Genomic DNA, 67,037 nt, shown 5'->3' with positions numbered 1-67,037 from the left:
GGAACAGGGGACATAGCATTGCAATACTTGCCCCTTTCACTGGGATTACAGCCAGTTCTCTGTTGTTTCCTGCTGGGAGTTCATGCTCTGTAGGTTATTCAGCAAGAAGCCACAGACTCAGTATCACTGCTTTCTGTGTACTTTTTCTATCATGTGTCTGTAACTTTCTTTCTACACTTGATGTTATAGTCTTGCATTCTTGTGTTCCTCGTTCGGGAATGCTGTGTGTCCCCTCAAGTTCGTGTTCCATTGCTGACATTGATAATGTCCAGGGGTGATGTCATTTGTTTAAGGATTTTAATAATGTTGCTTTCTGTCATATTCCTTTCACTTTTCTAGTAACTGTGCTTGTCTTTCTAGGTGAGAAACTTGACAAAAGCACCTGTGATAAGCAACTCAAAAAAGTCCAGGTGGAAAATCCTGATGTTTTAAAGATCACCATGTTTAAACACCATCTTTTGGAAATCTAACAGTAAATATACCTTCAAATCAGCAAGCAAGAAACTCATTCCCCAACCTGTTTATACCTCATAAACTTTATATAAAAATTATGTTTAATCACAACTTCATTCATTACTTAAACACAAGCCATCTTGTGTGTGTGTAAATGTTTGGGGAGCAGGGGGACAGGGGTGCTGTTGTTTATAAAAGCAAAATATATTACATCCATTCGGAGTTTGGAAAAAAAAAAACAGCTTGGCAGTGTGCTTGAAAGTTTTAGAGATGGCTATTTTTCATCTAGGAATGTTTTCCCTCTAAAAAGCAAGGTTAGCTCTGTTTGTGTTTGGAGATTTACCGGTGACATCAACAGAAAGAAGATAGCATTCAATGCTTTGCTGTGTTGAAGAATTCTGGAAACTTTTATGTGATGGAGTAATTGCATGACAATCTTCAGAATTCATTGGGAAAACAGATGCTACCATTGTTGTCCAAAGGATGCAGTACATTTGGCATCCTCTTTCTGCTACATTTTTCTTTCTTGTGAGTATTTATAGCTTCAACTAGCTATTCAGCCCATTTGCACAGAGGGTTGCAAATAGTTGCCTATTTGCACATGGGGATGTGCTCCACTTCTGCAGAACAACATATTTCCTCAAAGCCACTGAGTCCCACCTCCCATTCTCCTTCTATTTTGTGTTTGTGCTGCTAATTTTTACATTAAAAATCAGAGAGCGAAATTAAAGTTATGCCTTCTGTATGTATCTGTCCAACTAGGTAATAGTGGAGATTGTCCATTTAGCTTTAGAAAAATGTGTGTCTGTCAAGCTTTGTCAAAGCTATACAAGAGGTAGGGACTTCAACTTCTTATAAAAGTCATACAGGTTGAAAAAATATATCCACCCATTGTTTTATGAACTGTACTAACAGGGAGAGCAAGGCAGCAAAGGCTAGGGACCAAGAAGGGCCTTCCTCCCCTCCAGGAGTGGCTGTGTTGGCTTCCAGTCAGCCAAATAAATGTATAAGGTTCAGAACAGCAGTTATGGCCTTAAATTGCCTCCATGAAGATTAGCCTCCTAGCAGAGCTGTCTAATGGGACGTGTGGTGATGGGTCACAGTCAATTTTATGTGAAGGGTGAAGGAAAGAGAATGGAAATAAATCTGCACTGAAGGACATCCTAAAGGTCAGGCTGGGCAGACACCTCTCAGGTCTGGCACAGGTAAAAGCTGAGCCTGCCCTGGACTAAGGGCTTGGCTGAGATAGTCTCTCAAAGTTAATTCCAACCTAGTGAGTGTGCTACTCTAACAAACATTTCTATTTTGATTTTAGTTAGCCTGCCTTAAGGAAATAAATAAATAAATAAATCCACAGGTATACTTTCAGACTGATAATTGTCTGACAACAATTTTTTCTTTTTTTTTTTTTTCTTGTAAAAAAAAATATAGTAAAGTTGTTAACCAATTAACTTGTACTCCATCTCTCTAACATTTAGTATTATGTGGAGATAGGAACAATTTAATTAAACAATAAAATCTGTGAAAAATGTCTCTATGGTCTTGTTATAACCAATAAAAAAAAATAATTTAAGAACTTTAGTTTTCCAGATTTTTTCTCATGTTTGAACTGACTAAGACAGCAGAGAGAAGCAGTCAGACTCTTTTTTCACTGGTGTCATTGTGGTTAAGAGTCCTCTTGGCATAGGCTGTTCTTTCTGGGGTTGGCTGGCTTCCTGCACTCTGCGTCTAGACCAAATACATGGATTTGTCTTGCCATATGAGAGGAAGAGTACAGGAGTCAATTTTTAGATGTAAAAATATAAGAAAAGAATAACTATTTTATTGTGCCAAATCCATCCAGATGTTTCGTATAATCACCAAACATTTTGAATCATTACTCCAAAATATGGGTTGATTTATTTTAATGGGACTATGAGAAGTTGATTTAGAAGTGCCAGAATTTCAGACATTTTGGAGTACCTTAAGCCACCCACAATCAGAAGCCTCGGACCACTAGCTTGTTTTGAAAAAAACAATGTATGAAATTCCAGCTTTTTTTAATATATTCTTATTGTTATTATTTTTGCATTTTCAGGTGTGGTTTGTGTACATTTAAAGCTACAGCGATTTCTTTCCAAACGATATGCTATTTTCATATTCCTTACATGCAATGAATTTCTCATAAATTCAGGCCTACAGGATACATCCGTAAGACCTGTAAGTAAAGTGCATGCGGAAGATTTTAGTGTTGTGGGGAATTGTCAAGGTTTAGCAGATGCAAGCGAGTTCAGGGAGACAGGCACCTCTGCTAGGTGCTACCCTACCGAGGGTGCCCCTAGGTGTTGATAGGAGCTGGGGAGAGATGGCAAAGCGATGATGTCTCTCTGTTGTTCCTTAATGAGTCACTTAATTATGATGCATTAGCCTGATTACAGGTAGTGGCCTAACACCTAACTGACCCAGGGAGCAGCCCAGCTCTATGCTCTGTCAGTTCACAGACAACTGGCCGTACAGATTTTGACATCAGGGAATGTGAGAGGGTTAGAGATTAATATAGATAGAATGATTTTCCAGCTGGAAGCTTGTTATATTTGGAGGATATCAACACAGAATAACCCCCCAGGGTACGTAATTCAACTCGTGTCCCACATAGGTGGGGTGCTGAGAGCAGGAAGGGTTGTGGGCTGAACTTGATTTGGTTGGGTATGAGGTTGGAAATTAGGAGGAAATCATTCTCAGAAAGAGCAGTCAGGCATTGGAATGGGTTGCCCAGGGAAGTGGTGGCATCATTGTCCCTGGGGGTGTTTAAGGAAAGGTTGGACGTGGTGCTTAGGGACATGGTTTAGTGGGTGATATTGGTGGTAGGGTGATGGTTGGACCAGATGATCTTGGAGGTCTTTTCCAGCCTTAATTATTTTATGATTCTGTGATATGGCCTCTGAAATGCTGAGGCACAGGACGGACTGCTGGGCAACACAGAGGTGTAAAGCTCCTCTGTCTTGGTGTAAGGCCAAAGTTGCTTCAAGAGCAAGATGGAAATGTTCCACCTATGCCTCCACAGGTGCTGTTTCCTCAGGCACGTGCAATGATTCAGCTACTCTTAAATATTTGTTTAAAGTACTTGACTTGGAGAGAAACAATAACCAAAACCCTTGAGGTAGGGAACAACTGTTTTGTCCTACCCTACTTGATTAAGTTGGGAGACAAGAGCATGATGCTTGTTTTGTTGATTTATTTATTTATTTTTTAAGCTGCACTCAGGAGACATGGCCATACAAATACACCTGAAGTTGTGTATTTACTGTTCCTATGCACTCCTGTGTTTTTCTGAAAAGATATCAAAGGCATGAACTAGCTCTAAGAAGAAAAATATATGGCTCTATTGCATCTTCTGAAAATAAAAGCCTGCTGAAAGCAAGATATTAGTAAAAGTGGGGGTACAAGTTCTCCACCACTCAGCACTTCAGTAAAAATTGTGTCTGGAATTTGATTTGTTATCTTCTTTTATCTTCTGTTTTAAGATTTTTTTTTTCACTTGTCTTTTTTCCTCCCCATTTCCTAAACACTCAAAAACTATTTTTACATTGTACAATGGAAACTACCTGCAATTTAATTGATCACTGTAAACAGAGTAACCGCATGAAGGCTTTTATAAATCTTTCTAATTCTCTTGCTGTGCATTTTATCTATTTGTTTTGCATTTTTCTTTTGCTGGGGGGAGTGGAGAAGAAGGTATCTCTGCTTTTGCTTTCTGGTTGGCATACCAAGGAGTTACAAAATTCTTCTTATGAAGTAATATACATCAATCACTGGAAGAATTATTTGGCACCACTGGGAACGTAGGTGGAACAAACCTACCCAGCTGTTCTTGAAGAAGCTTAACCCTGGCTCAAGTTAGGGTAGTTTTGGAGCTCTCCTGTGCTGCCTTAAACCTAAGTATTAAATGTTTTGTTAATCTCAGACTCATATAAATACAGGCCAGGACACTTTTGGCAGTTCTTATGCTGAGTTTTGGCTCATGTAGGCTGATGCTTGAAATTACTTGCCTGAGGACAGAAAAACAAAATCAATTTTAGGAAGAAAAAAAAAAAAGTTTTCCCAATCCTCTGCTGGGAGCATTAGCAGAATTATTTAGCTTTCTTTTCCACACTGGCGGACTGGTATCTGCAGACATTGCCAAATTTCCAAATACTTTGAGTTAAGTTCATAGAAACTTCTCACTTCTCCTGGGAGAGAAAATTGGAGGGCAAGGTTTTTATTAGACCAGTTGGAAAAGCATACAAGCTTTACAGCAAAGAGTCTCTCATTTCTCTTGGTTGTGGTTGTTGTCCTTTCACTTCTTTTAAGAGTGCCTCCATGAAAGGAAGCACTTAGTTGCAGTCATTCATGCAGTGCAATACTGGGAGCTGATTCACGGTCAGTGCCGCAACGAGCTACGTCAGCAATGGCACTTCTGTGCAGCCGTAACTCCTCAGGTGTGTGGGAGAATTCCTTCCCTTTCACCCCAATTTGTCCCAATCCCAGTTTGGGGATTTTCACAGAATGTATCGCTTCCTCCCTAGATGGAAATGATTTTTAAATATGTACCTTTAAGTATAAGTACTTTTTAAAAATGGTCGACTACACTTCATAGTTACTAATCTAAGACACATATAATTATATTTCTATTTGTCAGTCCATCTTAATGTCACACAACACATAACTGGAGTTTAAATGCTTTTTACATAGGCATAACAGCAATTTTTATTTTATTTTATTTTGTTTTGTTTATTTTCAGCAATTGCTATATACTATTCTTCACAGCATTATTAACAAGTTCATGGTGCCACAATTGCATGTTATGCATCTGCATGCATTTCTTGCAGGACACGGGAAGTTCCTTACCCAGTCAGCTTCAAAGATTTCTATACTAATTAAACATAGGGTGTCTGGTGCAGGAGCCTTTTTTGGGCAAATGTTGTGTTTGAGATCAAGCAAATGTTGTGTTGAGATCGAGCAAGGCGCAGCTTTCCCCTGAATAGGCAGAGGCTGCTGCTTCAGCTGTGACATGTTTTTTCTCTTCTTACAGTTCTGGGAATTGATGGGTGGAGTGTCTTCTGCAACAACAGGCACTGGTTTGTATCAAAAGATGTTTACATTTGTAATAAGTTTTTAATGCTTTATAGATCTTGCACTTTTTTTCTCAAATGTTTGTGACATGAACAAGAATGACATATTTTTACACAGTATTTTAGTATACGGGCAATGCTGTGTAATTCTGTCAGGCAAGATCATCTTCTATAATGTCAGTAAGAAATCTAAAGAGGGAAAGCACTCACTGAATCACTCTGTGCTTGGTGAGGTGGCTGCCTTCTGAAAGAGAAGAGGTGGGATTGGGTTCATCCAGGAGAAGGTGGTGACCTGATGTTGCTTCCCACTCCTGCCTGCAGCATTGCTTCTAGGACAAGGATCAGATTTAAAATGCACTTTTGTATGAGTTTGGTCTCATTCTGATGAAAAAAAATAAAGAAATAAAAACATTGTTTTGTCACTGAAGTATCCTATTGTGAGATTTCGGGTTGCACTTCTCTACCCATAATGTGCCTCTTCTAACACCACTAGGAAAGTTTTATTACATTGGTATTGTTCTTAGGATTATAAATAGCAGCAAGTACAAAAAGGTTGGTTTTGTCACTGTATTTGTAGATCAAGCACACCAGCTGTGCAAAACTGTTTGGATGGTTTGTTTTGATGGAAAAATATCTGCTGGAGGTTGGAAAGCAGCAGGCCTGCTATTCCCGCACTCCTCGAGTTACAGATTCATGCACACTACAATGGGATAAGCAGTGCCACTGGGCTCAGCTCAGTCACTGGAGGACAGGTTAGCATCCCCAGATGTTGGTGAAGGGTCACCAAGGCTTGTGAATAAAGCCTTCAGGAGCAGCTCTCTGCAGCTCTGAAGGTGCAGGCTGACCCTTGAGCGGCATGGAGAGAAGTTCATTTGGTCCCAGAGGGCACTGCAGGAACTCTAGTATTGTTTCTGTCCCAGCCCTCAGCCTCCAGAATGCCATTTTTCCCCACAAAATAAAATAAAGCCCAGCAGCAGTCTGCGGCTAGCTGCTGAGTCGTGGTGGAGCAGGGAAGCCCTGGCCGTGGGCTCTGCAGGCACAGGATGCTAGCCTGCACGCCAGGCTGCTGGGGGCTGTCCCGCTCCGAGGCTGGGCTCCCTGCAGCTCACCTGAAACACCAGACTTCCCTGTAGTATCTCCACTTTTACCAACCCCGCAATAACAAACCTCTGGTCATCTTCTCTGCAGCTTGCCCAAGTTATGAGGTGGTGCTGCAGTCTCGGCTTTCGTCTGAATTTACTGGAATGATCTCAGCTGACCCAGAGCCTAGGTTCATGGGAGCCTGCTCTTCAGTTTCCTGTCTGCTCCTGTGTGGCACAGCCTGTGGGCAGCCTCCTCAGTGCTCACCTCCCTCCACCTCCACTTCCCCTTGGCCCCAGCATCCCTGCTGCCTGGGAACCCTGCTTCTGTTCCCCGTGCATACTGGGCTTCCTGAGATGCTCTCTACAAAAGAATATCCCGTGTCATGTACATTCTAAGATGTCAGTATCATCTCTACTAAACATCACAGGGTACATTTAAATAAGTATTTTCCATTTTTTTTCTGCACAAGTGGTGGCTACTGTCACAGTTGAACGACGACAGCTCTCCTCCCAGTTGTGCACCTCACTCCATTGGTCTGGGAGTGAGGTTGGTGCCTGAGCTCATGGTGTCCACAGGACTGAAACTTTACCTTAGGTTTTCTGTTGTGTAAGAACAGAATAAACGTTTTGGGAAATATCCTCCATTCATAAAACATAAGAATATTTTGCGCAACTCTGTAAGACGTGGTTTTACTAAGGATGCGTCCCACACTTGAGTGCTGAGGCCACACCTGTGGCCTGCAGAAGTATCGTGCCCTTGCAGCTTCTGCTTAGATTCATCCCCATCCCCTTGTAGCTGTTAGCTGGCTTTGAGACAAGAACCTTACAAGCTGACATCTCATCGTTTTCTATTTTGTGAGTTGCCCGAGTTTGCAGTATTGAAGTTACTGCTGTAGCGGGAAGAAAGGCCACAGAAAATTTTCCCTTTGAAAATGATTTCCATTTCACCGGTACCTTTTTTTCTTATGACGTTTTAGGTGAAAATAATTTTTGGTGCTTCTTTCTCTCTCTCTCTCTCTCTCTCTTTCTTTCTGTCTTTCTTTAAGGTTTCCTATTTTAGGGGTGTTTAGTTCGATGTGTGGCTCACACGGCGGTGTGTGCTGCTGTTTGCCCCGGTGCTGTTCGTGTCGGCAGCCCTCGAGACCCCGGCCGGCTGCCAGGCAGCACGCGTTTCGCTCCCGCTGAGCGCTGCCGGGCTCTTCCCGGTAAGTTTCACCTCGCACAAAGCACCTCCAGCAGCCCAGCGCCTTCTTTGCCAAGCGGACCTCGGGCTGCCTGCGCACCTCGGGGCTTCCCCCGTCGGGGGGAAAGGGGGCGATGCCGAGGTCCTGCCGACGGGACCCCCACGAGGGGTGGGCACCGAGGGGCGGGCACCGAGGGGCGACCAGAGCGGCGGCGGCGGCCCCGGTGCGCGCACCCCCGACGGGGCCGTCCGGCCGGCGCGGTGCCGCCCGCAGCGGGGGCGGGGTGAGCGGGGCTCCCGGCCCCCCCCGGGCCGCCCGGGCAGCGCACACGCCTCGCACACTCACACGCGTGGCGAGAGGATGCGGCGGCTGCGCCCCTGGGCGCTGGTGCCGGTGCTGGGCGCCCTGCTGGCCGCCGGCTCCGGGTCCCCGTCGCGGAGCTACCCGCACAGCGCCCTGCTCGACGGGGCGGCCGCCTACCTCCTGCGCTGGGGCCGCCGCGGCAGCGCCCTCGCCTTCCGCCTGGAGGTGCGCACCCGCGGCTACGTGGGCTTCGGGCTCTCGGCCAGCGGCGGCATGGCCTCGGCGGACATCGTGGTGGGGGGCGTGGAGGGGGGACAGCCCTACCTGCAGGTAAGGACCGGCTCCTTCCCCGAGACGGCACCCCCCGCTCCGCTCCCCTGCCCTGCCCCGAGCCCCCTTGCCCCGCCAGCCTCCTTTCCCCGACCCCCGGTTCTCCCGCAGCCCCCCGCTGCCGGCCTCCCCCTGCCTCCCGCACGGCTCCCCCGCTCCCCTCGCCCTGCTCGGCGCCGGCCGGGCTTGCTCCCTGCTTGCTCCCTGCTCGCTCCCTATAACGCCCCGGGCTGCCGATGGACGTGGCTCCGGGAACAGCCCCCGCTGGCCCCGGCCTTTGTCTTCCTCCTCGCCTCACCCGGAGATGCTCCGACCTTGCCACCGAAAAGGGCACGCCACTTGTCCCTCGCCTGGCAAAGTGACCCCCGAAGAGTCCGGCAGCCTTGGTGTAAATCCCTAGATATTTTCCCCTAGCTGTCTAGGTGTTGCTGAGGCCGTGGCTGGGGACGTGGGCTCAGCCGGGGCTTGCAGAGAAGCTCCGCTCCGAGAGGCACTGGGGAAAGGGACCCTCGCCGCCGGTCTCCCCCTGAGCCCCTGCCTGGGGGGATTGCTGTGGGGCCAGGGAGCAGGGACAGCACGTCCCGTGAGACAGAGAGGGGAGTAAGGCTCGGCGTGGCGACCTGTCACCCTCCTTGCCTGGATAACAACTTTTATAGAGACAATTTAAGGGCAGAGTAATGCCCGGTACAGTCGAGGAGCTGTCTTGCTTCATTTCGTTGGAGCTAGCTGATCTTTGAAGCTGCTGCTTAAATTTTGAGAGTTTTCTTTTGTAAGAGTATGGATTTTAACTAACTTTTTGCCATAAGAAAACCAAATGCCTAAGAATCTCTCTCTACTGTTTGTCAAGGCTATAAAATCAAACCTTTTCTAGAAAAAGGGTGCTTTTAGCATAAATATATTTTTCTCCTATATTTTCTCCTATTAGTTTACTACATCAAGTTTAGCGAAATATGTGTCTTATTTAAGTTCAAACTAACGATTTCCAGAATATTTTTTTCTCGTATTTCAAAGTGAAGATTATTCTTTTTTCAGAAAACCTCAGTCCAAACAAACCCCTAATAATAAGAAGAAAACCCATTCTAGTCATTGAGCAGCATGGCTCTTAGAGGTGCAGAATGTGAGGCTTGCTGGAGCCCTACAGTTCAGAAGATACACATCTTAAGCATTAAAAGAAACCAAACTTTCTGTTTGGCTAAAATTTGGCTATCCTCTTTTTCCAAGCAAGCATTTTGGAAAGGCATCCAAACCAAAGGTGTCCAGTGACACCAGGGGAGAATCCATCACTTCCCTTGGTAGTCTGTGGCAGTGGCAAGCCTTTGCCCTTCCTCATTTCCAGTATTTGTCTGGCTAGGTTCAGATTCCAGATATGCACTTTCTCTGCCAGATTTAAAAGTCTGTCTCCTTCACCCAGCTCCCATAAAATAATTTATATGCTGTAATCAAGTCACTCCTCTATTTTCTTTTGCATAAAATAAATAGATCCATCTCTGTATGTATCCCACTGCAGGTCATTTTCTCCAGCACTCACTGTGCTTTTGTGGCTCTTTTCAACATCCCTCATAGGTTTTCAGCATCCTTAAAAATATCGTGTATACAGAATTTCATTCTTCATCCAAAGACATCACATGGCAAATAGAAAACGGAGAGAAAGGGGAAAGACTGTAGCAAGTGCCTCCTGTCAGGGAACAGCTGATACTTTTCCTGAAACACTAATTTAACACATAAACATCTGCTATGCAAAGTGCTATGAGTTATTGTGTTACGCTCTGGAGTAGATAAGGCACAGAAGAAATAACTTCTATCTGTTAAGCTTGCTGGCATCTTGGTATTTTCACTATCCCCATTTCTTCTCCAGTTAGGCAGCAAAGAAAGGTTTATTTTTAAACTGGGAGGAGGTCTTTTAAAAAAAGGTGGTCTGTTAAAAATATTTCTGTGCCTTCACTGAAAGAAGGAAAGGTGAGAAACAAAGAGGATAGCCTAAACGCTTTGAAGAAACGAAATTTGTCCAAAGGTTTTTTTTTTTTTTTTTTTTTTTCTGGACAGGCAATACAGACTGATATAAAACAAATACCTTGTTCCAGAATCCTATTTTAATAGTGTCTAATTCTTTACTTAGACACATAGTTAATATTTTTAAAACACTTCATTTATTAATTGTATATCATCATTTACATTATGTGCTACTAAAAAGATTTATTTTTTTTTTCATAGATAGCGGCCTTGGAAGTGTGTGGTTTTATGCCTAGCTGCACACTGGAAGATTTGTACACCATATAATGAAAGAACTTACTTTTCTTTTCGGTTTTAGAAATATGTTTTTTTTCCATGATCATCAATCGGAAAATGTGCATCGTGGTCTAAACTCTTAGAAGGGTTATTTTCTGGTTTCTTTCACAGTTTTGAGACGCTAGTTAGTGGCCTGATTTTTCGAAGTTGTTCTGAAACACCTTTATAGCCTTTCAAGTGGGCATTAAAATTGCTAGTCTCTTAAGAGAATTTAGCTTTTTCCCCACCTTAAATCCTCTCTCCTCCTCTAAAAATAGAAAGTGTTCTCAGAGGGAAGAGTCCTCTTGTGGGAGCAGACATGTAAATGAAGTTAGACTACCACCCTCTGTAAAGGAACTAACAGCAGATACTCCCTGGTTTGTGAGAGAGCAATGTACAGAGGCAGAGGAAAAGTTCCAGTTCATTTTCAGAGAGGAGAGAGAACATTTCCTCTGGCATTTATTCTTCATCCTCTCACAGCAAACAGATGTGATTCCCGCCATCAGCAGGCAGTGCCTTTCCTTTAAAAAATCTGATGACTCAAAAGTTCTGGATATCTGAAATTGGATTTTACTTTATTGGTTTTTAGACGTTTTGTGATCTTTGGTGTAGTGGGTTACTTGCTTTACTTTGCTTTTCCATGTCTGAACTGTATTTAAGGAAAAGGAGGTCTGGCATAATGAGTAAAGACTGGAAAGATGCAAAAGACATAATTTTAGTTTTCTCTAAGTATATTAAGGTAAAAAGTGTTATGATGCCATGTGAGAGAAGTACTGGAGTAGCTTTTTGAAGAGGTTTTGAATGATTCTAAAATTACACACTGATTATCGTAACATTTTGGGAAGTCAGTATTTGGAACAGGAACCTAGACATCTTTGGGGAGGGCGTAGAAGACATAGCGTGCGTGCATGCATGCATACATGCACATCAGTGTTGTATTTTGAGGGAGCCACCTCCACCAAAAAGAAGCAGATCAGTGAGCACTTAATTCTAGCATGTCCCTAAGAGTCCCATCATGCACAGTTGCAGACTACGTGGGGTTTGGGTGAGCATGTTTGAGAAAAAGTAGAAGATACCAACAGGGTCTGGTATTGAAGAGCTGAGAGCTACCTTTATCATTGTAGGGAGGGGGTGGGCTTGGAAGAATAGCTCGTACTCAGCAAAATGTTCCCTGCAATATTGCTGTGGTCACTTGCAGCATGTGTTGCTCTTCATAAAAGTTTTTGGGACAGCTCCAGCTTTTGCATTTAGCGTTCCTTCCTGCCTTCTTCTTTGTGTGTGTGTGTGTGTGTATGCTTATGAATTGACACAGCATGCATTTTCATGCTAGACCCATGCCTTTTCCTTGGTCTCCACCCCTGTCTGGAATTGTGCATCCCCACCCACAGCACGTAGCTGCTGAGAGCCCCATTTTGGGGAGAGTAATCCTCCTTGATGAATGGCTATTTTGTGCAAGTTATACAAGAGAGTTGCATTGTTAGAGTCTTCTGTTGAACTTGCACAAAAATAGTCCCTACTCAGGGTGAATAAGGACTGTGTGTCACTAAAAAGTACTTTATTATTCATTACAGCCTTGCTTGTTAACTGTCACCCAAACTAAAGAATATCTGTTATCAAATGTATCCCATGGAGTTAGCTTAATTGCTCACAGGGAAGTACTTGGAAGAGATTTTAAAGGACAGAAAACAGTGAGCATTCTCTGTACTTAACGATATGCTGCTTTTAAGTGCACTCATGCCAACAGCAACAAAAGAAGTGTTTAGAAAACAACTTGAAAGGCACCAAAAGAGAGATGCAAAGTGAGTGCCACACTGACATATCTCAGTCGGTGCTTTGTTGGAGGTATTTCATGCCTTCGGGCATTGTGGCAAAATCTCCAGATGACTAATGAGCCCTCTTGGCTTCAATGTGGGGCATTAAGAGACGCTACAGCGTACATCTCCACCGGCTGGGTGCTTTGTATTTCCCTTTCAGAGGTACAATAGTTAGGACAAGGAAGCAACAATTGGTGAACAGAAGATGAGAATAATTCTGGAGCTCTTGTGTTTTGCAGGCCTCAGGGGTCTGTTTTGCAAGCTGTTTTTTGTTTGTTTGTTTGTTTCCAAAATACCTGGTGTGTTGCTTGCAGATTGGATTTTGGCAACACCAAGGAAACTTTTACAGCTCCACAAAAATAAGTACCTCTTACTGGCAGAGCTTCACACCTGGAGCAATATGGAAAAGTAGCCACCATGAGTGATGCAAAGGCTTAAAATTACAGGGTAATGGTTTTATTCTCCATATAAGCCATATCTTAGAAATAGGAGAGGGATGAGGGGAGATTTTTGAAAGCACATAGAGAAAATGTTGGGAACAAGTCTCATTAATATTTGTGCTTCAAAATCCCTGCAGTGTTTTGAAAACTTCCTCATAATTGAAGTAATTAAAGTTATTAAAACAAGAAAACTTGTGCTGTTTAAATGGGTTCCCGTATAAGGAAAGTTCTTAGTGATAAAGTACAGTTGTGAGATTGGATCATGCAGTATCTCCTAGTTACAGTTTTCTTTCCCTTAAAACACATTGCGACATGTTTTGTCTAGTCTGTGTTAGGATAGCCTTTAATCTAGCTCTGTAACTTCTGATATAATTGGAGTATAAATTCCAAAATCAACATTTATTCTTGATGTAAAGACTCCTTGGGACTCTGTTGCAAAGTCGAATTCTCCATGCTGATAAGCAATGCCATATTTCAACTGCTGATGCTTCTTACACCTGTGTGTGGCAAGCTAGAGAGCCCGCCATGATTCAGTGCTTTTCATTTGTGTGTGTAGAAAGTGAAGTTTTTGTATGTTCCATGGGTGCCACAGAAACCAAGGGTTTCTACAGGTTGTTGGCTACTGGATGGCAGCCCTGGGCAGCATCAAACAAGATATGAGAAATACACTGAAGTGTATTCGACTTACAGCTTACATGAGCAAAGACGTGTCTCTCAGTAAATAATTGTTTCATGTATAAAAAATGCTTTTTTTTTTTTTTTTTTTCCAAAGCCAATATCTGTACATGTACACACATGTGCATGCATTATCTGGGTACATAAACACAGAAGTGGAAAATGTGTGTCTGTATGTGTGTACATTTAAAAAACAGCCCCCCCCCCCCAATTATTATTTGTTACAGATAAAAATGTTCCATCCTTGTGACAGTTAGCAGTATACCTGAAGTAAACAAGCTACATTGACTCCAGTGTATCTCAGGCAGTGTAGCTGGAACCATACCAGGAGGAGATGCAGTTTGTCAGAGCTGTCCCTGTGACTAAGATCTGGGCTTCTCAGGAAGAAATGAATCATCTCATGCTAATCTGGTGTGTAGGTTAAAAAAAAACACACACCCAACAAATCAGTCCATTAGCTCTGACCAGTCTGCTTACAGGGCAGCAGCTGAACTTACTGATCCCACTGACTTCAGGAACTTCTTGCAGCTGTTTGATTGCTGCTGCTGTACCTTTTTCTGTGGATATTTTTCCATTTGCAGGCCAATCCCAAGATTTGGATCAGTCAACTGGAATGCTCTCAAGGTGTTCCTACATGAAGCAGTGGTGCTTTCAGACTCCTACTACTTCATGTTAGTTTTCTGGGGGTGGGCTTTGCTTTTCACTGACATAGGAGTATAAGAGTATAGTACGATCTTTGCCTTGAACTCAAGCTGTAATTATTTGGGGTTGAAAAAAAGTTTGTTTGCTTATTTGTAAACTCATGCTCTGTTTACTTCTTGCCAAATACAATGTACAAACAGTTGTGTGTTTTTTTTTTTTGTTTTGTTTTATATGGTAATATCCAGTGTGTGCTGGAACCATGAGCAGCAGGATTCCATCTGAATTAAATGCAACAATAAAAAAGAGAAATGTTAACCACAGTTATTTTTTTGGAAACCCAGAAAGACATAGCTTGGTGCTGATTTCAGACAGAAGTTTTGGTCACTTCTTTTGCACACTATGGCAATTTATCCATTCTATTTATACTAGGATAGATCTCTTCTGCCAACTTTCGTGTTGGTTGCAGCTTCCGAATTCCTTTGCCAGTCTCGTCTTCAGCCCCCATCTCAGATAACATCAGATGGGTAGTCTGGGGATATTCAAAACTGCACGAGCTGCCTGCAGACCACAGGTGAAGACTAGATGTGACAAAGCTTGATTTTTCCCTCATTTCCCATTCCTAGCTTGTCCTTTGACTTGCTTGCAACTCTTCCACTGCTGCTGGAATGGCAGGGAGCTCCTGGCTGGAGGGGGGCAACACACATAAATCAGAGCTGCTCCCAAGCCAAGCCTGCAAGACGATTGCTGGATGGGCCACAGTTTGGAAGCTGTTCGCTGCTCCTTTAGGTTGAAAGGTGCTGTATATAATTTAGCATGGGAAATGGATACCATAAACAAAACGAGCTTGTACATTGTAAAGATCTGGGGAGGGAGTCCTATAAACACCTGTTCAAGTATGCAATAACAGCTGGTAGTGCTTTTCAGGTCAGGCTTCTTGGTGCAGCTGTGCTTACATTCTCTGAGGATAAAAAAGCCCATTTGCATCTTTTATTTTATTTTATTTTATTTTATTTTATTTTATTTTATTTTATTTTATTTTATTTTATTTTATTTTATTTTATTTTATTTTATTTTATTTTTTAACAACCTTAAGAAATTATTCTTCCCATCTTTGTAGCACAACAATCAGAAACTGTTTATGCCACACAACATTTTTTTTTTGAGAAAGAAGGAGGTTAATAGGATCTGAAAAACTGTGCAGTATGATGGGCCTCACTTCTGGAAAAGAACATACAAGAACTTGTACAATCAAGAAGATTTTTCATTTTCTGTAAGTTATTTCAACTTCTAGGTAGCATAAGGAACGAGATACCTAACTATTTGATCTCACAGCATAGCCCCCAATTTAAAATGCCAGCATGCCCAATATAATCAATGGGAGTGCAGAAGCTTTCAATGTTTCAAAAGTAAACAGTTTATCTAAGTAAATTGTAAAATAAGAACAACATCTTAGTTATTTCATGGCATGACAAATAATGCTTCCAAATCTTTGTTTAAAACACTTATTGTTTAAACAATCAAAATAAGATGTTTGAACCAGAAAAATAGTCATTACAGCTTTACCTTCTTTCTATAACTCCTATGCTTCTGTAAAATTGATGTAAAACTTAGAAGCTTTATCTTTATTTCACATATATATTCTGTGTGTGCATAAGAAACCAAAGAATCTGGATTCAGGGGCTGACAGTAAATAAAGCTGTATTTACAGGTTTTTGCTGAGTGTTTCAGAAATTCAGTATTAAGGACCTGATAATTATTACTGATCTGTGTTGGAACTCCATTAAATTCAGAATTATTTGTATCAGTATAATCTTGCCCACAAAACACACAGGTTTTCCGACTGTATGGCATGCCAAAACCAAATCTTTGTAAAAGATGTAGCCATATTAGTGCCTTTTCCTATTTGGTAGGAAGAATAAACTGTTCTGAAATGAGGCAGGTTTCAGACCATCTGTGATGGATATTGAAGCACTGTGATTCTGTTGATGAAAATGTCCCACTCCTTTCTCAACAGAATTAAATGTGTGAAACTTGCAAATTTAGGTGAGTTCTGTGTTACAGCAGACTATCTCTGAGAGCATTCAGGACCATATTTAGATTCCTTCTGTTGAGCTGAACCCCAGATGCCTGATGTCTGGCTTCTGGTGCGTTCATCCTCTGTGCTGTCCTTTGGCCTTGTAAGTCACATTTACATGCCTTCAGAGGAACCAAGCTTTCTCCCCTGAGCAGACACAAGGATTTAAGTGGAGTATAGGCTGTCCGAATGTGGTAATGTGGTGTTACACCATAGTCCACAGGACTTTTATTTGTTACCATTTTTCCTTTCTGAAAGGAAGCATCTCTAGATACACATTTTTATGTCTTTAATGTTTGTGATGCCACCTACCCAAATCACAAGGGGCTTACCTGTGTTGCAAGAAAGTTATCCACATTATGTATGTTCCATGCTAATGCATGAATATAATTGTTTAAAAAACAATAGTCTTTACACAGACTTTGTTTAGCAAGTATGAGCATAGATGACTTCAACTTCCAGACATTTTTTCTTACTTTTCCAACATACTGTTGAAAAGGATGTGGCATCACAGCTTGTCCGTGTGTCTTCTTTTTTGATAACCCCCTTTTGTTCATTAAGGTTGGTACACAAACATGTGTGTATGTGTGTCTTAAAGTTTTGTAAGCTCTTATGAATAAATTGAGTAAAGCATGCATAGATTGACATAGTCTGTTATTTGAACAGAAAGAGATCAGAATGCTTTGGCAACGTGGCCTTGTTTTGTTTTCAAAGTGGCTAACAAGCTGTTTTCATGTCAGGGATTGAGCAATCAAATTCTGAGCTGCTCCGAAATTTTCTTGTTACATTATTTGATTTTAGTTTTATGATGAACGTCTGGATAATTTTTAACAAAAGAAATAAAAATAGTAATAGAGGCAGTTCATAATTCATAAATAGCTCCTGGTAAATGTATTCATGCTAGATTCCCCTAGTGCTGCCCAATTGCACTCAGTGGAGTTACAGGACTTGGGCGATACAGGAACATCCCCATCTTCCCATGAGTTTTATGAATTTGCTTCCTGGGTATTCTCAGGATCCTGGTGTCAAGGGATGTTTCAAGGTGATGTATATCAGGCAGAGGAAGTAAGCAGAGCCAGCAAATTCATTAATTCACAGAAGTTTTCACGTGGGAAAGATTAACGTTAGTTGGTCAGATTAAAATCTACCCACAGAGTACTTTCTGGGGAGTGACGGAGCGAGGTGCCGCAGAGGCGATGCAGGGTCAGCAGTGAGCACCCATGTGGGCAGTGGGATCACCTTCCCCAGAGCACTCACCTGCAGGCACAAAGGGAGCCCCTTACAGTGAGCCGGAGCTGGGACCTGTCTTTGACCGTCATCCAGGAGAATGAAATCATTCCATTGACAATTGCGTTATCAAGGCACATCTGAGCCATATCTTAATTACACAGCTTCTTCCAGTTATCTTGCACTCTCCCTGCAGGCTTGTAGAGTTCAGGGCTATATAACATGCTTGCTTTTTTATTTTATTTTATTTTATTTTATTTTATTTTATTTTATTTTATTTTATTTTATTTTATTTTATTTTATTTTATTTTATTTTATTTATTTTATTTTATTTTTATTTTTTGGGGGGGTTACAGAGAAATATTTTAGAGATTTTAAGAAATGGTGAAGATCACCAGAAAAATATTTGAGTGTACGCACCTAACTTGGCTTTATATTTCTGAACTTTCCTTCCCAGATGTTTCAGGCAAAAACTTTCAACCCAATCCCATGTGGAAAAGCTATTCTTGGATCTCTGGGTGCTTATTCTAATACAAGGATGCCTCCTTCCAGTTTAACCTAACATTTCAGAAAAGATATCACACTTACGTAAAAGCCAATGTTCACAAGGATACAATTCTAGTCCAGATAAGCCCTTACTATTTCTAGGATGAAAGCAGAGGTTCCATAGAAATGTGTTTTCAGAACAGGGATGGTATTCTGTGTAGATACACACTGTCTATGTCCACGCTCTGATTTAGGGGTGAAATTGAGCAATTGAGCATTTTGTTCCCATAAAATACCCACCTTCAAGTACCATCCCAGAACAGGCCCATCATTTCCATCTGGAAGAGCAAATTCATTGTTCTTTCTCTAAACAAACATAACTCATCACTTTCCTTTCTTTCAGCATAGAACTCCAGCTCCCAGACCTCTCTTTTGCTCTTTCTGATGAGAGTTTTTCCAAGTGTGTATTTTTTCATATAAGTATTCATTCACTTATAGTCACAAAAAAAGTGCTGATGGGAAAAGGACTCTTTTCAGTACCTTTCGTTTTTTATTTATTTTTTAATTATTTTTTATTTAGATTTGTTTTGGAGGTGAAAAAATATTGAATAATATAGTTACAGGAAGACAGAACTAAATCTGAATGTTTTCATACTGATAAAAATGGTCTGCTTCTTACCCTTTTCTTCCTTGAACCTATATGAGATAATTTCATTAAATTTTTCATCTAAATTAAAATATCTTGATGAAATGTTTGGGCATGCAGCTATTTGTACATCAATAACAGGCAGACCAGCCTATGAACTGTGACTGGTGTGCACATGGTCTCTTGTACACACAAAGATTTCATGGGTGCAGTTAAGTTGAAGATTGTGGCTCCTAAATGATCCTTTAGTGAATTAAAACTGGCAGCCACTTTTACCAGTATTAAGATACTCGGGCAAAACATTTTACAGTTTTTCAGCTTTGTTGTCTTCTCTTTAACAAAGGGATGTAAAAGCTAGAAATCCCTCTAAAAGGAAATGGAAATCCAAATAGCTTGAGTTAAATGCCTTCAAGAAGCAGCAGGTGTTGTGTTATTTTGCTAAGGACAGTGCACTATTAATGGCATCTGCCAGTAACATGTTAAAAAAAAAAAAAAAAAAAAAAAGACAAAATTGCCTGCTATCAGGTGGTGTATTATGGAAAAAATTAGATGTTTTGCTAACCAAGGCTAGAGGCTCTCCTCCAGGACTGTATGCTCAGAGCTGTTCCTGCAAACCACCCACCCCTGCCCCAGCCTGAGCAGAAACAGCCTAAAACTCATGGGCGGGCAAGCAGAGGATGCACCTTGGAGGCAGTGGTAGGAGGAGGCTGGAGGAGAGAGAGGAGGAGGCCGGAGGGGCACTGCGCGGCCACTGCAGCTGCGCAGGCAGGAGGAATTTGGGGTGAGGAGGTTAATGACCCAACATTGCTGCTCAGCTCCTGCATTGTACCGTGCTTCTGCTGAGCCGGGGATCATCTTTCTTAACCTTTCCTCTAAGAAAAACCACCCAACCCCAAACCAACAAATAAACTCCAAAACCCTCCAGGCACCTTTTGTGTGCACTAAGCACTGTTCATCCTGGTTAAACTGCAGGATTCCTGGTTCCAATCGATTTTAATCCAAGAGGTTTCCTTTTTGTGGGGTAGGAAAAACAAAGTCGTGAAAAGAGGGAACGGTGATTTTGTTGATTGGAGTATTAAGTGAATTTCTTTCCCTCTGTAATTTCCCCAAAGTTCACAACACCCCAGTTATGATAATTTAGGCTCACTGGTTGAGTACAGCCTTTACTTTCATAGTCATGTACAGGCAGTTAAAGTTGTTCAAGACATTTTTAAGCTGCTTGCCAAGGAGACTTGCTTTCTTGAAGATTTTTAATCCAAAAAAAAAATGTTTAGTGTCACCCAAACTGTCATCCCTGAATATTTTACATAAAAACAATGTTAAGTGGATTCAGCATTCCACAAAAAGGTTTTTTTTTTTTTTTTTTTTTTTTTACTTAATATTACCTTTTAATGACGGTCCACCTTTTATTTTCAACAGGATTATTTTACCGATGAAAACAGAGTACTGAAAAAAGACCCACAACAGGATTACCATCTGGAATATGCCATGGAAAACAGTACACACACAATATTGGCTTTTAGCAGAGAACTGCACACTTGTGATACAAATGATAAAAGCATAACGGTAAGATGCTCTGACTATACATATAGAGATGAAATAAATAACTCAGGCCAAAAGTATATGGGATTATGAAACTGGTTATTAAAATCTCATTTTAGTAAAATAAAATAATTAGAGAAATTCACTTAGCAAATGAATTCAGCTCCCAAAGCACTTTCCAAAACATTTATTCTGCCAAATTAACCAGGAAAAATACTTGTGCTGGTTTTATTAAACTCTTATATTTTAATTTCAGCTTTCTTTGTTCCTTCAGTTCAATGCATAAGATTCTTTAATTCGTAACACACCATGTGAACATAGGATTCGAAGAGGTATCTCTGTGCTCTCAGATCCTGTGTCCTACAGTTGCAATCATTCAAGAAACGTCAACTTGAGAAACACTTTTAGATCTTACAGTAACTTGCAATTCATCTTAAATCTAGACTTTTGAGCATATAGAGCTGAAATGTTTCATTTTTGGTTTAATTCTATATTAAAAATAAAGACATTGAAGAACTTAATGATGCAAATTTTTCCATGGTAAATACTTCTCATGGAAAATTCTGTTGTTGCCCTAGTGACTGCTGGACTTCATTTTAAATTATATGAAGTTGATGATTTTCATATTGGAAATGACAGGTAGGTTAGAGAGATTTACAGGGCTTTCTGTGCTTTGGCTTGTTTACTACTACTCATTTTGGAAGCATCACAGTAGCAGTTTAACACTATTGTCATTATCAATGTTTTTGCAATATATGCAATAATAACAACATGAGGAGCTGAAAGATACACGAATGAAATCCACAGCTGTATAAACTGCCAGATTTCCACGCAGTCGATGGATCTGTGGTTTTTGCACCTGCTCCAAATTGTCTCAGTATAATTTAACATTCTGGGACACTTCAACATTTATTAGAGTATTTTGTCTCAGGGGTGATTATTTCAATTTGAGGATGGTTTACAGAGAATTGGTCTATGCTGAAGCAGTAGCTTGATTTTTAAGATGTAAATATGTTGTGTAATTTAATGTCTATCTTCCCTAGCATATAGGGACAGCAGCTCACAAAAGGTGTTCAGATCTTTGCATAGTTGAGCCTGGAAGCTGTTTTGGGAGGGTGTCTTCTGAATGCTGGTCAAAAGAGTGCCATTTCTAGGAAAAGATGTTCTATATACTTAGTTGGTTATGTGTTTTTGAGTCTGTTCTGCTATTTGCAGTTTTGACTTAAGTTTGCTGCATTAATGAAGAAAGCTATCAGAGAAAGATACAACTTCTGTAGATCCACATGAACCCTGCAAATATAAAACATGATTCATTTTAAAGAAAAAACTGCATCAGTAGATGATTTCGCCTCTGGTATGCATTATAATTGTTCAAATACAGCAACACCTACATCACGCCTATATTAGGAATTAAATGAACTATGTGAAGAAGATATTTTTCCTGCTCCTTATGGGTTTTGTTTGTTTGTTTTGTTTTGTTTTGTTTTTCCAGGAGAGCACAGTGCGGGTAATATGGGCCTACCACCACAAAGACATGGGAGAAGCAGGTCAAAATTATCACGGGTCTAATCGTGGTACAAAGAGTCTGCGTTTACTGAACCCTGAAAAAGCAGAAGTCTCATCTGCCTCTTTGCCATATTTTGACTTGACAAACAAAGACGTAAGTTACTCTGGGTTTTGGATTTATGTGCAGTTAGGGTTAAGCCCAATATTTAGGCTTACACAACAGGGTAGTATGACTTTTATAATATTGTTACCCTTTTCATTAAGACAGGTGCCTATACCAGACAAGGATACAACATATTGGTGTCAAATGTTTAAGATCCCTGTACAACATGAAAAGCACCATGTGACAAAGGTGAGTGATTCAGACTGTGTGAAGTCCAGGTTATGTTTTTTGGTTTTGTGTTTAGAGTTCAGGTGAGGATGGTGACTCTTCAAATCAATTACTGCACTTTCAAAATTTGTTTAGTTCCGTGGTGGAGTAAAACCAAGACCTCTTGTACATCTTCACAAACATGGGTAAAAAGTATGTATTTGTGTGCTCAGCACCTGGCCCTAGTATTTCCCTAACAACCAGCATACAGTGTCCTCTCTCCACCAAGAAAATAAGGTTGAAAGTTACTGCTGTTCATAAACATTTTTGGCAAAGATTAAGTAAAATTGTCTAAAAGCATGTTCTGTCAAGCTTCAACTTTTATATAAGAATGTCATGGATTTCTTTTAAAGGAGAGTAATTTTAGATTAAAAATAATTAATTGGAGAATTCTGTTAAAATGACGGGCATCATGTGAGCACAGAATTCATTACCTTTGGCTGTGTAAAAGCCAAATATTACAAAAAAATAGATGGATGTTGTAGTTTATTCAAAAATTAATGAAAAGGTGTAAACACAAGAAGTTCAGTGTGATCCAAGGTGATTTCAAAACCTACATGCATAAACATGATTTTGTATCATACATTTCCTAGGTTTTCTTTCAGTTTGGAACTGAAAGCTTCAGAGTACTGAGAGAAAGATGGTTCTCACATTCCTCCCCAGGAGCAATATACTGAAGACCTCATAAAGGAACAACTTCTTATTATTGTTCAAGACTACTTAAGATAGCATAGTGATATAGCTAATTAAAATAAGTATACAAGCCTTAAGGTGCATTTTCTATTCATTCATCATTAACTGAATGCTGTATAGATAGTAACCTTAAGGTAGTTTCATATAAATCAATGAACATCAAAAGAACAGAGCAAAGGGTTATTTTAGACTTGCATGGGAAAAATGAAGAAGATAAGATAAAGCCATCTCAGAGGTGGATAATACAACTAGTACTTCTTGACCTGAGTGTAACTAATTGTATGAATGTGGCTGCTGAATCATGGCCCTCATTTTTATGTTTCTTTGAACCTGTTACTGCATGTAAGTATTGAATTTTATTTTGTTGTTGTTGTTGTTTTTTGGTTATTGTCAGTCATGCTACTCTAATGAATTCAGTAAGACTGAAATTCTAATTTAACTCAAAGAACCTGACATGTGATCTTTAATGTATGTCTGAGAAGTACGTATATTCTGAAATATTGTGGGTTTCTTCATTTTATCAAAATGAAGAATTGGAAGGTTAAAATTTCTGCCTTTGGGTCCTTGATCATTAAACACATTTGAAATCTGGGACAGGTGGTTTCAGAGATCTATATGGAAAACAGAATTTGCTTGTTATGTGGTATATATGTCAGGAGTCCTAGTTTTCTGCTTTCAAGTGAGAGACCTTTGAAATGGCAGTATCAGGTTCATGCTTTTCATATGTAATTTGGCGGAAATTGTACATGCATGCTGTTCCGCTAAAAACTGCAGAATTCTGGAATTATTTATTATTTATGTTTACTGAATTTATTTTTTAAATGTTTTGGCTGACCACACATACAGGTATTCTTTCCTAAAAAGCTGCGATTGGTTGAAGCTAAAACATCGTTTTAGTTCAGACATACATTGATTATTTTTTCAGATGAGTTTTATATTTTTTATTTTTACTATGATGTGTAATGCATATTATAATTTTAGGAATTACATTTTGAAATCAGCAATTTATTTGCCCGTTATTAAAAAAAATAGATAAGAATCCCCAGGGATTTTCCAGCTTCAGAAAAGCAAACAGATTTCATACTGCTGCTTAAAAATGGTTAGAGAGAGAAAAATGATTACAGAAAAGAGAAGAACAGATGTAGAAAGACTTCCTTATCATATCTTTTCATGGGCAAAATTTATATTTTCATATGTTTGTAATCATTTTGTAAATGATGCTTAGAGGGTTGTTAAGGAATTGTGTCAAAGCATTCTTACCAACTGTTTAAACATTTCCTAAAGCCTTCTGACACAAAAAAGATTGGGCTTATGGGTACTCAGAAGGATATTAACTATGCAAACATGGGCTGAATTTCACAAAAGGAAGGACAGATGAATTATTTGACCTGATCAAAGTGTTAGTTAAATACCTATGTAGATGTTGATTCTTTATTCCCTCTGTAGCATTGCTTTCATACAAATCTACACATCTTATTTTTATAGACAGAAAAAAAAAAAAGTTTAAATAGTGAAAAACTGATCTCTGGTATAATTCAGTCTACATAAGTCATATACAAGTGAGCCAACTTTATCCATTTCTGTGCTACTTTGTGATTTTGTGGAACATTTCAATGCAGTTGGACAGCTTGTGCCAGCAGCAGCATTGAACTGTGCTTTCAGCTGCTGTTCTGGAGTGTCAAATATGTGCAATGACCACAAAAGGACTTTTTTTTTTTTTCATATCGTTTAGCTGTTCTCCATCATTCCTTTTGTCTTGCAAATTGCTCTGTTCATTTCATAATAATAATGTATTTTTAAAAAAGTCACTTTCTTTGGGAAAGTACAATATTTAAATGAAGGAAAATGTCTGAGAAAAATTTAGACCTAGAAATAAAGGTAGAGCCTATGACTTCCAGCTGAGGCCTTTTTTTTTTTTTTTTTTTTTTTTTTAAACAAACAAACAAACAAACAAACAAAAACTTCAATTGACCTCACATTATTTTTAAAAGGAATAGCTATATGCTACAGAATGTCTTCAAAGCATTTACAAATATATTCCATAACTGCACATTAGTGGTATAACAGCTGGGCAAAGTGATGACACTTGGTCTTAGGGCACATCCAAAATAAACCATTACCATAGCAGTGTTAGAATAGTGTTTAGATGAAGAGCATGCTTTTGAAATGAATCTTCAAGTTATTATTCCTCACTTTGTCAAAGATACATGATGCAGTTGCAGAGCTCGTGAACTGAATCCCTTTGGGTGAAACTTGAGAGGAAAATGTGTGCCAGAAGCACAGTGAAAGTATGAAAGTACCCCAGGCAGAACCAAATGGGTACCTGTACAAGTAGAAAGAGGAGAGGAGAGGAGAGGAGAGGAGAGGAGAGGAGAGGAGAGGAGAGGAGAGGAGAGGAGAGGAGAGGAGAGGAGAGGAGAGGAGAGGAGAGGAGAGGAGAGGAGAGGAGAGGAGAGGAGAGGAGAGGAGAGGAGAGGAGAGGAGAGGAGAGGAGAGGAACACTGAAGGGAGTGACTCTATTTTGCACATGTACCAATATACAGCCTTTGCCCTCTGGGGAGCTAAGGCAAAGTCCTCCACCTGGAGGAGCAAGCTGCTGATTTCAAGTGAATCAAAGGGCTTGTTTGGGTAATGGCTGGAAGCACTGTGTTTTTCTGTTAGCACAAGATAAAGAAATGACTAGCATAAGATTTCAAAATCAGTGGAAAGTAAATTATGTAAGATCTTATGTCTTTTCTTTCTCTTTACATAATCTTCATGCGACTTTCCAAGAACCTCAGATAATGAGAAACAGCATACTTTCATTGACTGTTCTTGATCAAGCTGCACTACATGACATGTAAATTGTGCAAGAGATAAGATTGTAATCTTAGTTCATCTCATAGGTAGAATGAGGACATGGATAAGTAACTTCTTCTTGTGCTGCATGGAGAATAATGTGCTGCAATGAAGAACAGAGCATCGGTGCGATAACAGGGCACTCAGCCAGGGTTAGGACTTCTCTTTTTCATCTTCCTGCATTTCATATCTCTGCAGCTTCTTCCCTAGGGAAAAGAGTGTGTCTTCCTACTTGTCTCTACAATACCTTCTGTTACGAGATCTTCTCTGATGCCTCCAGGAACTCCTGGAGAAATAACTCACAAAGCTAGTTCTAATAACCTTATGCCTGCTAAGAAATAAAGCAAAATAAGATGATTTCTCAATAGCTGGACATAATAGTGATAAGAGTTATACAGACTGCAAACAATTCCAGGCACGAGGCTGTTTTTGTGGCTCTGGTGGAGTCATTACTGTTAACTTCAAGCAGCCTAGCTGGATGAGGGGTGGCTACTTGAAAAATTCTTAAACTTCCAAAGGTTTTCCCTCTCCTGTGTTTTTGCTTGCTTGCTTACTTATTTTTGTTAGCAGAACCAGTTATCAGGGTAATAGATCAATTTTGAAAATAACACTGCACAGAAGAGGTAAAAGGGAATGCTTGGAGGTAGTGGCCAGCAACTGCCTTCCTTTGCAGCAGCTGCTTGCAGGATGGCTCCTAAGTGGTCCTGGAGCGCAGACCCTGGCAGCTCTTCACATGGCAGAGCGCACATCGTTGCCTGTTTGCAAAATCCCCCCGCAGCTACATGTGCACTGGCCTGTTTTGCTGCTTTGAGCTCCAGGCTGTGGTATGCGCTTCAGGCTTACTACCCGACAGGGATTTTGTTTTTCTCACAGACGGAAGTGAGCTCTGAGCTTTCTCAGAAGTAGCTTTCTTAGAAGAAAAAAAAAAAAAAAAAGCATTTTGTTTATTAGCCCAGACTTTTTGGAGATGGGCTCAAGGTTAGTTCTTGCTAGGATTTCTGCCATGCTCTGTAAACAACATTATTTTGCCCGGTCCTGAATGTGTCTCTTAATCTCATCGCTAAAGCCAGTTTTTTGGTGTCAATGACCGCACCTGGAGAAGAACCTCTGCTCCAGGAAGACTCCTCCAAGAGAGGGAGGGAGGGATCCGTGGGTGAAACAGACAGACAGAGAGACAGGCATGCCCATGCACCAACCTCTCCATGAAAAGGTTTCTGTCTCCATGCTCAAGCCACACAGAGGGCAGCTCCTGTGGGTGCGGATAGCCCTTACAGACAGGCAGTCACTGCCATGCCAGGGCTGGGGAGGAGAGGCACTTACTGAGAGGAGCACGCAGTGAAAAGGGTGCTCTGTGCAGCACCCTCCATCCTGTAAGCCACCCATTTTAAAGCCCTTTATTATTTCCCTTCTAGGTAAAAATAAAATAAAATAAAATAAAATAAAATAAAATAAAATAAAATAAAATAAAATAAAATAAAATAAAATAAAATAAAATAAAATAAAATAAAATAAAATAGGATACTTGGGCTTCTGAAATCCTTTAATTTTTTTATGGTCAAGATGTATGATTTTCAGTGTACATGCATATGTATGCATTGACACGTCTATGATTGTTTTTTTTTTCTGCCAAAGTGGTGAATTTATTTTTTGCTTACCGTGAGCTGGCATCATGTAGATGTTTACCACCATCATGAAAGTGAAAATTTGTTTCACATTCATGAGAAATATTTCTCAGTATTAAAGTAAATACAGCTCTTGCTGTATTTTCAAAGCCTGTTTTTACTGCTCTTTCTACTTGTGGTTTGAAAGAGACATCTTTGTTGTTATTGTCTTTAGCTTAGGTTTCAATATTCCATGTCTTCCATTTGCTTAATTTAATCTTAACGCTTAGTAATAAAACTGCATCTGCTACAGATTAATTACTTTTCATATTTAGTAATATTCATTACTAACCTCAGGTCTCCCATGTGCACTGTTGTTTTTTTCCAGTGCAACTGAAACAAGCTTAAAATACAGTAATTCCTCTACTGTGCTTAGATTTTCTACAAATCCTCTCTATCCACTACACCTTTCACACTACACCTGACATAATGTTTAATGTGGTGTGTTAACCTCTAAAAATGTACAGTACCTACTGGTGAAGGAATGGTGTGTATATACTATGTGCCAGATGCGCCATCATTGATTTGCGTGAAACTTTTCAGCTTCAGTGTGTAGCATGCCCATGCTAGTTTCAGCACTGTCCATTTTCCCACTTTATTTTCCTAACTTGTTTTGAAATATACTGTGTTTTCCTCAGGGAAAGTGGTTCCCCAAGCTTGAGAAGTTCTAATCATATAGACAAAAACATGCCTGACATTGAATTTCACTATTAAGAACATGAAAACCAGTTTATGTAAAATAACAAATAGAATAGAGCAGTTGGGTCATTTAGCTGTATGTACATGCCTTTTCTCTAAGAATTGCTCACTTTCATATGATTTTTAACTTTACAAGTTTTTGAAACTATTGGTATAGCTGTGTGAATACCAGCAGAAGGCTGCAATGCAGCTGTGCTCAGGAGTGCAAAATACTTCAGATTCTGTAGGATAAGTTTTTAAATGTGAATCCCAATTTTAGAGGTCATTCAGAGCTGGAAAGGAGGAGAGTAGGTTCAATTTGGTAAGGCTTTAAACTTGGATGCCTATATAAAGCACCCCTTTCATGTGTGTTATTTGAACCTGCTTGCAAGAATGGAATCAAGAGGTTAAGTATTGCTGAAACAGGGAATAAGCCCCATGGTGGGGATTAGGTGCTGTGGTCAAAATTAAGTATCTCTTCAGTACACCTCATGCATACTGAATTAAATTCAGGCAACATGTTAAAGACAGGAGATTTCCAACAATGAAGGCGGACTTTCTCTCATCTAACTTGACCAATCTACAGATCTGAGCTAGCTGCTTGAATGACCTTAGTAGTCAGTGGCAAAAATAGCCATTTATGTCATCCCAGAGTAAGTGTCTGAAACAGATGAGCTCAAACATCCCCTGTATGGCTCAGTCTCTCTCCTTTGACTGGAGAGAGAGAACCAGCCTGATAACCACCCTGTATTAGACATGTAGCTCTCTGATGGCTGAATCAGGGAAGGTGTGTCCCACCAAAATGGTCAGGCAACAGAAGAGGCTGTAATAAGACCAAAAGTTGCAAAATAAAACCTTTTAAAACTTTTTTTTTTTTTTTTTTTTTTTTAATTTGCTTGTAGGATAAAAAATTATTTTTCTCAACCACAATTACTAATGTGTAATTTTTTGGCACTGAACTGAGGATGTGAATAGCGAAAACAGGCCAAGCATATCACCAGAGGAAACAAACAAACAAACAAACAAACAAACAAAAAAACACGGACTTATTTAGCATTAGCTGAGAATTGTTATATTGGGCATATTTTTATATAAGCACCAAACTTTGTCATGCTTATCTCCTTAGAAAAGAGAGCTTCTTTCAGTTAAATAAAGGCCCGTATTAGAGCACACCAGCAGCTGCTAGTTAATCTTTGTGTTCAGTTTCAGAGCAATCTCTGATAAGGAAGTAGAAACTCCAAAAAAACTTGTTGCCAAGGGTAACTCTGCTTTTTGACAGTGGAATGCTTTAGTAATACCAAAGACCCCAGTGTGAAAACACAAAGGGACTCCAGTTTAAGAGACTGATTGATTGAAAGCCAGAAGGGCAGCATGTAGCCTTCAGTACCTAAATGAGGGCACTGATTTTTAACTTGAGTAATACCAGACAGTAACTGCTTGTTGTTCTCTGGCTTGAACTTTTACGTTTTGCTAAATGTGATAACTCGAACAAATTGCATCATGCAGCCTGAAACAAGCAAATGTTCTCTATTTTCCTGTATGTCCCCCTGCAAAGCAATTTCAGCCTTGGTAAATTAGGTTGGCAACCAAATTATCATTTTACACTGGAGAGCTTGCAAGCTCTCTGCCCTTTGATCTGGAGGGCTGTCTTCATTGCAAGCCTGAATTGGCCCATTAGGTTTTGCACTGTTAAGGACTCATACATAACTGAACTGACTGGAAAATCAAATTTTCCTAAGCAGCTCTCTGAGGAAATAACAGAAATACTGTCTTTTTTTTTTTTTTTTTTTTTTTTTTTCTTTCTCATAACCTGCTGAATTATTTCATATGTGAAATTATTTCATGCATTATTTCATTCTGTGATCAAAGATGAAACGACTCTAACCACAGATTTTCCTGTCACACCAAACTTAATTTTTCTTAGTGGAATGTATTCTTATTTTGTGCTAATCTTCTTTCATTTCACTTGTATACCTCTACAATAAGAATACTTAAACTACACTTCTATTGCTCTATTAATTATTCCATGTTTGGTATGCAAATATAATCTACTTCAGTTCTGTCATCAACAAACTTGAACATCTAGTTAATTCAATCCTGTTTTTTTGATTTTATTTATTTATTAACTTCTTTAAGTCAACATCCATCCATTATGGAATTGTATTCACTAGGCCAACACATAGTTGGAAAATAAATATTTTATATGACTTTCTGGTTAAATAAAAGTCAGAAATTATGTAAGTTCTAGTTGCATATATGTGCTTAACTTAAAATATGACTAAAGGTGAGCAGGGGGAAAGGAAGGGTGTAGCCTTGGTGAAGCTCTTGGAGAGCCAACTCCAACTTCTGAGATCTTCAGTAGAGGATTGCAATTGATCTACCCCATTATGTCATATAAAATGTCTTTTTTCCTTCCTCATTCTTATCTTGAGTTTTAGAATAATATGATTAGCTAGTGCACTGAGAAGATAAAATCGTGTCTAGAAACTGTCTGTAGTCAATCTAGATAGGTTTATTATACACTTCTCATCATAGCAGGTAATATAGTTAAAAAAAGAACTGGGCCTCTGATGAGCAGTTGTAAACCATCTTCTGAGCAAACAGCAGAACAGCAGGTTCATAATTAGCAAAATCTGACTTGGTGGGTCTTACGCAGTATGAAGTAAGCATCTGGACAGATCACAGAGCATATTTACCTTAGTCCTGCTAACTTCTTGGCATTGGTTCTTACAATCAACTTTCTAATTCAGATGCATCACATAATAATAGCATCTTAAGCTGTTACTTAAGCTTAAATTTTCAGTAGGGCCACACTTAATTGCTCCAATTTAATTTATATGGAGAAGAATTTTCTAATTTCACTGATCTAACTATACAAAGTGCTTTTCTTCAGTTCTCACCTCTCTCTCTCCAACCCCAGCATTAGCTACTGGTTCAGTCTTCAAAGAGTAATGTTATGATACCTTCTCCATTTCTGCCTCGTCTTGCAGTGGACTGTAGTTGCAGCTATGTCCAGAGCAAAGATTCATTGACTCCCTTGGGGGGTAAAATAGAAAGACAGAGCACTAATAACAGTCAAAGAATAATTTAGTCAGACAATACCACTCCACCATGTCCACAGATAGCATATATGACATCAAATTCCACACAGATGATGACTGAACCACAGCTAGATGATCACACAGAATCACAGAATCACAGAATTTCTGGGTTGGAAGAGACCTCAAGATCATCGAGTCCAACCTCTGACTGACCTAACACTAACAGTCCCCACTAAACCATATCCCTAAGCTGATGAACAGTTTCTCTTTGTGCCACAATTTATCTGTTATGAAAATAACTTACATCATGACTATAACAAAAATTACAAACAAACAAACATACAACCCTAACCTGAGAAAACATAAGTATCTAAATCATTATACATTGAAAAGCAGTCTTCTTTCTCTTTCCTCTCATTTCAGTGACCTTGCCTTTGCTATCTCATAAGTTGCTTGGACTGAAACTGTGTCTTTCTGTTTTGTGAAGTGTGAATTGAGTATTGGTTTCACAGAATCACAGAACTGTCTAGGTTGGAAGAGACACCAGAGAAGTCTAGGACAATCTCAGAGATTGTCTAGGTTGGAAGAGACCTTTCTAGAGAATTGTAATGTGTGTAGAGAATTAAGAATAAGAATAGAGAAATTAGAAAATTATCATAAGAAATATAATTTTACTACAGTATTCTTAAGTAACTTTCAAAGAGCCATGTCATCTGAAAATGGCACTTGTGTGGCTTTCTGGGAGATGTTGATGGGTGTTGGAGCAAGCGTACCAGGATCTGGCTCAGGGTGAGAAAATGTGGAAATCATGGTATTAATCTAGGCATAACTAACATACCCCACTCAGTACATGTATTTTGTAAACCACCTCATGTATGCTAAACCTGTAATTAAAATGTTTTAGAGGGCATGAGCAACAGTTCTCAAAATTTGTTCTGCTGACTCAGGAAGCTGTGCCAAGTCAACTTCGCTAGGCTTGAGCATATTTTATCTCATGCTTTCACTTCAGTAGATGTAAAGTGCCAGAGAGTCCGGGTTGGTGACTGCTGTAGACCCTCAGTACCTGTAGGCTTAAAGTCTTTCCCAGGCATGTTCCCTTTTGGTTCTCCTTTGCAAAAGTCAGCATCTCCTCCTCACAAAACATGTTTGCTAACAGGATGCCCATGTATTTGTAAAACACAAAGCAGACATGTTGGATATTCTCACGCATTCTGTCTTTGGTAAAGCTTCTTGTTCCCTCCCAAGCAGGAAGAGAAAAAGTATGATGTTATTAAGCTATGATCAAAGGGAATATTTTGCAGTTGTACAATAGTGTTAAAACCTCTTCCCTTGCCATCTCAAAGAAAAGCTAGACATCTCTGTGTATTAATGGAGATTTCATGAACAAAAGGGAACTATTCATTGACTATATTACTTATACTGTTCAAATTATATGTTCATCTGGAAATAATATACACTCTTTATAGACTACCCATCTTGGCTTCAGATCTGAAAAGTATTTCACAGAATTTCTAGGTTGGAAAAGACCTCAAGATCATCGAGTCCAACCTCTGACCTAACACTAACAGTCCCCACTAAACCATATCCCTAAGCTCTACATCTAAACGTCTTTTGAAGACTTCCAGGGATGGTGACTCCACCACTTCCCTGGGCAGCCTGTTCCAATGTCTAACAACCCTTTCAGTGAAGAAGTTCTTCCTAACATCTAACCTAAAACTCCCCTGGCTCAACTTAAGCCCATTCCCCCTCGTCCTGTCACCAGGCACGTGGGAGAACAGACCAACCCCCACCTCGCTACAGCCTCCCTTGAGGTACCTATAGAGAGCGATAAGGTCGCCCCTGAGCCTCCTCTTCTCCAGGGAAGAGGAGGCTCAGGGTTACATATTACTTTATTATTATATTGTTTTCCCAAGAAAGTAATGATATTACTGATTAATTGCCGATTAATTCTGTTTGGTGCGTATGGTGTGCTGAGAGACTCTGGTCGTACTGAATACCGCAACCATTCTGCCCATCTTTCTGTTGCCTAGGAGTGCAGTGAATGTATTGCCAGAAAGCGTAACTGAATGAAACATGTTTTTTCTTGACCCAAGCTTTTTATCAGATTGCTCCTCAGGGTTATACTTTTTAACTGTTGCTAAATGTGTTATCTTAAATCTTCAGACATACCTCAGGCAGAAACCATTTTTTAAATGAATATTTCTTTGAGGTATATTTCTTTTGGATTTAGTCTAAATTACTGCATGCCTTTCAAATCTGAAACTCTTTGTGAGTGGCAGAGTTCCAGGCAATTAATTAGGAATAAGAATTTAGGAATGGACTCGATGGCAGAGAGAACAAGAAGCCCTAAACCATCTCTAGTTCTCATTGTAAATGCTTTGTTTTTCATGGTTGTTATGTTGTTTGATTCCCCTCTCCTAATTAAAATATTTAAGTTATTCTGCACACTGATCTATAGAAATTCTGGATGTACAGATCAATCATTAGCATTTCTTTAATTATGATAATATACGGGGACTGAAGATTTGTGTGAATTTAGAGGCACAGCCTCCTCTCCAAATAACAGCACAGCAACACTAACTTTTGTCATGAAGGCCTTATTCATTTCCTATGAAAATTCTGCAGCTTAAAACTGCAGTATGGTAATTAGTTCTTAATGTGGTATACTAATAAAACTTAAATAAGAGCCTTCATTGAACAACACAGTCACTGAGTAAACAAATCCTTTCTTCTTTACACCAAGAACAGGAAATATCTGTGCTTTGAATAAGTTTTTCCATTCATGTGGTAAGTACTTTTTTCTCCACAGTGATGTTAGAATTTTTGTTACATGTTTTGAAGTATACCCAAAACCAGATAAAAACAAATGCCAACATTATAACTTAAATAAATAAATAAACAACTCGGCACTGTTATTTCAACTTGGGATTATGTCCTGTATATGAATCTTGCTTTGGGGAAAAAAACAAACAACAAAAAAAAAACACACAACAACCCCACACCATGGACAAACCATGCAAATTTAAATGCCTTAAGTTGTATGGAACCTCTATTTTTGTGCTGGAAATTTTCCATCCTCCAAGGAAACCTTACCTAATCACATTATTAGGTTGGGGGTGGGGGTGGTTGCTGTTGCCTGTGCCTTTTCTACATCTGCATCTCCTTCATAGTAAAATATAAGAAGCCAGATATGTCAGTAACTGCACAGGTTACTGTGCAGTTTTTTTTTTTTTCTCCAGCTTGAATTTGTAAGTAATGTGTATGAAAATAATTTGGATTAACATTTTTACATTTGGAGGACAGTTCAAGATAAGCAATAATGCTTGTACATAGATAACCATCAGTGAAACAGATACAGTGGCATTGCTATGCAATTTGCTCACCAAACTATTCACCTTTTTAAGTAAACAGCAGAGTATGAATTCAGAAGCACTCGGGATCAAGAGCAATTTAAAGCATTTTGTTGCTGAATTTAAGGTCTGGATTATTCAGTGAGAAAAAAAAAAAATGGACCTGTAGTTGTGTGCATGCAAATGATAGGGCCAATCTCAGTAAAGGTTACAGAAGCTAGTCCATGCTAGACTGCAGCCTGTTGAGCATTTGATGCATCTCTTACAGTCCTAACTGTTCTGTGGTATTAATTTAATGCTTTCTGACAGATGGGTCAGGTGGGTGGAGGGCTGGAAGGGATGTCCCTAACTGACCCCCGGATTCCAGAACCTGACCCTAAAAGTCTGCAGCAAATTTGTCCCCCAGACACAATGCTGGCCTAAACAGGCCATCCTCCAGACACAAGATAGCTGTTGGGTTCTTGGGGTTAAAAACCTGGTCTACAACTGGGATCATGTACTTAAACATCTATCCTAGCTCAGGGACATATTTCTAGCTCTTGGGTTTTTGCTCAGCACACCTTTGAGTTGTATGGAAGAACCAATGCTAAGCAGAAAGACAATAGCTTTTTTTTTTTTTTTCTTTTTTCTTTTTCTGAAAATTTATATGAAAATAAAACCATTTTATTTATTTATTTATTTATTTATTTATTTATTTATTTATTTTTTTGTGGTGGTGAATACATAGAGTTTTTGCTGAAAAAGACCCAACCTTATTAAGCCAAGTATTTGCAAGTATTTGCTTTTTGGTAGAAAAATCTTAAACCTTTAATCAGATGTTTTAGATAAATATTTGTTTATTCTGTGACTACATTTTTGGAAGAAAAGAAAAGAAAAGAAAAAAAGAAAAGAAAAGAAAAGAAAAGAAAAGAAAAGAAAAGAAAAGAAAAGAAAAGAAAAGAAAAGAAAAGAAAAGAAAAGAAAAGAAAAGAAAAGAAAAAAGTCTTGATGACATTGTATCTACCTTAGAGGAGCTTTTCTAAATTGAACAGTTATTTAAATGTACATGCTGTACATTTTGGAAACAAGTATGAAGTCCAGAGTAATCAATAAGAAGGTAATTGTTCTTCCCAAGCGTGATTATAGAAAGTATAGAGCAAAAACCTCTATCTTCTGTTACAAAAATTCTCTCCAGTAATCTCAGCCAGCACTCAGTTTCACAACCATCACTTTTTGGTCTGAGTTAATCAGGTACATGGCAAACTCATATAAATAAAATAGCCAACTGTGGGCTAGAATCTTAGATACAGCAGCGCCAGGACAAAATCTTGTGACAAATTCTTATTTTCAGCTTTGAGATTATAAAAAAATGTATTTATTTATTTATTTATTTATTTATCTCTGTGACACTGGGGGTACATGCACACAGTGTTGTGTAAGGCTAAGGCCTTGTTTGGAGTCATTTACAGTGGTAAAAGCCATACCATGCCATAGTGTCTTTCGGTTAGTAGAGGTCATGGCAGGATGCTTGGTGCTTTTTAGCGTTCTCCAGAGGGAACTGGAAATCTTACTAGCTTAACAGTTATGCAGCTGAAGTCAGTTTGAAGAAGACTCTGGGCTGAGGTATGTCTGTTCTTTTTTCAGACCATTCCCTTTCATTTTTAGTATCATGGCCTAGCTTGAGGACTGCATTCCTTTTACTTTGTTGCAAATTGTCTGGCATGGTTTTGACCACTGCTGAACAACTAATGCCCAGACATGGTTCGGGCAGCTGTACGACCAATTATTAGACAGTTTAGCTCTATGAATGTGTGAACAAGGCATCCCATGGAGATTCAAGGCTAGAGACGTCTGTGGTCTGTATTTATTAGTGTACATTTGGCTAAAGGAGGCTAGATGTCACTGTATGTAATAGATTATTGGCAGCACATTTTATGTGGGCACTTTGAAATGTAAAATTAAGTTGAAGCTAGCTTTTGAGCCTGAAAAAATAAAATTTTATTTTCATTGACATTTCTGTATAAAAACTTCATTGCAACAAGACCAAAAACCTGTTGCTATTTTCGTATATAAAAATAAATTCAGCATTTTGTTTACTTAAGATCTATGAATTGTATTTTCTAACAGGGACACTGTGGGGAGACTATGGAGATAGTTTACTGACTTTTATTATTCACACAAACAGGCATGAAGAACAAACCACAGCTGTAACATCAAAGAAAGCAAAGCATATAAAAAGGGAGGAAAAAGAATAAGCAAGAAAGACTTCCAGCTTTCTGGAGATAATTTTTCCTTGTAGGGAATCTAACTTCTTGGGCCATTTCATCTGCTTGCATTTTCATCCCACTTAATGTGTCTTACATTAGTATCTTGACCCTGCTTATCAGCAGCTTGAGATGCAAGCCTCTATTATGTTACAATTTGGGCTTTTTTTTTTTTTTTTTCTTTAAAGAAACAAATGCATGTGGCATGTTCAGTTCGTGCATTAGGTAAAGAGATAATAGGTAATAGAGAGGAAGAAAAATTGAAGCTGAGTAATCCAGAACTAGTGAGCGTAGGCATTATCTTTGTTCATGTGATGTAAACCTGCTGACTAAAATAGGGCTTCTGTTAAAGTAACAGGTGGGAAGCAAGTGTCTTTTCTATTTTAACTTAAATTAAAAATTTGTTATTTTTATATATTTTGAAAGTCAATATTTTGAGAAGTGCTAAGAGAGACAGTAATGATGAAAAGGACACTGACACCTCTCAACCTGCCCCACCAGTACAGATAATGCTAATCAAACACCATAACCATAACCTGTACTTCTGGTTGCAAAAGGCATTGTCTTTATTTTGCATGATGCTTATTTTACGTACCTCTTTCTTTGGAACTATGATTTGATGTGGCATGGGATTATAGTACATCTATTGTGTTTTACCTTTTTAATGAAAGTCAGATTAGTTCATGTATGTCAGTGTGCTCATTTAGCAAGATGTTTCACCCATGCTTTCAGGAAAGGTAGAGAGGATGCAAAAAGTAAGCCATCATGAATAATAAAACAGCAGCTTCTTTTTGCAGGTTTCGTGAAAAGCAGGGGAGGCTACTTCTTGTGCATCCACTTATTTTTTCCCAGTTCCAAATGCTTTCTGCAATTTGATGCAGAGTGGACATAAGGCTTTTGTTCTCCAAGCCCCTGGCTGTTATGAAATGTCAAGCAGAAAATGCACTTTGCCTGCAGGCGAGGAAGTCACTGAGGTTCCCCAGTAGTGCAGTATCTCTTCTGGCTTATTCCTGACATGGCAAATAGATGAACCCTGACAGCTGGTTCTTCTTTGCATTGCAGCAACAGTGAAGGTGCCTCAAAGAATGAGGTAAAATGCAGAATTGGATGTTTTAGGTAATTATATGTATATTTCCTTTGAATCTCTTTTCAGCCTGTTTCTTTACTCCTTTGGCTAAAAGGAGGTAAGTAGGAATTAGCAAGGAAAGAGAAAGGAACAACTTTTTGAAGTCACAATTTTCCTCATAATTACTGAAAGTGAAAGGCTGACTCCCATTTTCACTACAACCTATTCTAAAATTCTCAGATATTGGTGGCTGAAAGTGACATTTGAGTGTCCCCTTACTTTACAAGTACAAAGTATGCAAGCCTGTGTATAAGAATCACAACAAAAATTGATGGTCTGCAGTGCTTATTAACTATTATATAGTATGCCTACTTTTATCACCTTTTCTTTATTTTTCTTCATGCCCTAATTTAGCATAGTAAATTACTATCTTTTCATAATTATTGTAAAAGTTGAACTATTTCCCAAGACAAATGCACAAGACAGCCATGTTGACTTTTCAGTGTTGGCCCACCATTATTGTGACTGGAGATCCACAAACTTAGACCTTAGCTAAGCTTTCAGTTCTGTGGCTTGTGGATTAAAGACTACCCTCCCCCTCCCACCCTTCCCCCTTTCCCCCAAAAAAAGCTTAAAAATTCAAATAATTGGAAACTCTGAATGAATGCACTTAACAATTCACATTTTATGAATTAATGCCTATAATTAGGGATCAAGACTGATATAGAGCTGTTCATAGAGGAATAACCTTGTAAGAGATGAGTGCAGAAATTGTGTTATCATTCATTGGGACTGCAAGTGCTCTGGAAACCAGGCCACCCCGGTATTAGGTATTTAATTGTAGATACCTGCTCTAGCAACTGATTTTACACTTGGGACTACTTATGTGCACATTTAAATGCATTAGTGATTTGCTAGATTTGGCCTCATTTTTGAGGAACTTGGTTGTTGTTCACCATTGTTTTATAAGACTGGCCGGAAAACAAGAATTCTGTTTATTGGGAAAAAAAAAAAAAAAAAAAAAAAAAAGAGGTTTTGTAATTTCTTTTCTGCTTGAAGCGAATTAAGCTGCACAGATGCTCTTTGTGAAAAGTGAGAGAGGAAAAGAGAGGCAGCTGAAACAACCTCCTCACTCTATAAGCTGCTACAATGACGAACAGTTGAGTAACTGGGACAGCACTCACCTGGGATGTAGAACTGGCATGTTTAAATTCCTGCTTCAGTTAATCACTGGAATAAAGGGTCAAATAAAAGTTTCTGATTTTATTTTCTGCTGAAGCGATTCCACTAAGTAAGTATAGTTAGCTACTCACTGAATCAGAGAAAGGGAACCCAGTGTGTCAAGGGGGGCTGCTCCTCTTTCTTTCTCATTTCATTCAGGAATGATGCTGAGAGAGCCTTAGGGAGCTGGCCAGTAAAATATTTCCCTACATTACTGGGTAATGAACAATTTGTGATCATGAGATTTTGATTTTCCTAAAATTTTGTTAAAATATTTTTGACCCACTCCTAGTAGTTTTTTTTTTTTTTTCTTTTCTTTTCTGTATTTTGTTGAAAAGGAAGGAGAGAAGGGTGGTAGTTCTGTAACCAAGTTGTAATTAGAATGTGTGAGATGTCTTAAGTTCACTGCTGCTTTTCATTATTTCTTGGTGCATGTGAAGAATATGAGAAGTCCTACAAGATATGCTGGAAAGATGCTCAAGGTTGTTTTTTTTTGTTGTTGTTGTTGTTTTTGTTTGTTTGTTTGTCTTTGTTTTTCTTCCCTAAAGAAAGCTGAACAAAACTACTTTCTGAAGTGCTGTTTTTGTTTAGGTACCTGACACTAAGAAACTGATGACAGGATGTGAGTTTCTAATTTTGGTGATGTCCCATTGTTCTGAGGGGAAGCTGGTTTTGCAATAGTGATTGTAAGCACAGTAGGTGCTGGGATCCTGTAGCAGCAGGCAGAACTATCTCTTTGGACAAAAATATTCTTTTTTCTTGGTAGATACAGAGATAATATTCCCATATATTATCTCTGATTCCCATATATTATCTCGGATTCCCATCATCCGAGTAACCCATACACTATGTGGAATTTCTAAATTCCCAAGACATATACTGCTTTTTCATCTATAAGCCACCATGATACAATTCTGCAGCATTTGGATAGATGTGCATTTATATGAAGGAGCAGAGGAGGAAGCAACATCAAGCTGAAATGGATTTCTGAATCGTCAGTCAGCTTGATATATTTCGATAAGAATTCTTTTCGGATTGGTGAAATGACTCTTTGTACCTTTTCAAAAATACCTTTATTTTCATAGTAGAGTAATTCATGATGATGGTAATGCTAACCAGAATAGGGATTACTGAAAGCAGTACAGAATATCCCTTGTGAAGCATTTCAGTTTAGCCATCAGAACAAAACTTTGGTATGTCTCTGCAAATTGGCATTCTTCCATTGATTTCTAAGCACAGTGAAGTGGGTGGGTTTGGGTTGTGCACTTCTTGGACAGACTTGCAGGTACTCAGCAGCAGATGGACTCCCCAAGAGCCTGACTTCAATGATATTTTGCAGATTTATATCACTGAGGGTGGTCTTGTTATGAACAGGCTCTAGTCACTTCTTCCTGCCCTTCGCCTTTTGTAATTGGTTCAGTGGTTTGAAGAAAGTTCAGAGATGAATTTCTAGTGACAATATTGTGCTGAAAATATTTTAATAAGGTAATAAACTATTCTTTATTACCCTGCTCTGGTGCTCTGAAACCCAGGGTTCATGTGCTTGCAAAACAAATAGATGCAACGTTAGGATGTATATGCATTTTTTCCCTCTTTAAAACCTTTGTTTTCCTAACAATAGTAAAATGCAATACTGCATGGCTCTCCACATAAGTGCTGCATTGCTAAAACTTAACCTTTCTTGTGAAAACATATACAGAGAATGTGTATGTAATTCAACTTAAAGGTAGATATGACAGACATGGATTTGCATTCAATCTTTGAATGCAAAACAAGGGAGAAACTCTTTTCATTTTAATATTGTTTTCTATATGCTGATATTTTGTGGAATATGATGTTTCTGAAAAGCAAAATAATTTTTTTTTAGAAGTATTCATGTTTGCCCAGATGTCATCTATGATGGAGATAATTTAACGTCATTCATCCAAACAGAGAGTTAACAGTGTTATATTGGAATTAAATTTTAGGCTACCCTGATGGTCAGTGGTCACATTACACTGTGAGCACTCCTGCACCCCTGAGAACCTTCTAGCACCCGACCTCTGTGGAATGGCTTGATGTTAATGAGGTCTTTACAACTGAACAGGCTGTAAATTAGGTCTAATTTTTCATAGACGTCTAAAAAATTTGGAAGTCCATCTTGACCTACTGAGGAATGTGGGGTTATACCTCCAGGCTCTCCCTAGATTTACAGATTTTATGGGAAGCTCTAGTTCAAAGCAGTACAAAAGAGACAGAGACGGGGATGAAATGTTCTGAGTAGTTCAGATACCAAGCTGGTTTAGCTGAGCAGACATACAGCTGGTTTATATCCCATTCATGCTGGAATGCAGCTAAACAGGATTGGTCAGGGAGAAAGACAAGTGACAGTTCAAGACTGGGGTGAGAGAAGGGAGAACAAGACAGATGGCAACATAGGTTTAGTCAAGACACAGATTTTTCTTCCTGTTCTCTATTGATGCACCTAAAAATGTTTTTAATGCTTGGAGTTGCAGAATGCTGAAGTATCATCTCAACCTAGTTACAACTGAATATCAAACCTTCTCTTTCAGTAAAAGTGTACCTTATAATTTGCTGTTCCATCTGCGCACCCACATTGAAATAGTCATATTTGAGATGTGTTTTCTTTCCTTTTATTTTTCATTTTAACATTGACAGGTTGAGCCGTTGATCCAGAAGGGCCATGAGAACCTGGTGCACCATATCCTGCTGTATCAGTGCAGCAGCAACTTGAATGACAGCGTGCTGGACTATGGACATGAGTGTTATCATCCCAACATGCCAGATTCTTTCTTCACATGTGAGACAGTCATTTTTGCTTGGGCCATTGGAGGAGAGGTAGGATGAATGGCTGTCTAGCATGGTTCATCAATGGGGCATCAGGAGGGTGTATATCATAATAAAGCTTCCTTCCAACATGTTAATGAATTCTTAATCTTTTTTATTTTTATGGGTAAACAAGCACAATCCTTAAATGGATTCACCGCTGTCTTCAACTTTTTGTTGGCCTTCTAAGTGATAAATGCAGTGAATGTCTTGAGTGACAAGCTAAAAATAATGAAAATACTACAGAGAGTTGATGCTTTAGGCAGAAAAAGATTACTTGGGAACATGGAAATCTGTCACCATATCAGCTTGCCCCATCTGATAAGAAAATGCACTGCTTCCAGTGAGGACTAATGTCTGTTATCTGTGGAGCATGACAGAATGAAAAGCACTCTGTAGGTGACTGCATCCAAGACTTTCCAACTGAAGTCAGACAGATGCCTATCTCCTTTTGTGCCTGAGCAGGACCTTCCCTCATTCAGGCAAATCATTCTGAAATTTCATTCCCAGCCCTAAAATACATCATTTCAGTGTAGGAGTGATTGTGTTCTGGTGCAGAACCGGCACAAGGACCACTTTGCTTGTGGCAATGGGACATATCTACTGAAAACATGGTCTCTGATGCCATGTTAACCCCAGGCTGTGTTTTCACTTTATTTCATATGCTAATTTAAGCTGCAGTCAATGCTTTCACTACTGCCAAAAGAAGCATCCCAATCCTTCTTTACCCCCTTGCTTCGCTGCATGCCCACTCAAACCTGGTGCAGGCAAAGAGAGGGATTGGGTGGATGACAGTTTTTGGAAGCTTCACTAGCCAGCCAGCAGTCCAAAAACTGTCTTTGAGTGCTGCAATGTGAGGAAGCTGGATCTGCTACCCATGTAGTTACCCATCAAAAGAAGCTTAATCCACTATGAGCATTATCCCTGATGTATGCTTTGTGCATTTTTGCCATCAGCTATGCTCTGACCTAGTATTTGTACTTTCAACTTTCTTAAACTAAGTGAAATAAAAAAAACACTCATATAAATAAGTTATCATCTCACAAACTCTGTGAAGGCTTTTGTAAGGATGGTCCTGTTAAAGATCTACATAGAGGGTTACATTCAGGTTTACTGGAGTACTCACAGTGCTTCAGTTTACCTTTATGTAGCATGGAGGTGGTAATACTTTCTACTATATTCTGAGATTAATTCATTAATGTCCATCAAGCACTGGAAAGTTGGGATCTCAAACATAGTATCTGTGTAATAAGGCTTCATTCCCCCCAAAGTGAATATGTTATACATGTATGAGTTCATTTATAAAATGAGTTCATTTATAAGATACTGGTATTTTCTGGTATTTTGCATTGAATCAGGAGTGAGCTTCTGAAGCAAATCTCCCAGTTATCCCTGTTATCCCCACTTAACTCGTCCAGCACAAGCTGTTACGCTGTACAGATAAATTTCTTTTTCATCACATGGCTTCCTAATGTAAATGTAGCCATTAAGAACATTTTTATTGTTGAAATCATTTTGCTTAGAATGCAGTGATTTATACAGGAAAAACAATCTAGTTGCAAACAACCTCAGTATTCCTTGGAAATTACTGCTTTTGTAAACTAGAAACATTTAAACTGTAGATTCACTTTTTCATAAGGATTTTATTGTCAAACTAACTGCTTGATGATGCAGTGTTTATACATCTAAAATGGCATTTTCATTTTCTACTCAAGCAATAAATAAAGGATAAAAAAATCATAAGATCACAGGATAATGTGGGTTGAAAGAGACCTCAGGAAGCCTTTAGTCCTGCCTCCTGCTTCAAGGAGGGTAAGCCATGAGGTCAGACTGGGTTGCTCAGGGCTTTATCTTTTGGAAAGCACAAGATCTAATAATTTATACTGGCACAGTTATTTAGTGCATGCAGCGTTAATAAATATAGTATGCCAAAATTCCATGTTCAGAAAATCACATTTGTAAATTTAATTATGATGATGATTGTATTGGTAATTGTATTTATTTAAAAAACCAACACACATACACACACAGACACACAAAAGCTTTCAATTATAGGAAAAGTTCCTTAGATTAATGTGCAAGTGTTGATTTCCAGGGCTTCACCTACCCTCCCCACGTTGGCTTATCCATCGGCACAGCAGCTGACCCTCAGTTTGTTCTTATGGAGGTGCACTACGACAATCCATCATACACAGAAGGTTTGTACCCTCAGACTCTTTAAAACATGCAAGATTGAAAAATGTACTAGACACAAGAGTTTCTCATTGCATCAGACTGCAAACAGAAGATATGCAAAGCTGAGGCTATTTTCCCCTGCTCAGTAGTTCCTGGTTCCCAGAGTTTTTCTCGTTGCGCTGAAGTGAGAAAAACTTCACACTGTCTTAGCCTGAAGACAGTGGGAGACTCAGAGATGCAAGGAGTTGTGGACCAGGTGAATACACCTTTTATCACAACATTCTTCATGTTATCTCTCTCTCTGTGCTTTGCTTTTGCTCTGAAATCCAGATCAGAGATCCAGAAGTCTCATTATTCAGGTTGAGAAATAGCAGTATATCACCCAAAGTGCTAGATAGCATCACAGGGAATGTGCCTTTTACTTATTTTTAAAGTATTCTTTTAAAGACATCTAGCTAAACTGTGGGTAATTTCTGAGAGTGAAATAAAAACTCAGGATTCATTAGGTGAAAACAGTTTATCTTAATTGATAAGCTTCTCTTTTATAATGTTATTTTTTTAATCTTCATTCTAAAATTTATTTATACCTAAAAGAAAAAAAAAATAAGTTTTTGTGTGAAACTGGGGAGCCCCCAAAAATCTAGGATACTTCAAGGCTAACTTTTGAAAAGATTAGTAATTTTTTTTTTGTTCTTTAACAAAAATTTGTTGAGCTGCTATGTCTGAGGATATTCTGATTACTAGTACAGATGAACTGGGTAAAATCCATTGCAACACAGTGTAGTGGTCTTTTTTTACATTCCTATGTATTTAAATAAAATCCTTAGTGTTGTCTGGGACATTCCATCTTACTGTTATTCCCTCTCTTTTTGATGTCAGAAACGAACTTGCTTAAAACTGTTTTATTTAATGATAGCCACTCACCCTTCAGCATGCATGTTCTTATGTGATACAGCAATCTTTGTTTGCATCCTTGATGCTACACACTTTTCCACTAAGTACTACCTGAAAGCCTGACATGTCACACACACAAAATTTGTATCCAAATGAGTCTCTGTCCCTAAATTCACTATTTTATTTTAATATTTTAATATTTTATTTTAATGTGCTATATGATTTTGATTTAGTTTAAGTGACACACGCAAAATCTGGGAATCAGAAATATTTTGTTTCCTTCACAAGCAATGGGGACAGATTTGCTTTTTGTTGGGACAGCCCCAGGTGAACACAGGGTCTCACCAAAGACCTGAGAAAGTTCAGAGAGGATAGGCAGAGCAGGGTGTCTGTGATCTGCATGGTGTTTCTCTTCTCCCTGACAAAATGCATGGTATTAGATTGTGATAGGAGAAGTAGGGAGATGACCCAGGTGCTCCTGCTGCTTTGGTGCAGGTAGGGTGTGTGAGTCCTCCCACCCATCCTGCCACCAGGTCACCTTTCTTTTCCCATTCTGGGGTCTGTGTTTTCCAAGCTTATGTCTTGCAGTTAAGCCATCAGGTTCACCTCTGCATCTGGGGCAATGTTTGCCTAAGTGACTCAGCTTCATAGTCAGTTCTGGCTCCTGGTTAGACTCAAAAATTACTTCTAGCTTGTCTGTTTTTGAATGTTTCCTTTTTTGAAGTCGTTTACATCCCCTTTAATTTGAAAGATGACCCTTTATGGTTTTGTTTAACAAAAAACTCTTAGATATTGTAACGATTTCTGGCATTTAGATATTAGCAGCCTGCTTGAAGGGGGAATGCCACAAAAATCCAAGTTGATGAGATTACAGATAACTTCAGAAAGGGAATGAGTGCAGATTCCAAAATGAATTAAAATTGAGATGTTGTGGAACAGTGTATATCAGCTGAAATATGATTTGTATACTGCAGATTGCCTTGTAGTTCCCTACCACTTGAAATTGGTTGTGCTTAGCTCATATTGTTTGTTCTGTAATACTTACATGCTGCTCTGTCTTAGGTACTACTGGGAAGGAGTAATTTAGTGCCTCCACTGTCCCTCTCTCGTTTGCTTATCTTAAAAGAGCCTGCTGATTTCATACTGATGGAAAATTTGGTTTCAGCCATTGTTATGTCTGTTTGTTTTTTTAAAAGACTAATAGAGAAAGCCTCTTACCTCTCTGAGATACTTGGCAATGTTTTTGCATTTTTGATTTTCAAAGCTGAAATTTGAAAAGGAGCAGCAAACAGGAAGTTAACAGATGAGCTAACACAGAATTCAAGGCTTGTGCAATACAAATTAATCCTTGTTTTTGCTTATATCTTGCCTCATAAAAATGGCTAATGCAAGATAAATATTTATAATCAGTGAGTGGATGGAGGCACAAATTCTGAGTAGATATACAAACAAATGCATATGGCATTTGAATGAATGAAGTAGATTCATATTATTTCACTTTTAAAAGCTCAACCTTCTTACAGCAGGCTTTGGTTCTTCAAACTACTTTTGAAATCAAGAGAAGTCCTTGAGGGCAGGATTAAAAGCCAGTGTAGTTCTCTTGCCTTCTTTACTCAAAGTGCTGTTATTATCTTCAAGTTTGTGATTTAGGAAGTTATTTTTCATGTGTTTAGTTGATACTCTTAATTGGGGAGGTTGTTAAAGGGATGCATTTGGTCATCTGAGGCATGCTGTAATGTGACAGGCAACCTAAAAGAAAAAATATGATTAATATTAGGGCTCGAGGCAAAGGAATAAATAAATTCACAAGCAGAATATAATACACAGCTCCAAAAGTTGAAAGAAAAACAAAAACAAAAACAAACAAACAAACAAACAAAAAAAAAAAAATTTAGAATTTTAAGTTGTGCTTTAAATATTTTATTTTAAAATCATACATGGAACCTTTTGAGGTCTTATTATTTCCTTGTATTGTTTTCTATGCCTGCGATCTCCTTTCTTCTCTCTGACATCCATGTTAGGTAACTTAACAGAAGGGACTACGAGCAGCACATATTTTCCATTTGTGTCTGAACAGTGCAGATATCAACATACCATCTTTAACAACCCTCCTGTGGGCTTTCCCTATTTATTGCTTCCTGCATATGGTTTGACTCATTTCCAGGTTATTGAGGTTGATTCCTCAATTTTCATGTAAAAAACTTAGGACAAGCCTTGAAAAATGCAAAATTATTGCATTTTTATAATTTTTAATTCTGATTTACAGCCATGGCTGACTGTGTTCTTTTGTTGCAGGCTTGATAGATAACTCTGGTCTGAGGCTATTTTATACTCAAGATTTAAGGAAATACGATGCAGGGGTTATTGAAGCTGGTCTTTGGGTCAGTCTATTCCACAATATCCCACCAGGCATGCCTGAATTTGTGTCAGAGGGTCACTGCACATTGGAATGTCTGGAAGAGGTATGTCTCCTGCCTGACACCAGTGGTTTTCATGCTTAGAAATAGTTTAGGACAGTCTCTTTATCGTTTTGGGAAGACTGATGGTTGCTGGTTAAAGACATGAGCAAAAGCATCTGCTACATGCTGTTCTATAGAATTTTGAATCTTTTTGGATCTGGGTATTTTGGATGCTTGGTATTGAGGTTGCTTTTCTGACACAAGTAATACCGAATGATACTGTGTTTGCGATGATTTAATTCTGTGTTCAATATATAAACATACATTGTTTTCCAAGGCAAAGGGATCACTAACCTAAAAGAAATGTTGAGAGAGAGTAATTAAGATCTATGCACATGCTCCTAATAGTAAAGTGATTCCTAATATAACATGCTCCTAATAGTAAAGTGAAAGCCTGAAAAGTGTTCTTAGATCAACAGTATAAACTAAAGACTTGATCTGTTTTTGTTGCATGGCCCAAAGTACAAAATTATGCATTTGTTAAACACAAGGTTTCATTAAGATAGCTTAAATTTCTCTGTAGATAATGGAAATATTGTTTGAAACCAGAGATTCTTGGATACTTTGTCATTTTTAGAGAAAGATTGGATAAATGTCTGCTTTGCATGATGTGGATTGAAGGGGCAAATTATGTATGGAATTGAGTTTTGTTCTTAGTGGTGTTAAATGTTACATATTATTGTAGCGTATTTCAGCTTAAAAACACTGAGGTAATCTATTATTGTGAGGTTTCTGACCTTACACTTGAAAGCTATTGCAGTAACAGTCTATTTGTAGTTTGGGCTCTAAAGAAGAAGTGTTCAGTATATCCAAAGTTTGGCTCTGTAGTTCTCAATTGGAATGGAAGTGATGTCAGATTTACTGATTTTAAAATGTTTTGGACCAGGAAAAAAGGTCTCAGATATAAACTTACAACATTTCACTGTCTGTTGACTTGAAGATGGGAAGGGGGGATACTGTAATTAAAACCTCTTAATTTAAATTGGCACAATATTGATGTCATTCATAGCTACATAGATTTATTTATTTTTTTTTAAATAAACATCTACATTCAGCAGTATTGGTCAGTAACACTAAAGTAATGCTGATATTTTAATACAATACCTATAAAATTATGGTATATACCCCTCCAAAGGGGCCTGAACAAGCTTGAGAAGTTGATCCATGAGAATCATGAGGTTCAACAAGTCCAATAGCAAGGTGCTGCACCTGGGTCAGGGCAATCCCAGACATGAGCACAGACTGGGTGGAGAAGTCATTGACAGCAGCCCTGCAGAGAAGAACTTGAGGGTTCTGGTGGACAAAAAGCTTGACATGAGCCAGCAGTGTGTGCTTGAAGCTCAGAAGGCCAACTGCATCCTGGGTTGCATTTAAAAAGGAGTGTCTAGCAGGCTGAGGGAGGTGATTGTCCCCTTCTACTCTGCCCTGGTGAGGCCCCACTTGGAGCGCTGCATCCAGGTCTGGAGCTGACAGCACAAGAAGGATGTGGGACTGTTAGAATGGGTCCAGAGGAGGGCCACAAAGATGATCAAGGGTCTGGAGTGTCTCTCCTATGAATCTTATGAAGAAAGGCTGAGAGATCTGGGGCTGTTTAGCCCACAGAAGTGAAGGCTTCAGGGTGACCTCAATGCAGCTTTTCAGCACTTAAAGGGGACTTATAAAAAGAGAGATTCTTTGCTTAATCAGATAATGACAGAACAAGAGGGAATGATTTTAAATTAAAAGAAGGGAGATTTAGATTAGAGGTTAGGAGGAAATTCTTCACTCAGAGGGGGATGAGGCACTGGAAGAGGTTACCCAGGGAGGTTGTAGATACCCCATCCCTGGAGGTATTCAAGAACAGGTTAGATTAGGCCCTGGGCAACCTATCTAGCTGGTGGCATCCCTGCCCATGGCAGGGGGGTTGGATCTAGGTGATCTTCAAGGTCTCTTCCAACCCAAGCCATTCTATGATCCTTTGATGATGATTCTATGAAAAGTCTTAATGTATTGTTAATTACTGGCAGTCCAGTTGATTTTCATAAAAACTGGGTGGACTAGGAATTAAAATATGTTTTTATTAAAAAGAAGCAAAAAATAAAAATAAAAATCACAGCAAGATTTTAATATATAAAACCTTAATTTCACATTCTGATTTGCTTTTGCTCTAGACTGTACTTTGTCATAAACTGACAGAACATGCAATGCATTTATTAATATATGTTCACTCTGCATTACATTACATTGCATCTAAGCACACTGATGTTGTTGGTTTCCCCTGGCCAGGCTCTAGGTGCTGAGAGACCTAGCGGGATTCACGTGTTTGCAGTACTTCTTCATGCTCATCTTGCTGGCAGAGCTATCCGGATGCGCCACTTTCGCAACGGCGAGGAGCAGAAGCTGCTTGCATATGATGATGAGTTTGACTTCAACTTCCAGGAGTTTCAGTATCTGGAAGAAGAAAGAACCATCTTGCCAGTATGACACTCTTAATGTTTTCCCTTAAGTTGTTTGAGAGATCATGTACCTAACATTTACTTGTAATATACTTAAAAAACCAACAACAACAAACTATATTTATATTATAAAGCATGAAATGAAACCAGTAGGTATTCATGGGCATTTTGTGAAAGGAGTCTTTCTCTATGTATTTTTGGATGAGTCACTCATTTAAAAATTATTCACCCATCTCTTGTTCCAGCTGGCATCTGTTTTTGAAGCTTTGGCTTGATGACAGAAAGCTAAGTAGAGCAAAGAGCTGGTTGCTCCAGATCTGACCAGCAATGCGATGTGCTTGTCCTGGTGCATGTGAACAAGTCCATTACCTAATGGAATTGGTCAAATGGAAAATATCACACAACTGCATTTTGTTTATGATTTGAGCTGGAAAGACCATTGGAATGGCTGAGCTTCATGTATAGCCAGGAGCCCTGTGGTTTGATCTTCCAGGCTTCTCTTCAAGTCCCTTCCTCTCTCATGTCTCTTCTCCCACACCAAGAAACCTTGACACTTGTCGTTGAAGGAAAAAAAAAAAAAAAAAAAAAAGTTAACTTTAATTCCTACAGCAAAATCTGGATGTTCAGGTGCAGAATTTACTCTTTGAAGTCCAACTGCTAGTACTCCACGGGGACTTCAAAGACAAACTGGTGTTACCTCCTCCAGGAAAGAAATGTTGAAGGGTTTAGGAAGAGGGCTGGCAGAAGATGACAGGTTTACAGAGAAAGCCTGTAATACTTTTAGGAATATCCATGCAGATTATAGAGGAGGGCCTCTTAAAATTCAAGAACAAAAGGGAGTAGACAGCAAAAAGACAAAAAGAGGTATTTGATAGTATCAGCAACTTAAAAAAAGACAGATAGAGTAGAAGCTGGATTTTTTTTTTTTTTTCTCTGAAATGTCATTTTTGTGCCCTTTAATTGTTTTCATCTTATGCAAAATTACCAGCAAAACTCTTCATGCATCATTCTGGTATAATTCTGACCACAGTTTAATCAATTAACTAATAAGACTAATAATAATATTAAAAATTTTCATCAAAGTTCTTGTTACTCTTTTCTGATAGCTCTTCAACAGTGTATCCTTCTTTCATCTGCGCAGTCCATCTTCTTTGTTTTCTTTGTGTACTCATATCCTCTTCCGAATTTGGACCCAAAAGATGTAATCTTGCAAAAAAAACACAAAAACTTTTAGTGAATATTCTGCAGGTCCTTATACCAGGAGAGCCAGAGTCCTCCCTGGTGACAATAAGCATCTTCCTGTGGGGAGCTGGTGAAGATGTGACTGTTCACGCTCCTTCAGAAATTTCAGTCTTCATTTAGCTGGTACAAGGCTGTTACACCTTCTTGTGGTAGCCCAGACTACAGTTAGTGCTGTCACTGATCTGGCAGTGGAAAAGCCGAAAGGGAAGGAGCAGTTCTCAGCCTTTGAAGGGTAATCTGATTTCTTCAGGGAAGATTAATACAATAGGTGATATGAACAGAAGGTGGTGGTACACAAAAGTGAACCAGAGGAAATAAGCCTCTGGCATCCTTGTGACATGTGAAGTTGCCCCAAAATGTCAGATTTTTGAAGTCTATGTTCTTTAATGTTTTTGTTTCCATTTGATTATCATAGTCATTTTGAGATATATATATTTGATTGGGAGCAAAGATATTACCTTTTTATTTAAAAACATTGTAGATCTGTTTGTTAAGATAGCAAAAAGTTAATTGCATGTACTTGAGAAGGTAAGTGTTCAGCCTTTCCCATACATATCTGTTGGTGTAGCTAAGTCTTTGCCTGCCACTCCTCTTCTCCTAGGCTTGGCAGATAAATAGTTGTTATTGTGATGTGGAAAACCTTATTTTCCTGATTTGGCAAGTAATTCTATAGAAGTTGGCAGGATAAATTAGCATGGGGAGAGATACCCAAAGTAGCACTGGAAGAGTTTTGGAGCAGGACTCATTTGTATACATTGTCTACATATACAATTTTCCTGAAAATAGGCTTCTGACTGAGCACTTCCATTGCAGTTTGAAAAAATAGATCATACTCTTAATAAGGCTCTGTTTAAATCCATGGGGGATCCCTGAGGATATGGGATAATATAAATGCTAATCGCAAAGTTTTAGCATAGACCAATTACCTAATCCTTTGCTCTTTCAAAAACTCACATCAACTGCTCTGATCCTTTTAAGTTTTTGCTGTCATCCATAGTTACCCTAAGCTACTGCTCATAAACTTCATAAATGTGAACTTAAATCTTGTATTTCAGGGGGATAATTTAATCACAGAATGTCACTACAGTACTGTGGACCGAATTCGCATGACATGGGTAAGAAAAATTTTATTGGATCAAAATAAGCACACAGAAGATGAGGTGACCATTTTGGGGGACCAGAACCTTTTTCATAAGATACTATTAAACTGTGTGAGCTTTCTTGCTACTTTGTGTGCACTTAATTATGTATTGTCTTTCATTTCTAACGTTTTAAGTCATAAGGAATACTATGATCATAGTGTGATCTCTTGCATATTGCATTCATATGTCTAGTTTATAAAAATAAGCAGGCCAGAACATAAAAGATCTTGAAAAATCAGACTTCAGAAGTAAAAGGAGCAATTTCTTCATTTTATATACTAACATGTAAATTGTGCATATTCTAATGCATTATTTTATGAACTTGTTACCCATCTTTCCCTGAAGTTGTAATTACGAGTTCTTACATATTGATTTTCACTTATGCCATGACTAAGATCAGACCATTTGTGCCTAAAGTAGGACTAAGATGAGGCAGCTGGGAGCCGTGAGCCTTGGTGTGGCATGTTAGTCATGTTTTCCAGTAGCTAACTGCTCAAATAAGTACTTTGCATATGTTAGCAAGGAGTTGCAAAGACCCTCCTTGGCAGCTGCTATTCCCAGAGCAGGGCAGGAGAAATGGGTGCTCTACCTGCGCGGGCTTGGAGCTACTGCAGCAGCTGGACTGTGCCAGCTGACTGCGAAACCAGGGAGTGAGGCCAAACATGTTACATGTAGGGACAGGCATAGCTGCAGGCACCTGCCTTTTGACAGGGGAATGATCCCTTGTCCTCAGGAGGGGCTGCATCCAGATCTCCAGGAGGTGAGATCTCTTTAATAGGGAAGACCTGGTTGGTTGTGACAGCCAGAGCATAGGGAAAGCTCTTGCTGAATCATAGATTGCATGTAGGCATATGCAGTAGGTGTATAAATAAAAGCAAAATAGAAACATAGAAGCACAGAATATCCTCAGTTGGAAGGGTCTCACAAGGATCGTGTTGAACTTCTGGCTCCACACAAGACCACACAAAAATCAGACCATGTGTCTGTAGTGGGTTTACGAGGCAAGGTTTTGGTAGCAGGGGGCCATAGGGGTGGTTTCTGTGAGAAGGATTTAGAAGCTGCCCCATGTTAGGTAAGGGCCCCACTGCTGACCAGAGCCGAGCCAATAAGCGATGTTGTTTTGCGCCTCTGTGAAAGCATATTTAAGACAGGGAAAAAAACGCTGTGCCACACAGCAGCTGGGAGAGTGAGAGGAGTGAGGAACAGCCTTGCAGGCACCAAGGTCAGTGAAGAAGGAGGGGGAGAGGTGCTCCAGACGCTAGAGCAGAAGTCCCCTGCGGCCTGTAGTGAGGACCATGGTGAAGCAGGATGTCCCCCTGCAGCCCATGGAGTACCACGGTGGAGCAGGGTCCCACGCTGCAGCCCGTGGAGGAGACCACGGTGGAGCAGGTGGATGACGGAGGATGCCGCCTGTGGAAGACCCCTGCCCGAGCAGATTCCGGGCCAGACCTGTAGCCCGTGGAGAGGAGCCCACGCAGGAGCAGGTGACCTGGCAGGAGCTGCTGCCCATAGGGGAGCCAGGTTGGAGCAGTTTGCTCCTGAGGGATGGACCCTGTGGTACAGACCCATATCTGGAGCAGCTCTGGAAGAGCTGCTGCCTGTGGGAAGCCCACGCCGGATCAGTTCATCAAGGACTGCATCCTGTGGGTGGGACCCCACAGCACAGGGGACGAGAGTGACCGAGAAGGAGCGGCAGAGAAGAAGTGCTGTAGACTGACCATAACCCCCATTCCCCTGTTCCCCTGCGCCTCTTGGGGGGAGGAGGTGGAAGAGGGTGGTTGTGGGGGGAAGGTGCTTTTGGTTTCTTTCTTTTGTTTCTCACTTCTCTAGCTTGTTAGTAATAAGCAATAAATCTTACTGTCTCCCTATGCAGAGTCTGTTTTGCCCATTACAATAATTACTGCGTGATTTTCTCGTCCTTATCTCAAGCTTTGAGCCCTTTTCACATATTTTCTCCCCATTCCTCTTTGAGGAGGGGGAGTGAGAGAGCGGCTGTGGTGGAGCTCAGCTGCCCACTCGAGCAGAACCACGACAGTGAGAGCATTGTCCAAATACTTCCCTAACCCTCAGCCTGACCCCCCCATGTCCCAGATCCATGCTGCTCCCTCGGGTCCTGTCGCTGTCCCCAGAGAGCAGAGCTCAGTGCCTGCCCCTCCGCTCCCCTCCTGAGGGAGCTGCAGGCTGCAGCTTCCTTCAGCCTGCTCTGCTCTGGGCTGAACAAGACAAGGGACCTCAGCTGCTCCTCATACATGTATGTCTTCCCCTCTAGACCCTTCACCATCTTTGTAACCCTCCTTTGGACACATTCTAATAATATTATATCCTTCTTACATTGTGGTGCCCAAAACTGCACAGAGTACTTGAAGTGAGGCTGTACCAGAGCAGGTAAATCACTCCCTTCATCCGGCTAGCAATGCTGTGCCTGATGCACCCCACAACGTGGTTGGGCCTTTTGGCAGCCAGGACACACTGGTGACTCAGATTCAACTTGCCAGTGACCAAAACCTCCCTTTCTATGGGGCTGGTCTCCAGCCTCTCATTCCTCAGTCTGTACATATAGCCAGGGTTGCCCCTTCCCAGGTGCAGAATCTGGCACTTGCTCTTGTTAAACTTCATGTTGTTGGTGATTGCCCAGCTCTCTAATTTGTCAACATCTCTCTGCAATGCCTCTCTACACTCAATAGAGTCAGCAGCTCCTCCCAACTTAGTGTCATCTGTAAACTTACTCAGTACACCTTCAAATCCTGCATCCAAGTCATTTACAAAGACAATAAAGAGATCTGACCTCAAAATGGAGCCTTGGAGAACCCCACTAGTTACTGACCACCAGCCTGATGTAACCCCATTTACTATAACCCTTTAAGCCTGCCCAGTCAGCCAATTGTTCACCCATTGTATTATGTTTTTATTTATCTGTATACTAGGCATTTTGTCCAAATATAGAGAATCAAGTCCTTTCAGTTTTTGTTGAGCCAGCTGTATAACTGAGTGAATTATGCATAGAAACAATGAAATATATTTAAAAAAATGTGTATGTTGGTAAGCACACCAGTGTGCTTCCCTGGTAAAGCACTCTTCAAAAAGGAGGTGTCCTATAGTAAATCTATGGTCTGTGGTCTTAGCTTACTTTTTGGGGGTAAGTTAACTGAATGCTGTAATTTTAATTGATATGACACTTCACAAACTGATGCATGACGGCATGTAGCAAGGCAGTGAAATATTTCTGAAGGTGCATAGGTTGGAATGCTGATAGGAAAAGATAATTTCATAAAGCCTGGCATGGAATTTTAACAATTTCAGTTAAACAGAATACCTCAAAATGCGTGCAAAGAGTTTGCTGATCCTTGTATCCTTGTTCAGAATTAAATCAGTTGCTTTCTGTCTGTTGCTGGTATTTACTAGTGAAAAGCAAGCAGTTGGAGTTTAATTATTCAATCCTATCATACTTCAGGATCAAGTCCAGGTAGTCCTATTTTTCTGTGTGGTGATTACACTAGCTCTTGTGCCTTGGTTCATGAATTTATGAGATCTGTGGGAACAGTCCCACAAATCTGTTTTACTAGATAAAATATAACTATATAAATATAAAAACCGTAACTATATAACTATACAACACAACTCTTTTTCTTTCTCACTCTTTATCAAAATATGTAGTCTATGTAAAAACATATTACATCCCTTCCTCCATTTTGCTAGGCAAAGCTCATTTGATTTCCTTTTAAAAAGACTAATTATCTTACTAGATTTTTCCTGAATCTGCTCCATTTTGAAGACATCTTTCTGAAACATGGTACATATAAGGACTGTGGAAACAACCAAAAGTAAATCTGAACTTCTCAGATCATACTCTTCAACACAACTGGAGGCTTATTTTATTGATAGGTGTTCCTTCTGACATTTTTTAAGCTCCGGAGCTGTTGTTTGAGCTTGCAGTGTATTTTATAATTAATTATGCAAAAACTTCTTTGTATTTAATAACCTAATGTGAAAGGTAAACCTGTTGAATTGGCCTTCCTGATACATATTTCATTAACATATAAATACTAATCAGTGTTTCTATCTGTGGAATTCTAATGCTATCTCGATTAAAAGAAAAATCCCATTTTCAGGGTGGTCTGAGCACCAGGAATGAAATGTGCCTGTCATATCTGCTCTATTACCCACGAATCAACCTCACACGGTGTGCAAGTATTCCAGACATCATGGAACAACTCCAGTTCATTGGTGTTAAGGAAATCTATAGACCAGTCAGGCAAGTAAAATATTTATGAGTTCAGTACCTCTATCTCTGTTTGTTACTATAATCTGTAGTCTTACAGGGTCATTTCTATAGTCCTTATTTCTTTCTGATAGTGCAATGTGTTGCAGATCCCTCATGCCACCTCATTTTGGTGAATAACCTGTGCAACTACTTATTTCTCCTGCCAAATTGTTTTATTATTTTGTCTTTTTTTTTTTTTTTCCTTGAAAAGTTATTTCTTCAGTTAAAGAAATATATTTTCTTACAGTAGTTACCCCACCAATAACCATAAAAAAAAAAAAGTATCAATGTCATATCAGTGTTTCAAATTTATCAGTTTATCAAAACATGTCAGTGTTTCAGTTACAGAAATAAAGGATATATAGATAATTTTGAAAAATTAGGACTTTGGGACCACGAGAGTTGAATTAGCCTGTGTAGATCTGTTGTCATTAATTCTGCTGCAGCTGATCAGTGCAACCAAGAGAAGAATTGATACTAAAACTGTTTCTCACATCTGGAACTCTGTGCTGTTTCAGTGACACTGACAAGAACGCACAAAATGGGAAGAAGCTGTAAATTAGAAAAAAATGGAGGGGATGAGAGAATATTAAAACATTCATAATAAAAGATAAAATAGTAGATTAAGCACCATGATGGGGAGATGGAGCTCTAGAAGAATAACATGTCAGAAGACAATATACAAAGTAAGTAGAGAAAAATGGAGAATAAGTGGTAGGAATCTAGCCAAGAGGAAGAAGAGTATTTTGGTTAGCTGTTGACTGCAGAAATTGGCACTTCTGTGCAAACACATTGTCTTCTGAGACTTTGATTCCTGCTTTTCAGGGAAGCAGGTCACTGCACATTTTTGAGAGGTAAAAAGGACTGTTAGAAATACACCTCCCTAGTTCCATGATCAGTTTTAATTCCTTACAGAAATAACCCACAAAATGCTGAACATTGGCCTGCTGCTCAGCTTGAAAGGGGGAATATCATTCTGTTGTAGGTTCTGACTACTTCAGTGGGCCACAAATGTTCAATATGTGGGTTCAATATGTGAGTGGTGTGGGTGGAAGGGTGCTGTTACCGTTCAGGCAACTCTGGATCTCTAATAAACATCATGAAGGTCCATGAAATTCAGCTGGCATCTGGCTTCTGGCCTGTGAGTTTGCAGAGGGTGTAGCACAGGGAGGAAGGTTAAATCAGGTGCTGCAATTTATTCATTAAGTCTTTAAGACTTTATTCATTAAGAACTCTTGCTGACCTTCATCATGAAGGTGTAGGCAAAAACATGTCTCGCACTGAATCGTTGGATCTAACTTTTCTACCCTTTTCATTTCACTAGGTTGACCTGCACAATGATATTGTTCACTATGAGCAATTGTGATTTCCAGAATCTAACAAAAAATTGGGGTTTTGTAGAAGATGGGAAGAAGCCTACTATGAACAGGATATATGTGTGTGAAGATATAAAAATCAATGAAAAGCATATTTTTTCAGATATCAAATGTTCCTTACAATGCCCAAAATGAAAGCATCTCAGTAGAGGATCAGCAGTGGAAGTGATTGCAAACATAGCATGGGAATAGTCTGAAAGGGACAGTTCGCAAATTAATGAAATACAGAAAAATAAGTATCAGACTCTAACTGCAAAGTAATTTGATGTACAGGCTTACTGGTCTTAGTTTTGAAGTTTACACCCAAGACTGAAGAGTCTGAAAGAGTCAGAATGCAGCCAATGTCTACTTCAGTTTTAATGATATTTCTACTTACAATCACTTTTAATACAGGGAGAACACAGTTTCTAAATCAGTCCTAGCTAAAAGAGTCTTTCTGAGGTTATAAAGAAAATATTCTAACAATTGTATGCTCTCTTGAGTGCTCATTCATGATAACTGTACTTAAGAAAAAAATGTACATTTGGCCTGGGGAACTAAAGATGTTTTGAATAAAGTATGCAGACTGTCTGCTGCAAATGGAAGAGTAATTAGAAGAAGAGATTATTAATGCCTCTAGTATTTATGACCTAATCCACAATTCTTGTTTCATTAAACTCTGTCAGCCTAAGGATATGTGACCTGATACTCATCTCTCTTGTGTCAGTTTTACACTGGAATTGCTTCACTGACTGCTTTAAAGTCTCTCTTGACTTACACATGAAGGCAGCTGGAGGCAGGATCAAGGCACTGGTGGCTCACTTTAAAACTCCTTTTCTTCCTCAGCCTGGTGGCCCAGACAGTGGTATAAATCATGAGGAGTTAAGATTAAAGTGATTGGGCTACAATAGTGTAAAATAGGTGTCTGATTAAAATTATGTCCTCCATGCCTATATATTGAGTGGAGCTGAACTTTGGCATGGGCAGCCCTTTAACCAAAGCAAATGGGAGACAACATACTGCAAGATAACATGGGTCTGTCAGTTTTAAAAAAGGTAACGTGCTTCAGCGTGTTTTTAACCTAATAATTAGGTTAGTTAGATAAAGTTTTAGCCACTTTATTTTTTTTTGCACAAAGTTTACATAACTTTCTGTTCTTAAAAACTTTCCACACTCACCATGCTGTTTTTCATTATTTCCAGTAGAGACAAGATAAAGCAAGAAAAATAGAAAAAGTTTTCTTTACCTTAAAAAAAAAAATCTTCATTATTATATTTGAGTTTTCTCTACTAAATGAAAGACAAAGACATTCCTTCCCTTCCCATATCTCAGGATGGGCATGGTGAAAGGGACTGACCCCACTTGTTCAGGAAGAGGTTTGCCAAATGTTGGTGAATTCTCAGCCCTCTTACAGCAGTGCAGCAGGTCTCTATCCCAACCCTTGCCAAAAGTTCCCTTGTGGGCAGAGCACTGGGACATGCCAAAAGACAACATCCAGAACACTGGTTATTGTCATTTGATCTTTTGTCACTGTTGCCAACCTAGCACCCTGGTGCTCGGATGAAGTTTGACTTGTTATCTGAGTTATGACCACAGCTTGGCAGAGCAATCTGGAAGCAGCTTCCTAATGGCAAACATTTCTTTACAACAGTCTGGCAAGCTTAGTAGAGAGTGTGACCTTTTTTTTTTTTTTTTTCTCCAGGGGTGAGGTTACAATAGAAGTTCTGTTTTGGACAGCCTGTGTATTCAGTTTGTAGATGAGAACAGCAATGTATTCCTTAACTTAAAATCCTTAATTTTTAAAAGCATCTGGTGGCAAGTTCGAAACTGATGACAAACTTTCATAGTCCTGTTAATGTCAGTGACACTGTGTCAGTTTTCACTAGCAGAGAATGTAGGTGAGAATATGAATTATGTATATATATGCATATTAATAGTGCCTTTGTTTTTGTGAGTAAATTCTCCAAAAGCTTTTCCTTATCAGTTCCAACTTGATGTCATATATCTTTATTATTATTATTTTTTTTTAATTCTTTGTATTTATTTTTCTTCAGGACTTGGCCTTTTATTATCAAGAGTCCTAAGCAATATAAAAACCTGTCATTTATGGATGCAATGAACAAGTTCAAGTGGTCCAGATCAGAGGGTCTCTCCTATAATGAGCTTGTTCTTAAACTACCAGTGAATGTGAGATGTTCAAAAACAGACAATGCAGAATGGTCGGTAAGTCTATTCCTACAAATTTCTCTAAGTGTTAAAAAGGAGAAGGCTAAAATGCAATGAAACAAATGGGGTTAACCATGCTTGATTGAATATGAATAAATACCTGGCTTCAGACTCTTTACATGGCCATTGAAGACCTGCAGTAACAAATGATGAGAATGTTTTATCAATGCTTTCACGTAACTCAAGTTCTATAACTGTTTAAAAAGAATAGAAAAGCTGGAGCTTTGATCAGCATTTGGGTTCAGTGATAGGAATATGGACTTTTCCACAGTGTGTAGGACTCAGATGAAAGAGCAACCATGTGTGTCAAAGTTAGAAAGCTAGTTTCCATTGGCTCCCTCTATTGGCAGGGTCTTACGTTAGGGCCTTGCAGTGGAGGATTTGAAATTCCTGGATTTCTTCTCTGAATCACTTTGTAGGGGAAAGCATATTGACTGCATAAGGAAGCCTCAAGAATCTGCCTTCTTAACTCTTAAACCACATAGAGCTACATGAACAGTCTTCCAATATCTCTCACTTTTCTGTTGATCTTCTGTCTTAGAGATGTAGTGGACCAAAAAAGTGCATTGACCCTGTCTCTCTTTTTTTTGTCCACCTTTGGAAGATTTTAACTTCTAGATTAGAAAACGTAAGATAAAAATAATTACCCAGTAGGTTATTATTTATTCTAAATGTCAGTAGACACTACAGACCTTCTGTGAAAAGTACTCATTGACTACATGTGATTGACTACATGTGATGATAATACATATGACTATTCACTGTTTTTGGTTAAGCTTCTTGACCTTTGCAACTGCTGGCCAGTAGCAACCACTTAGCTGCTCTTTCACTGATTATTTGTCAGAGGACAAGTTAAGAAGATGGAAAACACACGGAAATTTTATCAGAAGGGGATAGGCATCTATTTGTTAAGCTTTTTTTTTTTTTTCTTCTGGAAAATGGTGTTCCCCTTTATCTTACAGGATAAAAGAACAATACTTATGACTTAAAGAACATATTCAAAGAGTGAGTTAACTGGAAATTGGAGTTCTTAGTGCTTCCTTTTTATCACCAGTTTCCTATTTCAAGTGACTTGGGCATATTCTTCAAAGATATGATTAGGACTCTTTCCTTTTCTTTCTCTTATTAGTAATATTATGTGTAATTGGCTATCCTCATCAAAATCAAGAACAGATTTAACCTGAATGTCCAAACAATCAGTGAGTTGTTACAAGAAGGAAAAACTTGAAGTGGAGGAATTAATTTGATAAGACCTTCATCCTGCTGAAGGGATGGCTTCCTGAGCAGTTTTAGCTTTGTGTTGTATTTTCTAAGAATAAATCCACATTTAGATTATTTTTTTCTGCTGTGAAGAATAATTGCAACATGGAAAAACAAGCACATACTGTACAGGTGGCCATTCAAACTTTCAAAAATGCTTGTGCCCAGGGGCTCACTTTTCACAGAACTTCTTTTGTTCAACATAAACCTGTCAGTGTTTCCTTTAATTCAATAATTAAACCATGCAAGTAGGGAGTACATTTGGAAATGCATAACTAAGTGGTGTACCAAAATCTCTCTCATTTCATGTCAAAGCCAGGAGAGGCTTTGGTATGGAGGTATGCAACCTCCATAAAAACTGTACTGAATTCTAAAGGAAGCATAAAAATGCTCAATATATAGAAATATGACACTACTCTAGGTGGCCCTGCTTCAGCAGTGGGGTTGGACCATATCACCTCCACAGCTGCCTTCCAGCCTCAACCATTCTGTGGAACATGTGTGCACAATTAACTGGTTTCTACATGCAAGTATAAGCCTTGTATGCACCAATGAACACTTTCAATTGTCATCCAATATACCAAAAGCACTGTAATGCTGTAATCTTCCATTTTCACCTTCCAGAAGGATGAAAAAAAAGACAAAACCAACCAAACAGTCTCACAAACCAAAACAAGGTCATACAAATCAACAAACAAAAGCTTGGCCTTGCTTTTTAGGAGAGGGTGCCAGTGTGTGCAGTTGTTCCCAAGCTGAGAACAATGGATCTGCACACTGAATGATCATTTGGCATGCAATATATTAATATTTTTACTGAGTTTGATGTCTCCACAGTGAGAGTCACAACCGCAATACAAAGCTAACAACAGATTCTCATGCGATTTGCTAACTAGTTAGAGAGCAAAATAGATTTCTAATCGTATATGATGAAACTGTTTTATTTTATTTTAATTGCAGTTCCAGGGCATGACGGCTTTACCCCCTGAAATAGAGAGGCCATACAAGACAGAACAAGTAATATGCAGCTCATCTTCCTGTTTAAGTTGCAGTTTATTCGTCGCCCTGTTGTTCTTTGTACATATCACAGCCAGTACCATAGGAAACATTGGACCCTTTGTACAATAATTTTTATTCATTTGTGTTCTGTATGCCACGCAAGTTCTGATGTGTTTGCACTGTTGCTATTGTAGATTTATTTTTTTACATATTAATAAACTAAATTCGCTAGTTCAAAATAAAATGTGTACTTCCTCTGAGAACTGTGGTTTATTTGATTTTCAATGTAAAGTATATATACAACACAGTAGGTACACCATCACGTTGCATATTGAAATCTTTTCACATACCATTTTGTTACACTTTGTCCTGGCTCCTCACATGGCGTTTTCAAAACCAACTATGTATATGGGTAAAATTAATAAACTAAAAGCAACTTAGTTAACCACATTCAACCTGGAGTGTGCTGTATTATTTTGTCTTGGTTCTTGACATCTGCAGGTTATGAAGTCATTGCTGCAAGGACAAGTCTTGCAAACATGTATTTGGGCATGTCTGACACCTGCACTGAAGCGACAGGAAGGATTCATCCATGGGGGACATTTCTAGAAGCAACACATTGCGATAGGTCTCTCCTCCCAAAAGAAGGGAGTGCTACAGGTGTGAAAGGGCAGAACCCCAAACTTCCCCATGATGATTCCTGTACAAGGAATCCTTGACTTGGTAGGGATTTCTCCCCTCATTTCTTCTCTCTTCATGTCCTCCTCAGTCCCTGACAATTCAACATGTTTCTTTTGTCTTAAGGTATGTGTAGGCCAAGTAAAGCTCTGGCCAAGTAAAGCTAGGCACACCTTTGCTGTGTTCCACAGGGATTGCAGCAGTGATGAAGATCAGTTTCACAGCCAAGCTCTGGCATGCACAGGGAACCTGTGTACAAGCCTGCCAGCAGCTATTGGTAGCACACACTAAGCATCACAATACTCCGAACTTAAGAGGTTATTTTTGTGTCTGATGTGTATGACTTTTTAGTTAGTTAGTTAGTTATGTGTAAATCCATATCTTCTTTACTCAGATAGTGTTTGGCAGCGAAGATTCTCTAAAGATTCCTAGTTTATTGCTCCCCAATGAAATTACGGAACACTGTGGAAAAGAACTTGGACCATCCAAAAAAACTTATTTCCACAGCCACTCTGTAGCTACAGATAACTATAATTTTCTACAGTGCTGCATAAACTTTACTGGAGTGTGACTGTAAAAATCTGTTGTTTTGGATGTTGAGAATGCTTCCCTGATTGCTGTAACACCTGCACTAAAACTAAAACTAACATTTGTAGATGGGCATTTTATGCTACTGAGTACTCTTGTGCAGTGTGGTGAATCCAGAGTAGATTAAGAACCTGATTTAGCTGAGTTGAACCAGTTCTCTGGGTCACTGGTTGTTAAACACCAGTACCTGCACTTGTTTGTGAAGTTACACCCCTCAATGAGAGCCGACTGTTCTGATGCAAAGAGCCATCACATTAGAAGGAAACCAAGGAGAGGATTTGGAAACTGTCTTCTTTGCATTTGAGATGTGAGAAGGAAAGCACCACAGAGCTGGCAAGGCTACTTTGTGGATAGCCAAAATGACAATTTGTGTGATAGCCTACACAGAGAAAAGGCATTGAAGACACTAATGCCTCGAGGAGAAATGAGGGAATTAATCAATGCTAGATTAAATTTCTAGGAGCTATAACAATCTCATTATGAAATGTATGCATAAAAGGAGTTTAAAATCAGCTGTGAAGACATAGGCTCACAAGGCTCACTAAATCCTCCTGATGCCACAGTATGCACTTGGAGTAAGAGAGTAACTCCCACCAAATCCTGGGGAGTTTCTTTACCACTGTTGGGCAGCTACTTCCTCTACATGTATCTGGACAATGTTATTTTCTGTTATCCTTCCTATTGGTGCAGGATAAGGGAAGGAGAAAGTGTATGCAGGTTTTTTTTTGTTTGTTTGTTTGTTTTAATATTAACACCTGAAGTTGCAATAAAGAAATGTAACTGCTTAATTATAACTACTTAAATGTCTCCTTCCTGACAGCAGAACCGTGCTTTTCTATTTTGTGTTCCTGAATAGAAACCATTGAAAAATGAAAAACAAACATGACGGTGAATTATAGGCACAAAAATCTTCTGATTATGTGCACAGATCTATTCTGAACATAAAAACCTAGGTCATCCTCCAGCAAAGTTATCACGAAGTCCAGTAAGCACCACTGACATTTGAACTACTTCTTGCCAGGGACTGAGAGGGAGATATCAGAAGAATCAGTAAGAAAAAAGCATGTGTGTTAGACTGCAGACCCCTTTTGAAAAATGCAATGTGGTCTCTCAGGTATTTACTAATAGACATGCGGAGTACTGGCACCAATCTTATGCAGACTTGGTTTGTAATTAAGATAAAGCAGATCTAGGGTTATTTTCCATTTACTTGGCTGTTCTCTGATTTGAAGCTGTTTCTTATCTAAGGGGATTTCCTTTCCATGGGCACCCATCCTAATAGCAAGAGAACAGATGGGTATTTGTTGTTGACATCCAGTGTGCCACGAGATGATGTAAAGCAAAGCTGGCTCAGAAAGGATGTCTGTGAGAGATAACTGCCAGTGTATCTGGAAGATCTGCCTTATGCACCAAAGACTCTTTTTTTGCATAACCTGCAACTGTTTTATAATTTACAGAGGACCAGAAAGGAAAATTTTGCTTCACAAGTAAATAAAAATAGAGATGTAATAAGATGGGATACTTCCAACTGAAGGATGCAAAACAAATTTTAGCACAGTATATTATGAAAGAAGCTTTAAACAAGAAAATAAATGAAATCTGAAAGTCTAGAATCATCAAAAATTCAAAGCAAGGATAAAGGTGAGAAATGCTACAAGCTAATTTCTTGCCATTGGAAAAAAAAAATAAACAGGTGGTGCAAACAATTACTAAGTCACACCGCACATGAGAAAGCTCTCAGGCACAGATTTTTGTGAATTTCTTTCAATACTGGACTATGCTAAAGCACATATTCTTCAATTCTCTGGTTACCCAAAGCTTTCACGATAGTTATGTTGATGACAGCCAGCATGGCCTCACCAAGGGCAAATCATGCCTGACAAATCTGGTGTCCTTCTATGATGGGGTTGCAGCACTGGTGGACAGAGGATGAGCAACTGCTCCGTACCTGGAAGTGTTAGAGGCCAGGTTGGATGGGATTTTGAGCAACCCAGTCTAGTGGGAGGTGTCCTTTGAGGTTGCTTCCAATCCAAACCATTCCATGATTCTGTGATTCTATGACAGTTGGATGTAAATATAGCAAATAACGTATCCAAGCATAACATGGTGGAGGAAAGGATATTGGGTATACATCAGGAGATCATGAGTTACAGAAAATAAGGATGAAGCAAGTAAATGTAATGTCTCCCTGTAAAAAAAAAAAAAGTCATTCAAAGCTTTTCTGTGTGAAAAAATCTTATTAAGAGTTTCTAGTGAGAAGCTAAATACACAAATATTGTACCAGGATAGAAGTTGTATTCTGGTACAGCAGCTGAATGTCTCATTCTCCTTAAATCAGATTCCTCACACAATGGGCCAGTTGCCTGCCACCTGTACACTTTCTATCTGTCTATCCTATTTATACTAATTAGTTTGATTTGGTGTTTATCCATTACGGAGCTTTCATTTTAGGAGTACATGGCTCTCTTCAAATATACGCATTAATCTGAACCAACAACCATTCATGATTTTGCTTGTTTATCATAAAACCACAGTTCAAGAATACTGAGAAGGGAACATCTGTAGTTTACGTAGCTCTTTGGTTTACCCCTAAAAGAAAGATCATCTCCTCTGCAGGTCCCATGCGTGACCCCACAGCTGCCCACTGGTGCCTGGAGCACAACGACCTCTAAGTTGGGTGTGAGTGCGGATCCATGCAAATGCCAGAAGCAGAGCCATGGCCATCTGGTGGGTGTGCAACTGTGCTGGGATTGCCTCTTGCCACTGGGGAGGTCTGGCTGAGTAACCAGCTTGACTGGTTAAAGGGAAGAGCTGTATGGCCACATTATCCCAGATGCTGAAGAGGCACAAATTTAATAAACAAAACCTAGCAAAAACATTGGCCTCATTCTCCTCTTTCTTCTCTTCATGCAGAATGGGACTATTTTTAGACCAATTATTCCTTGTCACTTTGAAGAATTTTCGCTGCTTCTGCCCTGTGCCTCCCATTGAATCTTTTTGGTACATTTATGTCTCCCTTGAAAGAGAGAGAGAGCAAATTTATCCTTAACTTTTTAGCATAGAGGGAAGTTGAAAGAAAATGACAGCTGTGACATGAAAACCTCTTCTGGGCTGCTTCCTCCATCCCCACAGAGGTTTCCCTGGGCTGTAAGAACCCCCAGGAACATCAGGTTTCCCAGAGACCAGTATCCCATGGGCACACTGAGCCTGTTGCAGGCTGATCAAAGGAGTGGGGGGCAGCTGTGAGTTTTCCTTTTCCACAGCCCCATGTGGACAGACAGACAGTCTGTCCCCAGAAAACCAGACTCACCAACCAAGGGGTGGAGGGAAGGGTGGAGAGAACCAGTGACCATGATGCAGGGCTCACTAACTCCCATGCCTGCTAAAACTGTTGTGCTAAGTTATTTTAGTCAAGTCACTGCTGTACATAACGTGCTTAGGAATGGGCTTGTCATTTTCCAGACACATGCACCCTAAACAATCAACTGACCAGCAATAAATGGCTTCCGACACAATTTTTAACTCTCCTTTCTCAGCTGTCTTAGAACTGAGTCTTCAGGGCTGAAGGGATGGAGGTCTT

General features: G+C 39.3%; 1 protein-coding gene across 1 annotated transcript; it reads left to right on the top strand.

The window, feature by feature from the left end:
* Window positions 1-8,132: 8,132 nt before the first annotated feature.
* On the top strand, window positions 8,133-62,632 carry MOXD1 (monooxygenase DBH like 1). Its single transcript, XM_082757883.1, has 12 exons — window positions 8,133-8,442; window positions 20,131-20,277; window positions 21,746-21,913; window positions 22,028-22,111; window positions 41,579-41,758; window positions 43,842-43,944; window positions 47,111-47,277; window positions 49,540-49,731; window positions 52,007-52,066; window positions 56,203-56,345; window positions 59,764-59,932; window positions 62,153-62,632. The coding sequence occupies exons 1-12, from the start codon at window positions 8,170-8,172 to the stop codon at window positions 62,318-62,320; spliced, it is 1,854 nt and encodes a 617-aa protein (XP_082614009.1). The 5' UTR covers window positions 8,133-8,169; the 3' UTR covers window positions 62,321-62,632.
* Window positions 62,633-67,037: the final 4,405 nt, after the last annotated feature.

This window comes from Aythya marila (assembly GCF_965140915.1).
Source record: "Aythya marila genome assembly, chromosome: 3".
Taxonomy (NCBI): domain Eukaryota; kingdom Metazoa; phylum Chordata; class Aves; order Anseriformes; family Anatidae; genus Aythya; species Aythya marila.
Note: the sequence above shows the minus strand (reverse complement) of the source record. Positions and strands in the feature narration are given on the sequence as shown.

What these genes read in the sequence shown, in the direction of transcription:
- MOXD1 (XM_082757883.1), top strand. Translation starts at nt 8,170, where the DNA reads ATGCGGCGGCTGCGCCCCTGGGCGCTGGTGCCGGTGCTGGGCGCCCTG. An exon ending in CAAATGATAAAAGCATAACG is followed by an intron (nt 20,278 to 21,745) that starts GTAAGATGCTCT and finishes TTGTTTTTCCAG; the next exon opens with GAGAGCACAGTGCGGGTAAT. An exon ending in TTGACTTGACAAACAAAGAC is followed by an intron (nt 21,914 to 22,027) that starts GTAAGTTACTCT and finishes TCATTAAGACAG; the next exon opens with GTGCCTATACCAGACAAGGA.